The following is a 70,882-nucleotide window of genomic DNA, read 5'->3' as shown; positions in this document are numbered from 1 at the left end:
TGTTATCAGTAGGTGCACGCATAACCATGAGTTCCACCTGCATCCCTTTCTTTGACAGATATACAGGATAAGGATCCACTCTGGGATTGCCCAGCAACAGCAGCCATGGAAAAGCATCACTGAGGGGATTTCATTACGGCACTTGAAGCACTTTCCCCCTGTGGTTTACTAATAGTGAAACACCTGGGTTTAGTCTTCTTGGAATGCTTGCTGTTGGAACACATGCTCATTTTATGATGCCCAGAAGCTGCACCAAAGTCATGTGAGAACAGCACAACAAAGGTATCCTTCGAGTAACAATATGCCCAGAAACAGTGCAAGACTTTTGCATGCACAGATTAGATCTAATCTTTTCTTGGAAATCCTCTGTAATTAAACAGGCCTATATCTATATCTACAGGATGGGCCATTTATATGGATACACCGTAATAACATGGGAATGGTTGGTGATATTAAAGTCCTGTTTGTGGCACATTAGTATATGTGAGGGGGCAAACTCCTCAAGATGGCTGGTGACCATGGTGGCCATTTAGAAGTCGGCCATCTTGGATACAACTTTTGTTTTTTCAATAGGAAGAGGGCCATGTGACACATCAAACTTATTGGTAATGTCACAAGAAAAACAATAGTGTGCTTGGTTTCAACGTAACTTTATTTTTTCACGAGTTATTTACAAGTTTCTGACCACTTATAAAATGTGTTCAATGTGCTGCCCATTGTGTTAGATTGTCAATGCAACCCTCTTCTCCCACTCTTCACACACTGATAGCAACACCGTAGGAGAAATGCCAGCACAGGCATCCAGTATCCGTAGTTTCAGGTGCTGCAAATCTCGTATCTTCACCCCATAGACAATTGCCTTCAGATGACCCCAAAGATAAAAGTCTAAGGGGGTCAGATCTGGAGACCTTTGGGGCCATTCAACTGGCCCACGATGACCAATCCACTTTCCAGGAAACTGTTCATCTAGGAATGCTCGGACCTGGCACCCATAATGTGGTGGTGCACCATCTTGCTGGAAAAACTCAGGGAAAGTGCCAGCTTCAGTGCATAAAGAGGGAAACACATCATCATGTAGCAATTTCAAATATCCAGTGGCCTTGAGGTTTCCATTGATGAAGAATGGACCCACTATCGTTGTACCCCATATACCACACCAAACCATCACTTTTGTTGTTCCAACAGTCTTGGAGGGATCCATCCAATGTGGGTTAGTGTCAGACCAATAGCGGTGGTTTTGTTTGTTAACTTCACCATTCACATTAAAGTTTGCCTCATCACTGAACAAAATCTTCAGCGTGAACTGAGGGTCCTGTTCCAATTTTTGTTTTGCCCATCCTACCAATTTTGTGCGCCGATCTGGGTCATCCTCACTGAGATGCTGCAGTAGCTGGAGTTTGTAAGGGTGCCATTTGTGAGTAGCTAATGTCCGCCGAAGGGATGTTCGACTAATGCCACTCTCCAGTGACATGCGGTGAGTGCTACGCTGTGGACTCTTGCTGAATGAAGCTAGGACAGCCACTGATGTTTCTTCATTAGTGACAGTTTTCTTGTGTCCACATTTTGGCAAATCCAACACTGAACCAGCTTCAGGAAACTTAGCAAGCAGTTTGCTAACTGTAGCATGGGAGATGGGTGGTCTCCCATGCTACAGTGCTGCAATGACCCGGTTACTGCGTTCACCAGATATCAACACAATTTCGATCCGCTCCTCACGTGTTAACCTCTTCGACATGTCAATGGCTGTGAACAAAGAGAAACTTGTAAATAACTCATGAAAGAATAAAGTTACGTTGGAACCAAGCACACCATTGTTTTTCTTGTGACATTACCAATAAGTTTGATGTGTCACATGGCCCTCTTCCTATTGAAAAAACAAAAGTTGTATCCAAGATGGCCGACTTCTAAATGGCCACCATGGTCACCAGCCACATTGAGGAGTTTGCCCCCTCACATATACTAATGTGCCACAAACAGGACTTTAATATCACCAACCATTCCCATGTTATTACGGTGTATCCATATAAATGGCCCACCCTGTATCTATATCTATATCTATATCTATTAGGGGTGCAACCATACACGCATAGCTGGACTGGCCATCGGGCATTTGCCTGGTGGGCCGATAGTGATTTTTTGTTTTTATGGGCCGATGATTTTTTATTTTTTTCTGGTAACGGTATAAACAATGAAAGGTGGTGGATTGGTCAGATGCTGGCCAGTGTGTAAAAATAACTCAGTTGTTTGGTGGTGGCTATCGCAGAGCTTCCACAGATTCAGTAACATTAGCAAGTGGTGGAGGACAGCAGGTGGATGAGAGAAAGGGGAGGCAGGAGAAGGAGAGACCCGAGGCGGCCGCCGGTCCGAGTGTCAGGTGAACTGAACTTCAGGTAAGAAGTTATGACCTGCAGTCTATCTGGGTCAGATATAAACCAACTTTAGGTGTAGTTTATTTTCGTTGTGCTGACTTTTTACAGTCAGTTACAATAACTCGTACTGCGTACTAGCATGACGGAGTTTCTATACAGCTGGGTGGGTGCTATGATGTTACTGATAGTGAACTTTATTTTATTCATAAGGTTAGTTAGTAGAGTTGCCAACCGTCCCGTAAAAAGACGGAATCGTCCCCGCATTCAGAGAAAATATTACGCCTTTCGTATTGAGCTGAAAAGGAGCACAGTTTATCCCGTACTTCAGCTAGAATGGAAAAAGACACAGAGCTGGATTTATTCTGTCTTTACGCTGTCAGATGCCTCTTCTTCGCTCATTCTTTCCCCTCCCTCTCCTGTTTCTACTTCAATGAACATGATCATGAAACTGATCAATGATCAGCTGATCAGCTTTTCTCTCTTGTTTATGTATCACCCACTTTGCGCCAGAAAGAGGAAACCAGTGGATGTCGTGTTAAACAACAGCTGCATGTTTAAGCTTGATCAGCTGTTGTTAGAATTTATTTAATATTAAGTATCAGCTGATGTTTGCTGGAGCCACAGCTGTTAAGCTGCTGGTCATGATATCGGTTTGGATATGTGGTGAGAGGGAAACATGAAGATGAAACCAGGAGATGTCCTTACTGAATCATCAGAGCTGAACAGATGATGGACAAACAGGTTCACCTTTTAGGTGACATGAATGAGTTAAAGGGAAGTTATGAACTGTTTTTGAGAGACAAATAACACCAGAATCCTTTTTTACGCTGACAGCTGGTAACTGTGCAGGGGCGGATCTAGCAAAGTTTTGCCAGGGTGCCAGGTAGGGCATTAACAAGGAAAAGGGGGCACAAAGAAATATGTTCTTATTCTCATTTAAAATGTCTCGCTTTTATTAAATAATTATCTGAAGATTACAACCAAAGTTTTTATCTGACGTAAAATGTATAGAAAACATACATATACCAACAAGACAGTGTACATCACTTTCACAACAGCGTCTGTTTTCATTCAAAGGCTTTATGGCTTTTCCTATAATACCTGGGGGGCCGGTCTCTAGTCAAAATGCCCGGGCCAATTTTTTGTCCCAGTCCAGCCACTGAGCTCTCAACACAGACAGCATCATCAGAAGAAAAGTTGATCAAATAAATTAAAAATTTTGTATTGTTGTTTTGTATTGTTCGATACATATGCGTACCGAACCGAAAGCACTGTATCGAACGGTTCGATACGAGTATCGTTGCACCCCTAATATCTATCTATCTATCTATCTATCTATCTATCTATCTATCTACCTAATTTTTTTGTCATTTCCTAAAAAAATACAAGATTAGGAATATAATTAATATCGCCTGGTGTTGTACATAGAATTGATGGTTTAACATGTTATATCCATGCATGCAAATTTTTAACATTCATTATACTCAGACTCACTCTTTTGATACCCTTTGCCCTTCATCACACTTCTCAGTTCAGTGCTGTGGACACAGAGGATTCCACTTAGACTCTGTAGTTTCTCGACTATATGTTATTGTATCCTACATGAATCAAGAGGATCTTGATTACATTGTGGCAGGGGTGTGATCTGCATCTCTGCACTTCTTCTGCAGAAGAGGGGTGTAGGTTTGGGGCCAGTACTAGGGAGCCCGGGAGGGCAGCTGGGACTGGTTTTCTAATCATGCTCTCCCTGCTTTAGTAGCCCGCTGAGAATGGATGAGGGAAAGAACTGAGCTGGAGGCATGGCAATTGAAAAGTCAGAAAGGACAAGAGTGTAAATTGTTGTTGGACTAAAGGAACACTTACACTGACCACAATGGTGAATGTGTGTGCATCAGGTACTTGTTACAGTGGTGTCGAAACCCGGACAGCCCCAGCCCAGTTGCTGATTGAGCTAGGGATGCACCAAGAACACGTGGTGGTGCATTGTGCTCAGTTAAAAAAGCTGCAGCATCAGACCAAGCACCAGACACAGGTGCTAGAGTAGCTGTTTGCTTGCTCTGGAACCTCTTTGGCACTGCCGCTACTCTCCTCGGCACTGACGGTGATGCTGTATCAGATCGGAGTGGATGATCCCAGGCATTCCTGGAAATACCCCAGGCCACGGTGGAGGCTGAAATTAAATATAGACATTGACTCAAGGCCAGTTTACCCTGCCCGGGATAGGGTTACCGGGGCCCCGCCCTGGAGCCAGGCCCGGGGAGGGTGCCCGAGTGCGAGCGTCTGGTGGCCGGGCCTTAGTCCATGGGGCCCGGCCGGGCACAGCCCGAAGAGGAGACATGGGCCCATCCTCCCGCAGGCCCACCACCCGCAGGAGGCGCCATAGGGGTCGGGTGCATTGTGTGCCGGGTGGCGGCCAGGAGCGGAGGCCCTGGCGTAGGGCTGCTCAATTAATCGAATTTTAATCACGATTACGATCTGGGCTTTCAACGATCATTAAAAATGACTGAGCCAATTATTGGCCCCTCCCTCATTTATCCGCGACACCTTAAAGGCCGGTCCGTGAAAATATTGTCGGGCATAAACCGTGGCGCAAAAAAGGGTGGAGACCGCTGATTAAGAGGACCCGAGGGAAGCTCGGAAAGCTAAGCAGAAGTTATTTGGAGAGGAGAGTGACTGCTGTTGGTTGAAAAGAGAGGTAAAAAAACTTCAGTGGTGTTGCACACTATTTTATATTATTTTTTAAAGTCATTATTCAATACGTTGTCATCGTTAACCCTTTAAAGCCGGTCAGAGCAGCATGCTCCGTTTTGTGTAACAATTTTTAAATCCCTGTAGAACCTGAACCGTGTAAGCTAGTGCAATAATTTGTTTTGCATATGAAACCGGAGGAGTTGTACTTACATCTTATGCCATCAGCTTGTCCTCGGTCACGGTTTCCTTCCACATAAAGCTTTGCAAAAATTGCATAAAAAGCGCTTGCAGGAACAAAAACATAATATTCCAGAAACACGCTTTGCCGATCCGATCAGCTGTTCGTAACACTTCCCACAGTGAAACAGACGTCAGCAGTGTTGCCAACTCCTCAGTAAGGAAAATCGCTATTGGTTGTCCTAAAAGTTGCTAGAAGTCGCTAAATGACGTCATCGCCAAATTTGCATAATTGGTCATGCTAATCTAATTGTAACCTATGTTGTTGGAGAGAGAAATAACATCGTGGAAGAGACATAAAGTGAGTAAAAAACGTCCTAAATGCATTTAGAATTTATTTAGAACTACAAATTAAATTTCTTTTAGCAATTATTGTTTTTTAATGTCACAATTCCAACCCTGCTCCTTTACCCGGGCTTGGACCGGCAAAAGTGACCCGAAATAGGCGCTCTGGTGGAGTTACTTTGTGTGTGTGTTTATAAGTAGTTTTAAACCTTGTGATCCACAAAACAGCATAAGAGTAAAAGAGTAAAAGAAGAACTGACTGCGTTACAGCACCCGCTGCTTGTTGAGAGTAAAAGCAATAAGGGCTTTCACGTCTTTTTTTTAGCGGGTCTGAAAACTTGCTAAATATAGCGACAAAGTTGGCAACACTGGAAGTCACGCATGTCCGCCATTTCCTGCCCGAAACCGGAAGTGACGTCATTTTCTCGGAAATGTAGTTTTTTACTTGTAGGCCTTAAATGCCTATACTGGTGTTTTTATAAGTCATGTTTGACTCTATACTTTTCTGAATAGTTTCTGTGATGCTTAGAACTCGAATTGCACTGCTGGAAATAGTTTATTTTGATGCACATGCTGTTTTCTTTGCAAATTTGCATCATAGGATTGTTTTTTCGTTTTTCCTGCAGTATATAGAAATTGGTGTATCTCCAAAATAAAACTATGAAGACACTCAAAATAAATTTCCTGTGGTGAGAAACTATTTTTTGCAACTTTTTTGTATTTCAAGTTTTGAGGGATAAACCTCTTAAATTTCTCCAAGTAGAAATATATGTAAAAAAAACAAAAACGATTTTCAATTTTTTTGTAGTTTATTGTACTTTTTTGCAATTAATGTAATTACTATGGACTTAATGCATACATATTATTACAATATGGGCTATAACAGTTGTATTGATGTATAGCAACTTGAAATGCTCCCACAAATGGCACTACAACATGTAAAAAAAAAAAATATATATATAAGCTCTGGCGGACTTGGTTCTATAGTAGGTCGTAAGGGTTAAATAAATATCGTCAAATAATCGAGATCTCAATTTCAGTGAAAATAATCGTGATTATCATTTTTGCCATAATCGAGCAGCCCTACCCTGGCGGACTGACCCCCGGCTGCCAAGACTGGCAATAGGGACATGGAATGTCACCTCTCTGGTGGGGAAGGAGCCTGAGTTAGTGCGTGAGGTTGAGAGGTACCGGCTAGATATAGTCGGGCTCACCTCTACACATGGCTTGGGCTCTGGAACCAGTCTCCTGGAGAGGGGCTGGACTCTGTCTCAGTCTGGAGTTGCCCCTGGTGAGAGGCAGCGGGCTGGGGTGGGTATCCTAATATTCCCTCGGCTTGCTGCCGGTACGTTGGGGTTTTTCCCGGTGGACGAGAGGGTTTGTTCCCTGCGCCTTAGGGTCGGGGAACGGGTCCTGACTGTCATCTGCGCTTATGCGCCGAGTGGCAGTTCAGAGTACCCAGCCTTCTTAGAGTCCCTGGGGGGGGGGGTGCTGGAGGGTGCTCCACCTGGAGACTCTGTTGTCCTGCTGGGAGACTTCAATGCTCACGTGGGTAACGACAGCGAGACCTGGAGGGGCGTGATTGGGAGGAACGGCCTCCCTGATCTGAACCCGAGCGGTGCTTTGTTATTGGACTTCTGTGCTAACCACAGTTTGGCCATAACGAACACCCTGTTCGAACATAAGAGTGTCCATAAGTGCACGTGGCACCAGGACGCTCTAGGCCGTAGGTCGATGATCGATTTTGTAATCGTATCACCAGACCTGCGACCATATGTTCTGGACACTCGGGTGAAGAGAGGGGCTGAGCTGTCAACTGATCACCACCTGGTGGTGAGTTGGATCAGGTGGCGGGGGAGGACGCTGGACAGACCTGGTGCACCTAAACGCATAGTGAGGGTGTGCTGGGAACGTCTAGCAGAGGCCCCAGTCCGCGAGATCTTCAACGCACACCTCCGGCAGAGCTTCAACAGCATTCCGAGGGAGACTGGGGACATTGAGTCCGAATGGACCATGTTCAGCGTCTCCATTGCCGAAGCTGCTGCATTGAGCTGCGGCCGCAAGGTGGTTGGTGCCTGCCGTGGTGGTAATCCCCGAACCAAATGGTGGACACCAGAGGTGAAGGGAGCCACCAGGCTGAAGAAGGAGTCCTATCGGGCTTGGTTAGCCTGTGGGACTCCGGAGGCAGCCGACAGGTATCGACAGGCCAAGCGGAATGCGGCTCAGGCAGTGGCTGAAGCAAAAACTCGGGTGTGGGAGGAGTTCGGAGAGGCCATGGAAAAAGACTTTCGGACTGCCTCGAAGAGATTCTGGCAAACCGTCAGACGTCTCAGGAGGGGAAAGCGGTGCTCTACCTGCACTGTGTATAGTGCTGGCGGAGCGCTGCTGACGTCGACTGAGAAAATTGTCAGGCGGTGGAAGGAATACTTCGAGGACCTCCTTAATCCCACTGACACACCTTCCGAGGAGGAAGCAGAGTCTGGGGATGAGGGGAATGACCCGCCAATTTCCCGGAGCGAGGTCACTGAGGCAGTTAAACAACTCCTTGGTGGCAGAGCCCCTGGTGTTGATGAGGTCCGCCCCGAGTTCCTGAAGGCTCTGGACGTTGTAGGGCTGTCCTGGTTGACACGCCTCTGCAATGTTGCGTGGAGATCAGGGGCAGTACCTGTGGACTGGCAGACCGTGGTGGTGGTCCCCATCTTTAAGAAGGGGGACCGGAGGGTGTGTTCCAACTACAGGGGGATCACACTCCTCAGTCTCCCTGGGAAAGTCTATGCCAGGGTGCTGGAAAGGAGAGTTCGTCCGTTAGTCGAACCTCGGATACAGGAGGAACAATGCGGTTTTCGTCCTGGTCGCGGAACACTGGACCAGCTCTTTATCCTCTCCAGGATACTTGAGGGTGCATGGGAGTTTGCCCAACCAGTCTACATGTGTTTTGTGGAGTTGGAGAAGGCATTCGACCGTGTCCCTCGGGGTGTCCTGTGGGAGGTGTTGCGGGAATATGGGGTGTCTGGCCCATTGCTACGGGCCATTCGATCCCTATACAACCGTTGCAAGAGCTTGGTTCGCATTGCCGGCAATAAGTCGGACTCGTTCCCGGTGGGTGATGGGCTCCGCCAGGGCTGCCCTTTGTCTCCGGTTCTGTTCATAATTTTTATGGACAGGATTTCTAGGCGCAGCCAAGTGGCGGAGGGCTTTCGCTTTGGTGGCCTCAGAATCTCATCTCTGATTTTTGCAGATGATGTGGTTCTGTTGGCTTCATCGGGTGAGGGCCTCCAGCTCGCACTGGAACGGTTCGCAGCCGAGTGTGAAGCAGCAGGAATGAGGATCAGCACCTCCAAATCTGAGGCCATGGTTCTCAGCCGGAAAAGGGTGGAGTTCCCACTCCGGGTCGGGGATGAGTTCCTGCCCCAAGTGGAGGAGTTCAAGTATCTCGGGATCTTGTTCGCGAGTGATGGGAGAAGGGAGCCGGAGATCGATAGACGGATTGGGGCTGCAGCTGCAGTAATGCGGACGCTGCACCGGTCCGTCGTGGTGAAGAGGGAGCTGAGTGTAAAAGCGAAGCTCTCAATTTACCGGTCGATCTACGTCCCTACCCTCACCTATGGCCACGAGCTGTGGGTAGTGACCGAAAGAACGAGATCGCGGATACAAGCGGCAGAAATGAGCTTCCTCCGAAGGGTGGCTGGCCTCTCCCTTAGAGATAGGGTGAGAAGTTCGGCCATCCGGGAAGGGCTCAGAGTAGAGCAGCTGCTGCTCCACATCGAAAGGAGCCAGCTGAGGTGGTTCGGGCATCTGACAATGATGCCCCCTGGGCGCCTCCTGGGTGAGGTGTTCCAGGCATGTCCCACCGGGAGGAGGCCCCGGGGCAGACCCAGGACACGCTGGAGAGATTATATCTCTCAGCTGGCCTGGGAACGCCTTGGTATTCCCCCAGATAAGCTGGAGGAGGTGGCTGGGGAGAGGGAGGTCTGGGCCTCTTTGCTTAGGCTGCTTACGCCCCCACATCCAGGACTTCCTCGTCTCCACTGTAGGCATCCGCCCGGAGCAGCTGCTCCAGTATGAAAAGTCGGAGGATGTTCAGCCCGGTCCGCTGACGGATTCGCGGCCTGGCTTGTCTCCTTCCCCTTCCCGGAGAAAACGCCGTCGGCGTTCCCGAGCAGCGGAGCAGTTTTCATCCCTGGGTGAGAGTGACTGTGCGTCACACACTCAGCCCAAGTTTTCTGGACCCGAACTTCATGACTTATGCACTACTGTGAGTGGCTCTGTTTTCCCCGCCTTTGTGTTACCTGACTCGGATAATTCCGCCGCTTTTTGTTTGGACTCCAGAGACACTATACAGCGAGGCACCTCAGTGTCAGATCATTCACCGGTTGCTCTCGCTAGTAACCTTTGTGTTTTTGAGCCCTCTGATTCGGGAAATGCTCACAGTATTTTCTTTGATTTAGCTGATATGAATGTGTCACCTGTAGAGATAGTTGAACCTAAGACTGTTATTTCACACCAGACTCATCTACATACTGCTACCAGCATCGTAGCCCCGCAGGACTGTTTTACTCAGCCCTTAGACTCTAAGGTTTCCCAGTCTGAGCTCAGCCACACACCGTTAGCATCATTAGCTATAGATGTAACGGCGCATGCTGAGAAACACATACCCTCTGAAACTATGTATTCACTGCCTGCTAAGGTTAAAAGCCGCAGGGTTTCATCTGCTATACAGAGACTGGCAAAAGATTTTAGTTTGAGCACTGCAGAGCTGTTTGCACAGGTTAACTTTTCTGTTCCCCGGTCATGTCAGTTTAACTCTATGCGCCGTGCTTTTCGGCCAGGCTTCATGGACTCTGTGTGCACTACGTCTCGGACTACATCCTGTACGACTGTGTGTAGTGTTGTTTCACATCCAGCTTATCCAGACACTGCTTGTGTGAGTTCTCCTGTACCTGTGGCTGCTCCTAAACTCACTCTTTCTAAGACTGCTAATTATGACATGGACAACTTAAGTACAGCAGAGTTGCTAGAACCAGCCCACCATAAGTCTCTGTTTACTGAAACTGTGTTTGGCTCCACTAACTTGGTTCACCCAGTGACTGTTACTGTTCCTGTGCTTCGCTCTCCGCCTCCAGTTCCTGTAACCAGGGCAGCGCGGGCCTGGCTTTCCCTTGCTCCCGTATCAGTTCCTCGGGAGAGGGTGGCTGAGGTCCAGCTGGTCCCTGCTTCTGTCCCCAGCCTGGCAGAGGCGCCGTTCATCCCGGCACCCGTACCTGCCCCTCGGGTGGGGTTGATGGACGCCCAGCCTATGCCTGCGCCAGTTCCAGTTCCCTGGGTGAGGTCTACTGTGACCCTGCCGACTCCTGCACCCGTCTCAGTCCCGCGGGTGGGAGCAGCAGAGGTCCAGCTAGCTCCTGCACCTACACCGGCCCCCAGGGTAAAGGCAGCCAGAGCCCAGCTCGTCCCTGCACCCGTATCTGTTTCTCGGGTGGGGATGACTGGTGTTCGGCCAGGCCCAGCACCCGTTCCTGTTCCTCGGAGGAGAGCAGCCAAGAGTCAGTCACCTGTTCAGTCACCAGTTCAACTACCTGCTGTCCCACCATCACTACAACCACAACTACAACTTGCACTTCAATCGATAGCACAGTCATCACCTCAGTTCATTGCTCAGCAACCCGTTCAGACACTGCCCACCTCAGCTGGAAGCTTTGGTGAGCTTTCTCCGCCAGCTGGGGACTGTGTGGTGCTGACACACTTTGGACAGACTGTTTGCCCTGCACAGCCCCAGCCGTTGCATCCTAAGCCGACTGCGTGCCCTGTGCCGCTACAGTTAGCGTCCGCTGAGCCAGAGGTCCCCGCACGTGCTGGCTCTGCATCCGCTTCCGCTGGGGGTTCAGGAGAACCTCTCCAGCCGTTCCTCGTTTCCGCTGGGGGTTCAGGAGAACCTCTCCAGCCTTTCCTTGTCTCCGCTGGTGGCTCTGGTCAGCCCGGCCAGCACCTCCTCGTCTCCGCTGGAGGGTCCGAGGGGCCCATTCAGCCACCAGCTGCTCCACCAGCAGCCTCATCCACGCCAGCTGCGGCCGCCGTGTCTCCGCCCACGCAGTCTCCTGGTCCAGCTTCATCAGAGTCTGCATCCTCGCCCTCGCCTGGTCCGGCTCCGGCTTCATCCTCGCCTGGTCCGGCTCCGGCATCGCCCTCACCTGGGCCGGCGCCTGCTTCAGCTTCGCCTGGTCCAGCGCCTGGTCCAGCACCTGCTTCAGCTTCGCCTGGTCCAGCGCCTGCTTCAGCTTCGCCTGGTCCAGCGCCTGCTTCAGCTTCGCCTGGTTCAGCGTCCGCTTCAGCTTCGCCTGGTCCAGCGTCCGCCTCAGCCTCGCCTGGTCCAGCGTCCGCCTCAGCCTCGCCTGGCTCACCTCCACTAGCTTCGTTTGGTCCAGCATCTGCTTCAGCCTCGTCTTCGCCTGGTCCAGCTCCAGCATCTGCTTCAGCGTCGCCTGGTCCGGCCCCCGCATCTGCTTCAGCGTCGCCTGGTCCGGCCCCCGCTTCGCCTGGTCCGGCCCCCGCTTCACCTGGTCCGGTACCCGCATCGCCTCCGGCTCCGTCGCCTATGGCTGCCACGCCACCGTCTGGTCCTGCCTCGTCTGGTTCGTCTGGTCCGTCTGGTCCTGCCTCGTCTGGTCCTGCCTCGTCTGGTCCTGCCTCGACTGGTCCTGTGCCCACCGAGCCTCGGCCAGTACGCCTGACACTGGAGAGCTGCCGCTGCCTTCCGCGCGGCCGGCCCCCTGAACTGCTCTGTCGTCTCCTTCGCCGCTGCCGCTGCCTTCCGCGCGGCCGGCCCCCTGAACTGCTCCGTCGTCTCCTTCGCCGCTGCCTTCCGCGCGGCCGGACCCCTGAACTGCTCCGTCGTCTCCTTCACCGCCACCGCCGTCTTCCACGCGGCCGGCCTCCGGACCCGCTCTACAGCCGCCGCAGTCTTCCACGCGGCCCGCCTCCGGACCCGCTCTGCTGCCACTGCCACTTTACACGTGGCCGGCCCCCGGAACAGCCGAACTAAACTGTTGCGCTGTCACCTCCCGGGTTGACCTTCTGACCTCTTTGGACATTTGCTTCCCTGTTTTGCCCTGTTTTGTGTATTTGTGGACTCAGTTTTGTTCTCGTGCTCCTTGTCTTTTGTTTGGTTTTGCGATTGGGTCCTCCTCCTGCCTGCCACACAGCGATCCATGACAATGCCATTCTCTTCTATACTTTGACTTTCCATTCTATAATATGACTTGTATGACATTCCATTTCATACATTAACATTCCATTCTACGGCATTCCATTTATACTATGACACTCCATTTTATACTATGGCATTCCATTATTTAGAATGACATTCCATTGCCTATTATACACTTCTATTCTAAAATATGACATTCCACCTTTTCCATTTTGTGTGTACTGAAAAGAAAAATACCAAACAAGGCAAGGTGAATAGTTTTTAAAATGAAATATAAAGATAAAATCAAAAGTAGGCAAAACTGGCAATCATGCCACGCACCCCAGAGGGTTGAACTGCAGGAATGTCTTAAAGATGTAAAGACCCGGATTACCTCTAATTTTCTGCGTCTAAATAAATCTTTATTTCTTACTATGCCATACCATTCCATTCGACACTATGGCATTCCATTTAATATGTGTGGGTGTGTCCTGCATCTCTATTGCCTTAGGTGCCATGCTTTTTGTACAGCTGACTCTACTCAGCTATTAATTAATACCTCTTTGTTTCGAGTTGTAACGCCTGAGAACATGTGAGGGAACTGTGGAGAAGTGAGTGTGTGTACAGATGTTTTGGACATATGAGTCTCCTGTTACTGCCTGTAAGTCATTTAACTTAGTAATTTAAATGTGGAAACAACTCCCCATACATTCCATGTGACAAACCTCAGTGTGCTCATGTTTACTAAAGGTGTATGTGTATGTGTATGTGTATCTGTCTATCTTTTACGGTTGTGTATGTGACTGTGCTTTATATTGGTGTGTGTGTGTGTGTATTTGGTATGGCTGTGTATGTGACTGTTCTGTATGTTTATGTGGTAAATTGCAACACTAAACGCAGAGCATACATGATGCTGTGTGAAGAAGGAGATGAGATAAGATGTGAAAGGTGAAAATGGGATTACCATTCCATTTTATACTAATGCATTCTATTTGATACTGTACCAGTTCATACTATCCTATGACATTCCATTCTACATTATATCATTCCATATTATGGCATTCCATTTTATAGTATGACATTTCACACTATGTTATACCATTCCATTCTACTATGACATTTCATTCTTTATAATTACATTTCAGTTTATACTATACAATTCCATTGTAAACTGTTACATTCCATTTGATACAATACAATTCAATTTTATATATGTATATAGGTATTGACACCCACAGTGCCCTAGGCAGTTTTTCTGCAAAGTTTAAAATAGCTTAAAAAAGGTATTGGGAAACTCATTGAGAAAAAGATTGCAAACATATAAATATACATACAAATTATACAATCACCATAGTTTTGATGTTCACAGCCCGATACAAAAATGACTCAATGAATGATTATTATAATTATAAAAAAAATAAAGAAATTATTGTTTATTTTCCTATCAACATAATTTCACGTCATGTCATCCTCTGTTTGACCATAGCCTTTGTTTAAGCCATTGTTACTTTGTAAATCAAAGTTACATAGTTTAAGACTAATATGTTACCAGCAAAACATTGAGAGTTTTATTGACAATTAAATATAAGGGAACATTTAAGTTGTGACAAACATACTCTGCTGTACTTTTCATACATCCATATTTCATTTCACACTACAGACACTGCAGAGCGAGACCAAGGAAGCATTTCGCTTCAGTTTGAACTATTCTGTTCTGTCCTTAAACCATCATACCACTGACAAATGTAACTGATATCAATAAATGTAATAGGTGTATCATTGCTGGGCAGGAAAAAAAATACAGAGCGACAACCACCACAGTTTAATCAGACAGCACTAGGACTCAGTGCCTATTTGTACTGCTATTCTGTTGTCATCATCAGTGACATTCACACATATAAAAGAGTCATAATTTGATTAGCTGTCCTGATTAAATAACAAATATTTATCCTAAAAATTACACTAGGTTATCAAAACTTTGACCAGAACTTTGAAATACTTGTTAGCATTTCTTAATATTTCCTAAACTTCTTCAGCATAGGTTTTATTCTGCTGTTATAACACTTGAGCCCACAGCAGCCTGTCATTGTCACATGGCAATGAGGTAGAAAGAGTGTGCATGTGCATGAGAGAGAGAGAGACCCAGGGTTACTATTATGAATATCAACCCTACAGTCTAATATTTCTTTCAGAGGAGGAACTGTGTTTGTTTTTTCTGCCACTTGATGGTGCTCTAATGCTGCTAAACAGGGATGTCAATCACAGCCTAGGGGGCTATAACCAACTTTTCAATGTATCTAATTCTGCCCACTGGGTTGTTTTGAAAATTGTAACTTCCGAAAAAACAGGGCGTACATTGAAGACTTTTAACTGTATTTTAATCAATTTTACACTCATTTCAATGACAAAGATATCAACCATGTCCAATCATATTACTATAAAGTAAGTCACTAAAAATAACCTATTGCATGACAGAAAAGATGTTTCTCATTGTTTGCATTACATTAAGTAATAGAATTCTTAAAAGTAACAGTTTTTAAACTGTTTTCTGCTTATTTGCAGCATTTCAACAGATTTTTTCCCCCCTGCCAGTACTTTCTCTGTAATTTTATGACTTTATTTCTTAAACTCTAAGTCCAAAGAGCTGTACCAATGGGTTTCTTTGATGTTCTACACCCTTATTTGTTCATGTTGTTGAAAAACCGAGGCATACTGTTGAAACCACACATCATCATCCCTTCTATCTGTGTTCCTCATCTTGCCTTTTCAGATCCTTCCAATTAAAGACTTCCTTCTCCTGGAGATCCTCATGCAACCTCTCTTCATACCGTGTGGAGTGATGACTTGTGTGTCAGTCCCAGCCCCCATACCCTATAAAACTACAGAATGTGGATCGGAGAATGGTGTGTCTTTGAGTGATGCTTGGTCAGAGGCTGAGCAGGAGAAGCAGAAACTAAATTCTGCAGAACTGCCAGCACTGGTGCACCTGTCCTAGACCGACACTCCCACTTTTTGAGAGACAGAACTTGTACTTGTCCCAATCCAGACCTTTAAGTCAGAGGGAAAATGGGCAACATGGCTACAGAAATCACTGCTTTTTTCCTGACCATCTCTGGATGGATCTTGGTGTCATCTACTCTGCCGACAGACTACTGGAAGGTATCTTCTGTGGATGGTACGGTCATTACCACAGCTACCTTCTGGTCCAACTTGTGGAAAACATGTGTGACAGATTCCACTGGTGTGTCAAACTGCAAGGACTTTCCTTCAATGCTGGCTTTGGATGGTGAGTTCATAATATAATGTTGTGTTGCAGTCACAAGGGACGACATTTCTTACATCAGTAAACAGACACAGTTAAATAAATAACCACAAATCTGTGAGCACACATCTGACAGATGTACTTCTTAGATAAATGACCTCATTTGTGAAAAAAGAATGTATTTGAAACTTGATATTTCATTTTCTACCTCAGCCTTGAGGCCACAAATGGCCACTACATTTAAAGCTACTAGCTACTACTTATTAAGCCCTCCTTATATGTCCAATCAAAACAATCTGAGAAAGCCATACAGTCACAGAGAGGTCACTTGATACTTGATATTAGTTTTTCAAAGTTAAGAAAGCAATACTTCTGGCCATCTTAGTGTCCTTTAGACTGCTGTTTTCATTCCTAGGGGTTGGAGAGATCTTTTACCATCTATACATTTAAAAAGCCCAAAGTAACTAAAACACTTTACAACTTAAATTCTACAATTCTTAAATTTCTACAAGAACAAGATGTTAACACAACACTAAATGATAACATTTCAAGTGCAGTCAACTTGTAAGTGAGAAGTCGATATTTACACATCAATCAAACATCATGATTGCATTTTTCTCTACCTGATGAAACATTAAGCTAGCAATAATTAGTTTTACTTACATTTTATTTTTGATCATCTTTTAGTTTTTGCCACAATCTGAGACACTTTTCACATACGAGTCATTTGCAACACTCATGCAACATTTATGCCCATTATTAGCATTATTATTTCTGCATGTGCTCCAACCTTGATACAAGTCTTAAGTATAGACGTAACCTTTAAACTAACTCCCTCACAGTCCACTCTGCAAAAAGTAAGCAAATGAACCAAGCTGGAAAGCATTTCAAAAGACCTTCCTTTTTATCTATTAAAATCAGGACAAACTGTCTTCAAATAGAGGACATTCAAGACTCTTATTAATAGTGGACAACTTGCAAACCATGTGTAACCCTGGAAGAGATCTTTTTAAAAAAGGCAAAACAGATGTAATTAAGATTTTTTTTTACATTGTATAAGATGACAAAAGAAAAGATTACACAGGCATTCATAATTTTGGTTCTCGCATTGCAAAGTTATGACATCACATTAATGTGATTGGTCAGTTGCAGTGTTAATCGTAGACCAACTTTATTATGAAAATCAGTGCAGAAATCCAATTTATTCCAAGTGATTTATTTGCAACTTTATCTCAAATTTCCCTCACACAAGAATACATGAAACTGTTCAATATGAACAAAACAATTCTTTTTTTTTTTCACATTTGTAAGTCTGTTTATTGTTACGATTCATGGGCAACAAAAAAGTAGGGAAACAACTAATGTATAGCTCTCTTCTCTGTTTCATTTTTTAAGCGTACATCCAGGTGTGTCGGGGTTTGATGATCGCTGCTGTGAGTCTGGGTTTCTTTGGTGCCATTCTTGCCTTGGTAGGAATGAAGTGCACAAAAATAGGAGGCTCAAAGACCACTAAAGCTCGGTTGACTGTCCTGTCAGGCTTCCACTTTATTCTTAGTGGTAAAAACCATCCCATTCTATGTATGTCTGGATTTAATGGAGAATAATGTGTGGATTGAATTCTTCTTGAGCTAAGAACATTACCTTAGTTCCTTTTAATTTGATGTAGTAATCTGCTTATTTCTTTCCACAGGCCTCTGCTGCATGACGGCATGCTCCATATATGCTCGCAGGATCACAGCTGACTTCTTTGACCCCCTATTTGTTGCCCAGAAGTAAAAGGATTCCTTTCACATGGATCAAAGACATAATCAGATGAAAGGAAGTCCAGTCAGAAATATCTTGGTTTTTTCATTTTCTTTTCTTTTTTCCCTGCAGGTTTGAGCTGGGAGCCGCTCTCTTCATTGGCTGGGCTGGATCTGTGTTGTGCATCTTAGGAGGACTTATCTTCTGCCTCAGCCTGTCTGAAGGCTTCAGTATCAGGCAAGTGGCTTGGTTTTGCAGATATACAGAATGCGAACAATGTGATTCCACATGAACAGCAAGGTCATAGTGGATCTGATGTGGATGCACTCTAAACTGCATGATTGATTTACTAACTCAATTGGGCAATTTAAGTAATTACTTTAACTGCAATAGACAGGCAAATCCAGTCAAAAACATCCAGTAATCTCTCAGCAACTTGCTGCATAATTGCTGAACCTACAAAGTAAATTGTATGATTGTACGTTATGTTGATTAGCTACTCCAGCTGAATGTTTCCTTTGTTACAGTTGCATAAGAAGGACCTTTTAGAAGTTAAAGTCACCTTGACTGAGGGGAGCTATTGAGAAGTGTTGCATGAGATGGGCAAAGAAAAACAGATTTTTTTTCTTTCGTTCCTTTTTCTTTTAAACATCCTAGTTCTTTTTCCCCACTTTTTGATAACAATCAGGCTGATTAGAGTGTTCTCACTGTATGAATACGGTGAATAGCAGCAATGGCACCTAGTATTGATTGGCAGTCAGTTTGTAATCGTAGTGATTATAAACCAAAAAAATGTGCTACTGGTACTACGTGAAAGTTTGTCTATGCATGTTTTAATCAGACAACCTAGAGGCTTCTAAGAATGGCAAGCTTGGTTTCAAAGATCGGTTTAAAATTTTCCAAATTTCCATTAAATTCATGGTTCCCAGTGGAGGAATCCTAATGACTTCTCTGATCAAACAATATTTAAAATAATTTATTCCATAATGGAGCTGAATTTGTAGCTTTGAGAAAAAATATCTTAACCAGTTTGATGAAATCCTATAGATTAAGTCCCTTTGGTTATCTTTGAACTCTTTTGAAATGCATGAAAAACTCAATATGGTTGTAGAACTTCTTAAATATAACAAGAAAGTTGAAAGGTGTAAGAAAAAAAATGTTTTGCTTGAAACAGAGCTTTGTAGCCTTTACTATGTAAATTTCCTGTTTTGACTTTTGCAGAGCTGAATACTCCTACAGTGGAGCTGCATCTTTTCCGACAACATGCAATAAGACCAGTAAGCCAGCCCAGAGGCCAAACAAGGAAACACAGGAGCCATTGAGGCAGTTTGGAAGAAATGCATATGTGTGAAACTGGACTCTTGTTACACGAGTTGATTTGAGAATTTAACAACATTTCATCATTTAAAACCAAGGACAGCATCCTCCAAAATGAACTAATCTGCATCTGTGGGAAGATAAAAAGTGAGCTAATCTGGGATATGGTTTACATATTTGATTTAGTGTTCAGATTTAAATATGGCTGCCTCATTTCTGTCATAAACTCGATTATGAAACATAAGCATTGAGAGTAGGACATTTAATTTGACATAACATGACATTCAAAGTCTTTAATCACCTTTAACAAACTGGCTTTTTCACCATCTTATGGATTGTTAAAACATGTCAAAAATTAATAGTGAAACCTTTTGTTTTCTTACATTTTCTTAAATGTTTTATAACTAACCATTGGCATACTATGACTGATCCATAAATTAAGTAAATGAATTAACTGCTCCAGCTCACAACGATACAAATGTCTTCTTGTTAAAAATGAGCATTTTGGTACTTTTTCCTAAAAGCCTGCATAACTTATAGTAGTTTTATCTTTGTATAATTTACCATCCCTACAACCAAATAATAGGTGGAAGAAGTGCCTTTCTAATTTTCCTAGTCAAGACTAGTTTGACCTCCAAGGCTAACTAGGTCACATCTGACCCCGGAGATGCTTATGTAGATGTGGACGCCCAACCGGAGGTTTCCCGTCTTATCAGCCATCCATCTCCACCTAGGAATATAGGAACCCTGGGCTATGTTACGCAAAACCTCTTGGCCCAGAGGGTAGATACTTGAACCAGCTGACAGAGCGTAGATGTCATGTGCTTTCCACTGCTTTGCATCTGCGAAAAAATAGTCAGGTGTCCAGGGCTCAGCAGAAGGGTGGCTTTGTGTGGTTGTATGTCTCCTGTGTTAAAATGATAAATACATTTTAGCTGGAACTCTCTTGAAATTCTTAAAAAAAAAAAGTTGACAAATATCAACAGCTTGCAATAGCTTTTGTCTAAACTAAAATCATTACAACTACACATTTCAAAAGAAACTGTTGTATCCTGAATGTCTGTGACTGAGAATCATTCAGTCATCTAAGTTATGGTAGTCTTCAGAACTTGAAAAGAAGTAACTGAATAGCTCATTTAAAAATACATTTCTTCCAATGATAAACTTAATGAATTCTAACATCAACTTTCTTTCAAACATTTCTAGACTAATCTTCTAATGTTGCTCCTTTTTCATCCTTCATATAAATTAAATACATATTTAATTTTACATATTTAAACCAACACAAAACCAAAAAGAGTTTGTGAGCATGCCAGTAGCTTTTTGACACTAAGCTGAGGAACAGTGCTACCTTTCAAAGGTTTAGACTTTTCATCCACTTTATTAGGTACACAATATGCTTGTTAAGTCAACCAATCATATGGGAGCAACCTAATGCTCAAACATCAGAATGGGGGAAAATTGTGTTTTAGGTGGCATTGAACATGGCATTGTTGTCTGCTGTTGGTGCTAGACATGCCAGTCTGAGTATTTCAAGAATTTCTCGTGTACTGGGATTTACCACAAAACCATTTCTAGGATTTACAGCAAATGGTCTGAAAAAGAGAAAAGATACAGTGAGGAGCAGTTCTCTGGGAAAAAAATGCCTTGTTAATGCCAGATATCAGAAAAAAACTGATAGGAAGGAATCTAGTATTTGGAAGGTCAGCACATGCATATAGGTTTATAATGGGAGGTTCTACTTGAATTGTTGGTTTTGCACCATTTCAATAAACAGCAGCAAACAGTATAGGGTAGCTGTGATCTCAGTGTTAATGTTAATGTCTGCTTTAGTATACTAGCATTTGTCAGAAGCATCTAAAACACACAATGTGGGTTATAAACCAGTGGACTGGCAGAATTAATACAGTTTGGTATGTTTTTCTTTTTTTAAGTTATTTTTTTCATTTTTTCTGTACAGTCTAAATATCCTGCAGGTTTTAAGAAACAAAGTAACATATATTTCTGTATATGTCTGAAAGCCCATATAAAGAAAAGAGGACATTTGGGAGAGTTTGGCTAGTGAATTGTAAAAGTTGCAGGCTCAGGCGTTAGGCCTATTAAGTACCTACAAGGGGAGGGACTTTTCAGGGTTGATGGCTGGGAATCTAATTTAAAGCTAATTTAAACCATCTTTCATAAAGATATTAAGGCTGCCCAGCCTCCAAAATATCAGTATATTTCTCTACCACACTAACAATAACTTTAATATAAGCTGGGTGAACTTTGGAACAAAAAAAGAGCTCTTTCATCTGAACTAAAAGAACATTCATCACTCCCCGGAACTCTCATTACCTCAGATTTAAGTCTAATTAGAGCAGCACAAAGACGCTATGCTGTAATTATGCAGCCCGCCACACAGTGAGGTCCTGGCAAAATTACTAATAACTAGCAGCTTAAATGCCGGAGGCAAAATTGAGAAGAATGCTTCAAGCAGCTTTATTACATATTTCAAGAAGACTTGTAAAGGTCACTCTTTTAGTTGAAATATCAAGCAATGTGATCTCATACGTTGCTTGTTATAATTTTTATACATAAAGTCTGATTTTATTATTTCAAAAATCAGCGGGCCAGAATAGCATCAGTTTAAGGGACAGTTTATCAATCTTTTGACTTATTGGTAGGGACTACCTGAGATAGACTGGAGGATCTGCCTCTCTCCCTATAACAGCTGGCACAGGCTCCAGCAGCCAACCAACCCAGAATTAGGTAAGTGGAAGAAAACAGACGGATGGAAGTGTTGTGGCTTGTGTGACTCAGTGTGTTTTTGAGGTTGATTCTAAGTGATTCTTGTTTTTTTTTTTTAGTGTTTATATTGTTGTTATATATTTTTCTCCTTTAGTATATTCAGTCCCTAGTTTCTTTAGCGTTTCATTCCTGTTACATCAATTCTCCTTTATTAATATCATTTATGTGGGACCCCATATGGAAAAGAAATAGAAAAAACTTATAAAAGACTTGCATCAGATGTGGCCTACTTCATATAGTGAATCATATAAGGCTTATATGATTTACTCATGAAAGTGGCCACTTTCATATATTGTTTTAGTAAGTATCCAAAACATACAAGTTTCATTTATATAATTTTTTATATATATCTGTTTTCACTCTTGTATGTTTTTCACACAAGTTTCACACAAGACAGATAGAAACTTTATAATATATATATATATATATATATATATATATATATATATATATATATATATATATATATATATATATTATCTTTTCCATATGCAACAGGCCATGTGTCTGTGGTTTCCCCATATATATGAGGAAGAATTTCATGAATCTGAATTTAAGGCAAATTGGCAAAAATAACTCCCTGTCTGTTGCATAAATTCAATTCAGTTTCATTTCAATGTTATTTATATAGTTGCATATCACATTAACAGTTGTCTCAAGGCACGTCATCCCATAAACTGTCATGTCCTTTATAGAAATGAGGCGGAATCCAATCACAATGAGAAATGTTTTTCTGATGTGCTTTGTAAAAGCACATCAATATTGTACATTTACATTACCCCTACACATCCACAACTTGGTTAAGAAGCACATCATCATTCTAGAGTTCCCATTATGAGGTAATTGCATGAAGTTAAGAATTGGAAAGTAAAATCTGGAAAATTAAGAGGTCCGGAGCTCAGCTTGTGCTGTAACTCATAGCATCTCAGTCTAACACACTATGGTTGGAAAGCGGGATTATATGTACCAAAAATCGAAAGGGTAACTGGTTAAGCACTTATAATAAAATATAGATGCCAGACATCGGTATGTACTAAAGGCACACTGTCTCATTATGGCTGGCAATGGAGAAATATTAAAACATGACATGTCAAAAAAGAAAGAAAAAAATTCTGCTAGACACAAATCCATTTGTACTTGGTTTATAGCCAGAGTCAAACAAAACTGGGAACCTTTGTTACCATTTTGTGAATCAAAATGGGGATCAGTTTGAAATAGTTATTTGCTAACATTTAATTTTGCAGCATTTCTGCCTCTATCACATAGCACAGTATAGAGTGTGGAAAGAGTGAGGGTGGATGAGTGTAGCTTTTGGTATATTGGTCACCGACTATGGTTCCGAATTATGACATATCCGGTTGTTCAGTGATGACGCGACGAATCCTACTTCCGGGGCTAAAGTAGTCTGCGTTTAATATGGCTTTTGTGTTGTTAACATGTTTAATGTTATGTATTTTCTTCTATTTGATCTCAAAAAGCTCCTAAAACAGTCAGTGATCACTGTTGACCTCCCTCGGCTTTTATTACTGCTAATCATTTATTTAAGCTCAGTTTTTAAAACCTTAGGATGTAACTACAGCCCAGCCCATGCAGCAGTATATGAATGACTAACCTCGTATTGTGGATGGATTATCTCAGTTGTTCTCCTGGCTGAAGTTTGGTCCTTTTACAGCATCCTGCCATGCGATTACATTTGTTCATGTCCACCGAGAACACTCACGTTAACTTTTATCAAGTGGAAAAAAAAGTTAGCTTGTTTATATTATGCTAACATAGCTGTGTCGCTAGTGGTCACGTAGCACATCATTATATACCAGCTAGCTCAACTTCAGTAACCCTACAAACGTCACTGCTGTTTAGTTTTCTGTCTTCATTTATGCTGGAAGTGATAGCAGAGCTGTACGTTTTAATTTGTTTCCAAAACCCCGCAGTCAGGACATGCTATATTGTCTGTGAAGGTTCTCAGTCATCCAGGTCATCGTAGGCAAAGGAGCTTGCAAGGAAAGCGTCTGGACTTCTTTAAGTTACTTGAAGACGTTTCACCTCTCATCCGAGAAGCTTCTTCAGTTCTAAGGTCAAATGGTGGAGAGTCCCAGATATAAACCTAGTGGGAGTATCCCACTAGGTTTATCACACCTTGGCTCAGGCGATTAGAGGATCATTAGGGGGTCCTTTTGTCCCTCTGTGGGGGGATACTCCCACTAGGTTTATATCTGGGACTCTCCACCATTTGACCTTAGAACTGAAGAAGCTTCTCGGATGAGAGGTGAAACGTCTTCAAGTAACTTAAAGAAGTCCAGACGCTTTCCTTGCAAGCTCCTTTGACATGCTATATTGTATTTAGATAGAAGCTAGCGAGCTAACTCCCTGCTAACTTCTAACTCCGTTAAATGTCATAAATTCAGTTTTCATGGATGCCTGGATGTTAAACTCAATTGTTACACCTGGTAGAGCAGAACGCTGATCATTTTATTAAAGATGAAAGACTTTAGACAGTTTTTCAACTCTCAGTAATGCCATAGTGATCGTTTGATATATGGACCTGCAGCGGGGTTTAGGTCCAGACACGGCTAGTGACGTCAGACTGAACAATCGGATTATTGAAAAAAATATCAAGCTAGACCTTTACATCCTTAGTCTGGCAACCCTTCCTTAAATTGTACCGTTTGACCCAGCAGTTGTGGAAGATGCAGAAGAAGTAAAGAAATATTCTAAAATCTCTCTTTTAATTAGGTAACCTTTCCTATTCATTATTTTAAGGTTTTGTGATGTTTTTAAATTCCATGCTTTTTAGCTATATTATGGAGGGAACTTAAAAAGCCTGATATAAAAACAAATCTCAGTATTAATTATGAATTAGAAAAGAAAACGCCTCATGCTATAAATAGGTCCTTCTTCTTTTAAGCTGTCTGAAAACAGTGGATATGTCTCCGGTAATTTGAGATACATGCTAAGGTAAGCAATCTCAGACCCATGAGGACCTGCATTACTGCTTTATCCCACACAGACATGCAAAAAGAAATATCTGGATAACAACACCACACATCCCCTTTTTTAAACACGATATTCACTTCTCTCTGAGAAGAGCATTTGTTTGAGTTTGGAGACCGAGGACTGCTTGAATCACCAACTACCATCTTAAAAATTAAAAAAGAAACTCAACAAACTGGTGGTTTGCAGTTGGGTGAAAAAGGATTCAAGCTTAAATAAACAAAAGCTTCTGGGTCAGAAATCTAGAAAGGAAACAACAACAATCCATACAATGAAAATTCGAGTGGTTCAGATCTGGGGGTTCCTGATGACGGTACTGGGTTGGATCTTTGTGGCCTGCACTATGGCAATGGAGGGCTGGAAGATTGCCTCCGTTGGGGGCATGGGAGGTTCGGCTGTCATCAAGGTAGCCTGGCACTGGACTAGTCTGTGGAGATCTTGTTTTACAGACTCAACTGCTGTCACCAACTGTAAGGATTTCCCTGTACTCTGGTCTGTGGAAGGTATGTCAACATATTCAGTATTCAAGCTGTATTTATTCTCATTTGCAAATCAAGAATGTTTATATAAACCTTTGTCTGTCCTTTATTGTCACTCTAGACTATGTCCAAATAGTGAGAGCCCTGTTGATGTCGGCTCTTTCTGTAGGCATGCTGGGGTTTGTACTTAGTCTGCTGGGTATGGAGTGCACCTACATTGGAGGAAAAGTACAATCAAAATACAAGAAGATCTACATTGGTGGATGTTGCCACATCATCAGTGGTAAATGTCTAACTTTAATTACTATAAAATCATAGGGTGTGAATACCATATTATCACTCTTTTAGAAGGGAGGGCTTCTAAAAGTACACAAAGGGATGGCTTTGTGTACTTAAGTTCTATTCATTGTCTGCTCATGGATTTTGCTGGTTAATTTATGTCAAGGCTGGATAAAGGTAACTTACTGTTGACATTCAGCACAGTAACTTAATATCCTTTTTGAAGCGTTTACCACTGAACCATGAAATAATTGCCAGAATATTCAAGTTTTTACCTCTGCCAGGCAGTTATGATTTTGGTAGGATGCATGAGATTCCTTCTGTCTGTAAATATGATAACTTGAACAATTCTGAATGAATTCTGATGAAACGTTGTAGGGATGTCATCATCAAACAATCCATTAAAACATGGCCCAAATCGACCAAGGTCTTAAAGGTCAATTAATGAGTAATTGGTTGAAAACTGACAAAATATAATTTTGCATCTATGACTCTTAGATTACATTTCACATCTGCCTTTCTTTCAAGCTGACCCCAAAATGTATTATATATCTTATGCATACAAACATATGTTGCATATGCAATATGCATAGCAGCCAGTGTAACTTTTGACTCTATTTTTTTAAATTTGATTTGCATTCAGGAGTGCTGTCCACATCTGGGTATGGTGTCTATGCACAGTATGTCTATGCAATACATATTGACCCTGGTCCCACTGGACTCCAGTAAGTAACCATAGTTACACAGAATAAATGTTAACCGACATTGAATAAAACGGAAATTTTAAAATTATGATCTCAGCATCTCTCTGGTTTGCAACCAACAGGTTTAACCTTGGCACCCCAATATTTCTTGGCTGGGTGGGCTCAGCCTTTCACATCACTGGTGGTGCCTTTTATCTATGGTCAGTGTGCACACCGCTCTGTGGAAGAGAGAAAAAGTAAGTGCTTGGACAGTATAGAAGAGAAATGTAGCTTCCAGGTAGGAAAAATGAGGCCAATGCTTTCTATCTGAAGGCCATTAAATGGTTGTAAAAATGGTGGTTGCAAAAAGAAGTCCTGTATAAGTCTATGGGAAAACGGCTTTCCATGCTAACCTCTGTTAACATTACCTGCCAAGTGTATGGGCTCAATCACTAATTTTAAGTCTTAATAATATATGTCTATTTTGCAACTTTGTCAAAATTGAGGATCATTTGTGTTATGAATCAACACACTTAATGGCAAACAACTTGTTACACAGTCAGACCTGTCTAGGGATGGGAATTGATAAGATTTTCACGATTCTGATTCCATTTTCGATTCTGTTTAACGGTTCGATTCTTTATCGATTCTCTTATCAATTTTTAAAAAAATAAGGAGAACACTAAGGTTGATTAGCTTAGAACTGTGTTTTATATCTTCTCTTGAACAAGATAGAAATTTAAGAGTAACATGGCCTTACAAACCCAACAGTGAGATCTTTAGAGATCCACAGCCTACTGCTCTTCAATGTGGTGTCACAGGGTCCCCAGGAAAAAAAATTGTAAATGTAAAATAATAAAATAAATATTCTTCTGTAGCAATAACAAAGTATAACATAAATTATGCTGTAGTAAATACACAAGAATATCCAGTAATGTCCCTGCCTACAATTAAACACATTCACTTACCGAAAATCAGAGGGATATACTGTGGCAAATGGGTGCAAGCCTTTTACCACAAACTTAGTCACTGCTTGGTGACATTCGTCTATCCTGGCCTGAAAGGAGACGCTACCGGTAGACTGCAGCGAGAACTGCCAGCATCTGAGCCTCATGGTCACCTAAATGCAGCGCACAGTAATGGCAGGTTTTGTAATAAGGCAGATCGCGCTAACATAATATGCACTGTTAGTTGATTATTTACCTGCCGCATTAACGGGAGAGGACGTTCAAACGTTACCGCTGCTGCTGGGTTGAGTCCGGAGCGGAATTAAAAACACGACATTCATTTAAGGTCATCGCTTGTTTTGTGAGCAAATGCTTTTGCATCTTTGTAGTGTTTCCTCCCTTAAATGAAATATCTACTTTGCAAGTATTGCAAGTTGCCCTGCTGTCATCCGTTCTCGTAAAGTATAACCAAACTTTTGAGCGTTTGAGCCGCCATGTTTCCTGCCAGGTCATGTGGGGTGACTGAAATCGACAAGGGAATTGTTTGCAAAAATGCCAAACAATTACAAGGAATTGAAACAGTGGGAACCGGTTCTCAACAAGACCCGGGTTTCGATACCCATCCCTAGACCTGCCCCTCTTTGTCAAATCTGGTATTTGGTAAGGGTAGTTCAATAAGGAGAGATCATTTGAAAGAATGAACACGAGAAATGACAAATTTGGCGGTTTGTCTACAATGGCTCGTCTTAGCGGAACAGAAAGGGAGAATGAGAATGAGATTTAAACTACACAGCATGAGTGCTGATTGGCTTGGAGAAAGCCAGGAGAGTGTTACTGGACTAGACCAGTGATGACAAACACCTTGACAACATGATAAAGTTGGAGTGATAAAGCTTTAATTTAGCCAGCAGAACCTGGGAGCAGACAGATGAGAGACCATAGATTGTCCTTAAAGAACTTATGCAGAAGCTTATTTCAATAAAGAGAGATTATTTGAAAGAATGAACGTAATTTATTAATGAACAGAAATTAGATAGGGGTATTGCATGATTAGACTACAATGGTCCGTCTTGGCAGAACAGAACCCCAGCTGTGAAAGGGGATAGAGCAAGATCCCAAAAGAAAAAAAAGATCTTACTGCAGCAGAGTTCTGGCCCATGGGAAAGGAAACCTATGCATGTAAGGAGTAATGCATGGCATGGCAAGGCATAGGAAGCATAAGCACAGAGAAGAGCAACAACAACAGACCACCCAAAATACCAGCATGAGTTCTGGGCCTGGCAGTGGCCCTCCAATGGCAGGCTATGTTTGCCATTTGATTGGAAGGGAAAACTGAGGGATATCAAAGGCCAGAGAGGTTGAGCTTGGGTTAAGGCCCTGGGCTGCAGATAGCTGACAGAACAGAGAACCTGCAAAGACTGAAAATGCAAGCGGTAAGAGCAGCGTTGGCACAGGGCTTCTGATAATTGACAGAATAGAAAGGCTACAAAGGCTGAAAGTTGCAGCACAGGAGAGAAGAGCCGACAATAATGCTCGGGGCCGCTGATGGCCCACAGAGAGAAAAAAAGGCTACGAAAGGCTGAGAGTTGCAAGGAACAGTGGAGAGAAGACACTGCATTAAGGCTTGTGCTGCTGTAGGCCAGTAGAGAGCACACAGAACATAATGAGGCAAAGAGTTAGGAGTGGGAGTAAGAGTAAGACTTTTATACCACCACCAGCTCGATGCCGACTGAATTTAGACTTGGTAACTTAGAAAAGTAAGGCAGAAGATGTGCAAATGATTTGGAGATGAGTGGAAGGAAAGCTGTTTTGAATTATAAGGACTTACCTTACAACATTAAGCCTCCTAGGCAACTTTGATGTGTTTGGCGCTACACGACTGAGGGTGGAAAGAAAGGCTTGTAAGGCTGATAGAGCAGCACCTACCAACCTATTTAGTGAAGATCTTTGAAATGAAACAGTAGAGATAGAGCTATTACCAATTCTAAATGCAGGACTTTTCCAAGATGTTAATGGAAAGAGTTACTGTATAGAGGCCAAGGAGATGCTGCTAAAATGGCAGATAATACAGGGATCCACGTGACTTTATAAGAACCATGCTTGAATCATTCCTGTGGAGGACAGGAAACATCAGAAACTCAGAAGGACTACTCCCGCTAACGATTACCAATGCTGGTACCCCCAAAACCTGAAGAGTTGTGCTAAATGTTTAGAGCACTGAAAACAGAAGAATGATGAAGACAGAAAAAGGACATGCCATTTAAAATAATGAGCAGGTATGCCAAAACCTCCGAGGCAGAAGCCTAAATGTGTCACGGCGGGGTGCGCCGATGTGTGCGGAAACAGGACCCAAAAGCAGATGATGACGAGGAATAGTAATGATTAACAGAAAAGTGAACCTTTATTGCGATGACGGCAGGAAATGAACCAAGAGACCAAAGTAAACAGGCAAAACACTAAGAAACAAAACACTGAACTGACAAAACACTAAGAAACAAAACACTAAAGGTACTAAGACCAAAAACTATAACTATGACCGAGGTGGAAAAACAAGGCCAAAAAAAACCAAAAACAAAACGTCCATCAAAATCACAGGAGCGCAGGGAACAGTTCATGACTCCTCAGGGGGCCGACCCGGAGGGTGACGGTCCAGAAAATCATAGTTCATGTGATCAGGGGGCCGGCCCGGAGGCCAACGGCACAGAAGTCCATGGTCGAACAGTTCCGGGGGCCGTCCGTGCGGACGGCAATGGTGGCGACATGGAAACCGTTCAGGGGGCCGACCGTGCGGACGGCAAAGGTGGCGACATGGAAACCGTTCAGGGGGCCGACCGTGCGGACGGCAACGGCGTAGAAACAGTTCAGGCGGCCGGCCGTGCGGAAGGCGGCGGCGGCGCCCAAGTGTCAGGCGTACCGGCCGAGGCTTGGAGGGCACAGGACCAGGTGACGCTAAAACAGAGGCTGAGGCCGGACCAGGCGTAGCAGAAGCACAGGCAGAGGCCGGACCAGGCGTAGCAGAAGCACAGGCAGAGGCCGGACCAGGCGTAGCAGAAGCACAGGCAGAGGACGGACCAGGCGAGGCTGAAGACTCTGACGAGGACGGACCAGGCGAGGCTGAAGACGAGGACGGACCAGGCGAGGCTGAAGACGAGGACGGACCAGGCAAGGCTGAAGTCAAGGACGGACCAGGCGAGGCTGAAGACTCTGACGGACCAGGCGAGGCTGAAGACTCTGACGAAGACGGACCAGGCGAGGCTGAAGACTCTGACGAGGACGGACCAGGCGAGGCTGAAGACTCTGACGAGGACGGACCAGGCGAGGACGAAGACTCTGACGAGGACGGACCAGGCGAGGACGAAGACTCTGAGGCTGAAGCCGAGGCCGGACCAGGCGAGGACGAAGACTCTGAGGCTGAAGCCGGAGCCGGACCAGGTGGAGCAGGAGCAGCTGATGCAGAAGCCGGACCAGGCGAGGACGAAGACTCTGAGGCTGAAGCCGAGGCCGGACCAGGCGAGGACGAAGACTCTGAGGCTGAAGCCGGAGCCGGACCAGGTGGAGCAGGAGCAGCTGATGCCGGAGCCGGACCAGGTGGAGCAGGAGCAGCTGATGCAGAAGCCGGACCAGGCGAGGATGAAGACTCTGAGGCTGAAGCCGGACCAGGCGAGGACGAAGGCTCTGAGGCTGCGGCTGACGAAGCACAGGCTGGAGCTGCGGCTGACGAAGCACAGGCTGGAGCTGCGGCTGACGAAGCACAGGCTGGAGCTGGTCCTGGCGTAGCAGAGGCAGAACCAGGTGACAGTGAGGCAGCCACAGGTGGTGAAGCAGAAGGTGGCCAGACGGGCTCCTCAGGCCCTCCAGCTGACGAAGCATGAGGCTGAACGGGCTCCTCGGGCCCGCCAGCAGACGTGGCGTGAGGCTGGACGGGCTCCTCGGGCCCGCCAGCAGACGTGGCGTGAGGCTGGACATGGCGAGGCTGATGTGGTTCTCCTGAACCTTCAGCAGACGAAACATGAAGCTGGCTGGGTTCTCCCGAACCTCCAGCAGACGAGACATGAAGCTGGCTGGGTTCTCCCGAACCTCCAGCAAGTGAAGCATGAAGCTGGCTGGATTCTTCTGAACCTCCAGCAGACGAAGCATGAAGCTGGCTGGGTTCTCCTGAACCTCCAGCAAACGAAACATGAGGCTGGCTGGGTTCTCCTGAACCTCCAGCAGAGGAAGCATGAAGCTGGCTGGGTTCTCCTGAACCTCCAGCAGACGAAGCATGAAGCTGGCTGGGTTCTCCTGAACCTCCAGCAGACGAAACATGAGGCTGGCTGGGTTCTCCTGAACCTCCAGCAGACAGAACATGAAGCTGGCTGGGTTCTCCTGAACCTCCAGCAAATGAAGCATGAAGCTGGCTGGGTTCTCCTGAACCTCCAGCAGACGAAACATGAGGCCGGACGGGCTCCCCGGGCCCTCCGGCTGACACTGAAATTGGCCGCACCAGCTGTACCTCCGTCTCTGGCTCCAGACCGGCCTGGATAGCAGTACCACAGCAGCTTAGCTGAGCCTGATGGCTAGCTTTTCCAGGGCAAACAGTCACTGTATAGCCGGGCTCATTAACCGGAAAAGTAGTGTCAATTTCAACAACTTCCTGAGAGAAAACATGAGGAGCCAAAATGTAATCACTCACTTGCGTTTGTGATACGGAGCGTCGGTGGCGCGCACGCCGCTTTTTCTTAGGAGTGGAAGACGGCGGAGCGATGGGTGGAAGTCCCTGGTAACTCCGAGGTCCCCCGAGAGCCAGTCGAGTTCCCCGGAAAGAGTGCTCGTGCTCCGGAATGAGCCACGGCTTCCACCGGAGCTCCTCCTCCAAGAGAGCGCAGAATATAGACTGGCGCTCGTCGTCGTCCAAGTCTATGGTGTGCGGCGCTTCCTCGCGCTGAACTGTGACAGGAGTATGGCGAGACTGTGATGAGGGCGTGGAAACTGGTGAGCTGAGAGGTGGTGACGCTGCGGCGAATCTCAGCGAACCGACACGAACACACTCAGGTTCCGGAGGCAGCAATGGAGATGACTGATTGTGGGGTTGTTGTGACTGGTGGGTGCTGGAAGCCATTTCCTGACTCGACAGTCCCTGGGCCTGCAGCATCTCCTTTATCCTCGTAAAGGCATCAACGATGGCAGGTGAGTCCGGGAGCTGGAGAAGGCGGGGATCCCTCTCCATAATAGCTTCAGCAGCGTTGATCATTACTAGCTTGCTCTTCAAATCGGGCGCTGTAAAGAAGCGGTCGAGGATCGCTTGGATCCGAGCAGTCTCCTCCAGACACTCGGTGAGAGCAGAATCCGCTGGGTCCATGACTGGTCAGTTCGTTCTGTCACGGCGGGGTGCGCCGATGTGTGCGGAAACAGGACCCAAAAGCAGATGATGACGAGGAATAGTAATGATTAACAGAAAAGTGAACCTTTATTGCGATGACGGCAGGAAATGAACCAAGAGACCAAAGTAAACAGGCAAAACACTAAGAAACAAAACACTGAACTGACAAAACACTAAGAAACAAAACACTAAAGGTACTAAGACCAAAAACTATAACTATGACCGAGGTGGAAAAATAAACAGGCTATGACTATGACTCTGGTGAGAATAAACAGACGAACTGACAATGGCATGAAGAAAACAAAAGGCTTAAATACAGACATGAGGTGATCAGGGGAAGTGGCGACACATGAGGAAACAGCTGACTGACATGAATCTAATGACAGGACCAGGAGGAGTGAAACTAAATACAATGACCAAAGAACACATGACACTGTCAGAATAAAACAGGAAACACTAAAACTAGACATGACAATACAAACTTAACATACCAAATACGTGATGAATAATGCAAGAACTCAAACAGAAAACCCAGGAACAATAACTGCCTAAACTAAAGGCAAATAGGAAATACCACAAAACTAACAACATCTCAAAAAATGAGAACAATACAAAGAAAGCTCAAAGTGCTGGGTCGGAGACCCAGCCTGTGACAAAATGACCAAAAGTAGTAGAAGTGCCATGAAGAGCCAGGATGAATAATCGAAAGTAAATGTGTATGACTTGAAAGAAGGCAAATAATAATAAATAATAATTAAAAACATCAACAGTTTGGCTGACCTATCAATTAATACTAATTTGTTTTTTATTATGTCTTGCTTAGTGGAACATGTAACTGTCATGTTTGACAATAATGTGCATCTCCTTCCTTAGGGTGGTTGTCAAGGGATTGCCAGACCCATTGCAAAACAAGTCCACCACATCTCTGTCCACAGTGTCGGAAATCACATCCAAGACCAAACTGTCCTCTATTTCTGAGCTATTATCAAGGTCGGAGGGCTCAGATTTATCTAGCATTGCCTCAAGATCCAGACGCACGACCAAGTCAGGGCGTTCCACCCAGTCAGAAAGGTCTGAAAGGTTTGAGCTGAAGACAGATTTAGGATCAAGATCTGGGTCACAGTCTGGCCTCTCTTCAAGGTCTAGCCTATCAAGTCTGTCAGAAGTGAGGAGTGGCAGGAACAGCCATAGAAGCAGGGCACAAACCTCTATGTCAGGCACTTTAGGGAGTGAGATTGCACCATATGTCAAAAACTCTTATATTTGAACAAATATCAATTATTAGGTAAAAAAAAAACTTCAGAGCATGTGATGACCAAGCAGTCAGATACTTCAATATTTTAATATGTGGTATAAATTGCATTCTTATCATTGCTGGTGTATTGCATATATTTACCAAATGAAAGGGATGTGGAGGAGACCGGGTCAGATCCTGGGGCTACTGCTTAGCATACTAGGCTGGATGTTTGTGGGTTGCACACTTGCTATGGCCTACTGGAGGTAGGCTGCTTCACATTAGAGGAAATAAATAGAACAATTAATGTGATTTCATCTATAGCTAGAGACTTCTGATGGACAGAAAATAAAAAGTGCAGACTGTTAGTTAATAAATAGTGGATATGTGGTGGGATTAAATAAGTTGATGCTTCTTCCTTCTCCTTTTTGAACATGTAAGTTATAATTATTATTGCTTTGTTTTCGTTTTGTTTGCTTTGTCTTTTTCCCTCTTTTGTTGTTGTTATACTATTTTAACATGTTCAAAATAAAGATTCAGTACAATACAATACTTCTATCTCTGTCAATTGAGCATCGCACCTTGTGGAAAATCTTGAAAACAAAGTGTTTAGTGTTAGAATATCCAGACACTGCAACTGCTATATAGAAACCCAAGCAAAGATCACAGGCAACCAGTCCTTGCAGCATAGCCTTGACACAATGAACATAATACATTTCTTACCACATAATACAAAGCTGCTATCTTCTGTTTGTTATAAACACAGTTTATTCCTACAAGTCACAATAGAAAGTTAAAAGGGGTCAAATGGATAGAAATAATATGACCATAATCAAGCAGGAAAAAACAAACAAACAAAAAAAACCAATCAGTCAGTGCCTCCCACCTGACCCCTCAAATTAATCTTTAGTACAATAACAATTAAGCTCTGGAAAATGTTAGCTTCATGTTATAAATATTTTCTGAGTTGAACAACTCAGAGTACATAACAGTTGGTAAACATTTATAAAAACAAACAAACAAACAAAAAATAGCCTATTTGAGTAATGTTAGAAGTAAATGAATCTGTAAATGAAAAAATAAGAGTGGGTTTTATTAAGAAACTATATAAATGTGTGTGTGTGTGTGTGTGTGTGTGTGTGTGTGTGTGTGTGTGTGTGTGTGTGTTCATGTGTGTGTTCATGTGTGTGTGTGTGTGTGTGTTCGTGTGTGTGTGTGTGTATATATATATATACAACATACTAAAGGTAAAATTCATTTGAGGGCTATGTAGTGGAGTGCTTTGCAGTTGCTGTTCTTGTCACTTTAGCTACTAATCCTAATTTCCCTTGTTTTTAATCAACTGAGGGCTCCAGAAAAAAAATCTTAAAGTGTTATGCATTTCTTTTTAGTTTGCTTCCAAGGAGCACGACTTTCTTGTTGGTTTTTTTAAAGTGTTTCTGAGAAACTTCTCCAGGCTTTATGAAGGTCTTTCAAAGTTTTTCTTTGGACCTTTCGGTCTTTCACTTTTTCATTCATTCTCACATCAGTCCAAGGTTCAACAAACTTATCTGTTTGTTGAACCACTTAATGCTGACCTGAGAAACATTCAAGCATAAAAAAGGCAGCAAACTCAAGAAATGAAACAGTGCTGTGTCTACACACAAGGAACAACTTAAGATAAGATAAGATAAGATAAGATAACCTTTATTAGTCCCACACGTGGGAAATTTGTTTTGTCACAGCAGGAAGTGGACAGTGCAAAAGTTATGATGCAAAAATTAGAATACAATAAGAATAAATACAGTACACAGCTGTACAGAATAGAATAAAATAATATACTATATACAGTAGAATAAAATAGAATAAAAATATACAATAAGATAAAAATAGAATACGAATGCTATATACAACTGAGTAAAAATACAACGATGCCAGAAAAGATTATTGCACTTAGTGTTATTGCACATGTGTGGATGTGTGTGTTTGTTCAGTTAAAGTCTTTGTTGTGGAGTCTGACAGCAGTGGGGAGGAAAGACCTGCGAAATTTCTCCGTCCCACACCGTGGGTGCCGCAGTCTGCCACTAAAGGAGCTGCTCAGTGCTGTCACAGTCTGCTGCATGGGGTGGGAGACGTTGTCCAACAGGGATGACAGCTTAGCCGCCATTCTCCTGTCACTCACCACCTCCACTGGGTCCAGAGGGCATCCTAGAACAGAACTGGCCCTTCGGATCACCCTGTTCAGTCTCTTCCTGTCCCCAGCAGAGATGCTGCCGCCCCAGCAGACCACACCATAAAAGATAGCAGAAGCCACCACAGAGTCATAGAAGGTCTTCAGGAGTGGGCCCTCCACCCCAAACGACCTGAGTCTCCGCAGCAGCTACAGCCTGCTCTGCCCTTTCCTGTAGAGGGCGTCTGAGTTATGAGTCCAGTCCAGTCTGTTGTTCAGATGAACACCAAGGTACCTGTAGCTGTCCACAGCCTCAATGTCCATACCCTGGATGTTCAGTGGTTGCAGTGGAGAATGCTTGTGCCTGCGGAAGTCTACCACCAGTTCCTTGGTTTTACTGGCATTGATCTGGAGGTAGTTCAGCTGGCACCAGTCCACAAAGTCTTGAGTCAGTCCTCTGTACTCCTTGTCGTCCCCATCAGTGATGAGGCCGACTATTGCAGAGTCATCAGAGAACTTCTGCAGGAAGCACTGGGTGGAATTGTGGGAGAAGTCTGCAGTGTAGATGGTGAAGAGGAACGGAGCCAGAACCGTTCCCTGTGGGGCCCCCGTACTGCAGACGACCCTGTCCGACACACAGCCCTGAGTCCTCACATACTGTGGTCGGTCGGTGAGGTAGTCCAAAATCCAGGTAGTGAGGTGATGGTCCACTCCAGAGTTCTCCAGCTTGTCCTTCAGAACCGAGGGAAGAATGGTGTTGAAGGCACTGGAGAAATCAAAGAACATGATTCTCACAGTGCTTCCAGCGGTCTCCAGGTGAGCGAGGGAACGATGTAGGAGGTGAATGACGGCATCATCCGCTCCAATGCCAGGCTGGTAGGCAAACTGAAGTGGGTCCAGTGATGAGCTTGTTAGGCGCCGAAGCTGAGCCAGGACCAACCAACTTTGCCCATTTTAAATGGTATCTTTAGGCACTTTGTTATTAAGGCAGTCTATGGCAAAAACACTTAATTTGTTTCCATGTATTTAGCTGAAAACCTGTGAAAGATAAAACTTCTGATATTTCTGTGTGTGTTGCTTTAAATGTCATAGCCTTTTGTTTAATCTAATACTTATGAGTACCCTGAGTAAACACAATATGCTGGAATGGCCCTTTAAGAAAGAAGAAAATGAGGTGACCAAAGGAGAAAGAACGAAAAGTAAGCCTGCACTCTGACCCTGGTGTGCTATTTTGGGATAATATGTTATAATGAGGTCTTTAAGATATGGTGGGGCCTGACCATTCCGGACTTTGTCTCAGCACACCTTCAGGGAGTCAGGGAGCTTCTGCTGAGCAGTTTCTCCATTGGTTTGGCTGGCATAGTGATTGCATTTTTTGGATTGGAGTGCAGACACATTGGGGGAGACCAGAGAAGTATAAATGGGATCTGATAAACAGCATCTACTTTCCATGTGGTCGGCTGTGAGTATCATTTATTTGCATGTACAAAGCCTGAGCTGCAATTCAATTCAATTCAATTCAATTCAATTCAATTCAATTCAGTTCAATTCATACAGCGCCAAATCACAACAACAGTCGTCTCAAGGTGCTTCATATTGTAAGGTAGACCCATAGGATGACCCCCAAATGAGAAGGCACTTTGGCAACAGTGGGAAGGAAAAACTCCCTTTTAACAAGAAGAAAGCTCCAGCAGAACCAGGCTCAGGGAGGGGCGGGGCCATCTGCCATGACCGTTTGGGGTGAGAGAAGGAAGACAGGATAAAAGACACAATTTCAGAAGCTTCTCGGAACACCCACTTACTGGTTTGTTGTGTGTGTTTTTCCCCGTGTGTCATCAACTCTCCCTCATGCAGGTGTGTCAGGCATGGCTGCTTACTGTTTATACATAAACAACGTGGTCGAGTTGTTTTTACATAGACAAGCAGATCCATCGAAACTGAGGTAATGTGGTTTTTAAATCCCTCTCGTGAATTCTCACTCTAACTAGCTGTATAATTCACTGTGTAACTCCACACGTAGTTAACTATCCAAAAAGGTTGGTTTACTTAAATGTAAACCATATAAAATACTGTGCTTTGTTACCACTACTAGAATCAATGGGGGGGAAAAAACATTTAAAGCGTGAGGAAAATTCTTGATCCTCTCCCTCCATCAGACTGAAAGAGGAAGATAGAGAGATGTTTTGAGGAACTCATAACATTATGAGCAAGGAAAAGCTTAGATTCAGAAACATCATGCAAAAGCATCTCAACATTACTGAAGTAATGTAGGATGATCTTGTCAGTGAATGAAACAAAAGGCAGCCAACATTCAAAGAGCGTTGGAATGTCCTTGACGAAGCTTGGAGATCTATTCCAAAAGACTATTTACAGAAATGACAAGACAGCTTGGATAAGACAGTTCTGGCTGAATGCAGAATGCAATGACGGCAAATCGCATAAATGCATGTTTTATTTACAACAGCACGACATGAAACACTCAGACATAAAGTTAGGCAATGGTTCACCAAAATGCAGAAAACTATCTCTATAAATTTTGGAGGATTTTTTTATTATTTTCCCCAATTTTAAGTCGCAAAAGACTGCGATGTACTCAGAAACAACTTCATCCACAAACACAGGTTAAAGGTCTACCATTGCAAATAAGCCCCATATGAACATGATCCAGAAACCATGCTGTCTTCTGTTATTACACAATAACAGATATGAAACAATGAAAAACAAATACGTTTAACAATTTTGAAATCTGGGATCACCGTGAAACTTGAAAGTTATGAAATACCCCCCCCCCCCCCCCCCCACCCACCACACACACACACACACAACATCACACAAACAACAGTTAATGTTTAGTCATGAAAACCATGACTTTTACACATTTGACATCTGAGCAGGGAACCTAAACAAAGTAGAGGCACACCATGATGAAAAGGTTAAAACCAATGGCAGGCGTAATGCTGTTCCTGGTGGCAACATCAAAGGCGCTTACTGGACAAAACTATCTAAAAGATAAGATGAGCTCAAAGCATCCACACTGCTAGTCTGACACTTACACATCAGCAATGACACAAAGGAGGAGGCCCATTCACATTTCCTGCAGTGAGACCTTACTTTTTCAACTGTTACGAATTTTGGTCGAAGACCAGAATTCACCATGAAATACAGGACGGTGGTGATGTACGTGGAGATTGGCTGCTTCGTGTCCTGCTTATGTGGCTGGATTCTGGTCTCTTCAACTCTTCCCACAGAGTACTGGACTTTCTCAGAGGTGGGCACCGTAGTGCTGACCACCTCCAACTACTACTCCAACCTGTGGATGGACTGCATCTCAGACACCACGGGGGTGTCTGACTGCAAATACTACCCCTCCATGCTGGCCCTGCCTGGTAGGATATGCTGAGATCTTCAAAACTTTACAGTCTCTCTTTTTAATTTCTACTCAGCTGTTCCTTTAGCTCATTGCTATGTTTTTCTATGTTGAAGATACAATTTGAAGCAGAGAAATCATACAAATGTCTTTAGGTTATCTTAATAAAATGCACAACTGTTATGTTAACATAAACTGTATTTGTTTTCTTTCAGTGTTCTTGCACGCCTGCAGAGCACTGGCGGTCTGTGCTGTCATTACAGGCTTCTTCGGTGGCGTCCTCACACTCATAGGGATGAAATGTACTAAAATAGGTGGGACAGAGATTGTCAATTCAAGGGTGACATTTTCTGGTGCTATCACCTACCTGGCTTCAGGTAAACAATCCTTCAATACATATATGTTGGTTGATCAGTTTTCAAAATAGCCAAAAAGAGGTTTTAAAATACAGCCTCTTTTCTGGTAGGCGGCTGCGGCATGATCACCTACTCGTGGTGGGCTAACAGAGTCATAACTGAATTTAAGAATCCAAATTTCAGGTCACAGAAGTGAGTAATTTTCAAGTGGTATTCATATTATAGTAGCTGATTTTTAAAAATAGATATTAACTTTAAAAATCCATGCAATGAAACACATCTGCATTCACTTCAGGTTTGAACTTGGAGCGGCAATTTTTGTTGGCTGGGGAGGATCCCTTCTTCTTATTTGTGCAGGGGCAGTGCTGGCCTATTTGTCTGGGAAAGAAATCCTACCATCATGGTGAGTAAAATAAATAAGTCCTTAAAGGTTGTAAAGTGGTAACCTTTCTCTATTCGTGGCTGCCTGTATAGCAGGCCACAACTAGCAACCGATAACAGCTTGGATTACCTCACCTTGTGTCTCCTGTTTTTCTAGCATTAGTTCCACCCAAAGGCCACAGAGACCAGTTTCCTACACCACTGCCCGTACCAGACGTACATACATGATGCCGCCCCCATCCTCCAGAGTGACATTAGTACCCCCACTGTATAACAAAGGCATGGATGGCCGAACAACCAGAGCAACAAATAAGACAGATCAAACCTTGGGGAGAGACAGCTTCGTCTGAGCCAGAGGGAACCAAGAGTGAAGAGAACAGGAAACGTATGATTACCCATACAATATGAAGCTGTAGCATAAAGGAGAAATTGCTCTTACTGGTTGGTGTTGTAAATTACATTTGAGTCCACAAGGTGGACGAGGTGTATTTTGTATAAAAATTGGCCAACCTCCTCAAAATTCCATGTCTCCAATCCTCTTTGTACAAGTTCAGTTGCTAATATAAGTTATAAAATGTTTAACAATTGGCCTTTAATGTTTTACTGGTGCATTTCCTTACTTATAATATTCTGCACCAATTTTTCTGTTTGCAAGTTTTTTAATGCTTAAAATCTCTGCAATAAAGTTGTGTCCCTGAATTGCCTGTGCCACCAGTGACTCTTATGTAAATCCTTCTGAATGGGTCCCCTCATTGGGGACTCAATGAGGGGACCAATTCATCTTCATCTTTTTCTTGATATTTCAGAATGGCTAACTGATGTGTTAAAGCATAACATGTCCAACCTGTTACTCTTATTTACCATACAAACTGATCATTTTTGTAATTTTGATCAAGTGGTTGATAAGCATTTTAAAACTTCTTTTTGAGTTCTTCATGTTCATGCCTGGTTTGTGTTGTGGAAAAATAATTTGAGCCCCTCCCTGAGCCTGGTTTTGCCGGAGGGTTGTGAGAATCTGCCGGAGGTTTCTACCTCAAGCAGAAAGGGAGTTTTTTCTTTCCACTGTTGCCAAAGTGCTTGGTCATAGGGGATGTTGGGATTTCTGTATACTATTGTAGGGTATTTACCTTACAATATAAGGAAAGGTATATTATAAGAAAGCCCTCTGTAAAGCTAGAACATCTTACTATTCATCACTGATTGAAGAAAATAAGAGCAACCCCAGGTTTCTCTTCAGCACTGTAGCCAGGCTGACAAAAAGTCAGAGTACTGTTGAGCCAACCATCCCTTTAACATTAACTAGTAATGATTTCATGAACTTCTTCACAAATAAAATTTTAATCATTAGAGAAATTATTACTTAATTAATTACTAATTACTTCCTCCAAATAATCAACGTGTCTTTTAGACCCCATTTCTACAAAACTGCTCAAAGAAGTCCTGCCATTAATTAATGCTTCAATCATAAATATGATCAACCTATCTCTAATAATCGGCTATGTACCACAGGCCTTCAAGCTGGCTGTAGTTAAACCTTTACTCAAAAAGCCATCTCTAGACCCAGCTGTCTTAGCTAATTACAGGCCAATCTCCAACCTTCCTTTCATATCAAAAATCCTTGAAAGAGTAGTTGTCAAACAGCTAACAGATCATCTGCAGAGGAATGGTTTATTTGAAGAGTTTCAGTCAGGTTTCAGAGCTCAGCACAGCACAGAAACAGCTTTAGTGAAGGTTACAAATGATCTTCTTATGGGCTCTGACAGTGGACTCATCTCTGTGCTTGTCCTGCTAGACCTTAGTGCAGCATTCGATACTGTCGACCATAATATCCTATTAGAGTGATTAGAGCATGCTGTAGGTATTACAGGTACTGCACTGCAGTGGTTTGTATCATATCTATCTAATAGACTCCAATTTTTGCATGAGTCAAAAATGCAAGGTCAAAGGTCAACTATGGTGTTCCACAGGGTTCAGTGCTAGGACCAATTCTGTTTACATTATAAATGCTTCCCTTAGGCAGTATCATTAGAAGACGTAGCATACATTTTCACTGCTACGCAGATGACACCCAGCTCTATCTATCTATGAAGCCAGATAACACACACCAATTAGTTAAACTGCAGGAATGTCTTAAAGACATAAAGACCTGGATGGCCGCTAACTTTCTGCTTCTTAATTCAGATAAAACTGAGGTTATTGTACTCGGCCCTGAAAATCTTAGAAATATGGTATCTAACCAGATTCCTACTCTGGATGGCATTACCTTGGCCTCCAGTAATACTGTGAGGAAGCTTGGAGTCATTTTTGACCAAGAAAATATCTTGCGCAAATTCTCTAAAATTAGAAATATCCTGTCTCAGAGTGACACTGAAAAACTAGTTCATGCATTTATTACTTCCAGGCTGGACTACTGTAATTCATTATTATCAGAAATTCCCAAAAACTCCCTGAAAAGCCTTCAGCTAATCCAAAATGCTGCAGCAAGACTACTGGCAGGGACCAGAAAGAGAGAGCATATTTCTCCTGTTTTGGCTTCCCTTCATTGGCTCCCTGTTGAATTCAAAATCCTGCTCCTCACATACAAGGTCTTAAATAATCAGGCCCCATCTTATGACCTTGTAGTACCATATAACCCCATTAGAGCACTTCGCTCTCACACTGCAGGCCTACTTGTTGTTCCTAGAGTATTTAAAAGTAGAATGGGAGGCAGAGCCTTCAGTTTTCAGGCCCCTCTTATGTGGAACTTTCTTAAAACTTTCCTTTTTGGTAAAGCATATAGTTAGGGCTGGACCAGGTGACCCTGGATCCTCCCTTAGTTATGCTGCAATAGACGTAGGCTGCCGGGAGATTCCCATGATGCATTGAGTTTTTCCTTTCCAGTCACCTTTCTCACTCACTATGTGTTAATAGACTTCTCTGCATTGAATCGTACCTGCTATTAATCTGTCTCTCTTCCACAGCATGGCTTTATCCTGTCTTCCTTCTCTCACTCCAACTAGTCGCAGCAGATGGCTCCGCCCCTCCCTGAACCTCTGCCGGAGGTTTCTTCCTGTTAAAAGGGAGTTTTTCCTTCCCACTCTTGCCAAAGTGCTTGCTCATAGGGGGTCATTTGATTGTTAATCCTCAGGACCTTCTACCACTGTGCCATTGAGAGCATCCTCACTGGATGCTCTCTACTTCCGTCAGTTAAGCTAATCATCTGCTCCGTCAGGCAGGAGGTACTCCGCATTGTATATATTATACATAAAAGCTATTTTTTTGAATAATATTCATCTACTGACTTGTGTACACACATGCACACACGCACACACACACATATATATATATATATATATATATATATATGTATATACACACATATGCACACATCTGTTGTTTGTGAAGCTTGCACACAAGACTTTGACTCACGTGTGCTGTACCAGTGCCATCCACTACCATTCAGATAGTCTTCTCCTCTAGCATCTTGACAGTCATAGTATCCTGTTTTGAACACATAGGTTGAACACCTAAGAATAGTCCTTTCATTCTGGCACAGGAGAACATTCATCTGCCAGAGTTTGCCCACATTACTGAGAAGTTTAGCACAGGGAGTCAGCGTGCTCATTAATAGACACTGAGGAGTGGAGGCCTGATGTAGAACTTTGGCTGGACCCTGCAGAGTCAAACTGAGTCGTGTCATGAGTGCAGCTGGCCCTCCTTGCCGACCCAGATGTACAGACTCTACTAGAGTCAGGAGATGGGTTCAGAGCCATTCAGCAACAATGGTTGACGGGGAATACCTTGCAGGTCACGATAGGTCTTCAGAGCATCAACTGGATGTGAGTGTTTGGAGAGTTCAGTGGCAGTGAATTCTCTCTGAAACCACTGACCCAGAACTGTTTCCCAGGGTCTGTGGTGGAGGCTATTGAGAAGAAAAACTGACCATCCCAACACCATTCTAATGTCTCTGATTTCTTAGCAGGAGGGCCATAGCCCAATAACATGGTGGTAGTTGCTGTTGCTGCTCTCTGCTTGGTATCAGCTTTGCATCCTTCCCTTGATGGACACATTGTTGAGGATGATGGAAATACACATCATGATCTTGAATACAGACTTTGTACTCAAGCCACTCTGCAAAATCTGGTAAGGTCGGCATTGGTGACTGAAGAGGATTGATGAACCACTTAAACTGTACTCGAAGAATGGCAGTTTGGACAGCAGTCTGGTGACATGCAACCCACACTCCAGTTCTAGTCTCCCCTCTTTCCCAAGCTGTTCCAACATTCCGACTAGAGCTTGTACTTTTAGAGGAAAAAGATGGAACCCTCAGCTGTCGCCACTCCAGACAGGAGGCTCAGACAGCACGTCAGTGATCTGCTGCAGGGCTAGTTTGTGAATTTGACCATACGGCTCTACAGGTTCTGGCTGTTGCTGTATGAATCTGCAATCAGGAGAGCATCTTCCAGCTTGAGCTGATCATGATAAAGGTGGGATCAATTTTGCTACTAACTACTAACTAACTTAGTAGCTTTAGTAGTTTTTTAAATGTTTATTTTATCCCCAGTTTTTGCTTAAATGAGAAAGCTTCTGCTTTTTTCTGACACTTTCATTCATGACATTACTTTTTGACTGTATGTGTTGTTAAAGCAGGCATATAATGCATGCTTATGAAAAAAAGAGAGAAAGAGCATCACTATATCCACTACACAATTATTTTGTCACCTCTACACGTCTTCAGATATCTTGCCTTTGTTACTTCTGTTTTTCTTTTGCATTGATTGATCACCCGATACACATGAAACATACACAAAAATCTTATTTTAATAAAGAGATTTTAAAAAATTATTTCCAATCTGTAGAAAACAATGTAGGTACAAAGTATTCTGTACCTACGTCGCACATTGTACATTACATTGTACCATTTGCACTCTCCCTCCTGGTTGCTCAGGTAAGCCAATCATCTGCTCTTAGATGTGCCAGGACACAGCGTAAGCTCAGAGAGCTTTTGCTGTGACAGCGCCTAAGTTGTGGAATTTGCTGCCATTGTCTATTTTTAAGTCACTTCTTAAAATCCGTTTTGAATTATTTCTTATTATTCATTTATTTATTTTTGTATTTTTCTTCTGTCCTTAATGATAAGCACTTTACTCATCACTCGCTAAATACAAAGCATTTTATAAATAAAAATGACATACTTTAATTGGAAATCAACGAAAGTGAATTTAATCGGTAATGCTCTCCATTGAGAACGAGTGCCACACACAGTGATCAATTTCTCATATTTCTTAAAAAGTCCTTACTGTAGTACTGAGCCTGTACTTCTGCTGAGATGCCAGAAGATGGTGCTCAAGATTAAATAAACGAATAAAAAGACAATGTTTTCTGTATACTTGGTAGATGTTGCAATCCTACAGATCAGCAGATAACCTCAAAATGTTGTTGAAAAAAAGAACAAGATCATTACAAAAAGCTGAAACGTAAACTTTCAGTGTGTATGACAAGAACTCAGTTTATCTCATAAGATCAGTTTCAAGGGAATCTACTGAGTTTGTTTTATGCTCCTTACGTGTTTAATTCTTGGAGTCTTTTAATGCAGTTTTGCATGTTCTCTCTCTAATTTTCACATTTCTTGTAAGTAAATCTTTGCCTGACTATAAGGAAAGGCATATTGGGTCTACTTTAACTTTCATCTGACGCCAGGCTCAGATAGCTTGCCTTGAAGACTGTGAACTGGTGCTATATAAAATAAATGAAATAATATTATTATAGCTAAATAATATTGTTTACCCCCAAAATTACAGCAAAAATTGACCCAAAATTTTCCACAAATCCTGCCATTTTTAACGATTTCAAGCATTTAAAGTATATTCTAGTTTTTATCTTATTGAATTAAAAATATAGACTGTAACATAACGATGTCAGTTAATTATTAGGCTGTTTTAGACAAGACTGCATTGAAACTGGTTTGCAGATATCTCATATTTTGCATATTCTGTATATTTAGCAGTTGAATTAATGCTGAAATGTTGTCACATGAAGTTTTATGTTCAAAATCCACAGAATAGGCATCTCAAAAGATTGTTTCCTGTGACATGTTAAGACTTCCTATTGTACAGCTCATTGTTTTATTTCCTTCATTGGACATATTTCATTGTGTTTATTGACATTAAGAATACTTCCATTAAAGCAAAACTTGGGCAAAAAACTACTTGCTTGAAATCATTTCATAAGAAAAATCTATGATTGCTTGTATAAATATTTTATTTACAAAGTCACATACATTATAAAATGGGATATACAAAATCGTACCCACTCTACATACAGTACCAAAATCAGTATCTCATTTAAAGTTTGGATTGTATATGAGTAAAAAACGAAATAAGAAAAACAGAAGACAATCTATTAAAAGATAAACAGTAAAAAAGACTAAGGCAAGAAGAGAGTTTCGAGGTCTATGGTATTGATTAGATGGCCACCTTTTCTATGCCAACCTCTGAATCCTAGCTACCTTTGTGAAATATTGCTTTCCTCTATTTACAGCTTTTATAATATGGCTTTTTATGATTGATTGTAGTTGCCAGAGGAGGTGGCTGAGGTTTCTTTGTGTGATCAGCTGATGTCCTCAGAGTCACTGATGTCACTCAGGGAGCACAGGCTGCTCTTTAGCGTGCTTCCTGTTCCAGCTTCAGTTAGACCTGAGAGCCACACGACAACACACAGACAGCATGAGACAGAAGCTTCATACTCCAAATGTCAACATGTCCTCCTATGAAGACCACGAGAGGCAGTAAAACATTCATCTGCATTAAAGTGGCACTGACCTGATTTAAGACCCTTCTCTGTGGGGGTTCCCCAGACACTAGTGCTTCGTGATTCCAGGCTTTTCCTCATTGGTCCTGAATCCTGGGCTGGTTTTGACATATCCCGTCGGTCCTCTAAGGAGGAGACCATCCACTCGCTGCTCTCCTCTAGATCTGTGTACTGCCAGCAAGTATATTAGTGTTTCAGCATTATGGATCATTTTTAATTTTGCGATGACAGCTTACATTTTTATTTATGCAGTATCAAATCAAAGCAATCCACTGAGATCACATCATCTTACACTGAGTTCCTGAACCTCATCCGCCCTCTCTGGTAAGACGCTAACGCCACCTGGTGGTTTCTTGACTGCTCTCTCAGCAAACTGCTTCTCCATTTTTCTCGCCAGGTCACTGATTTTGTTTTCTGTAAAAAAGACATAACACACAATTTACACTTTAAGGCATTGTAACAATTCCTTGGAATCTTACATAACAAGCAAACTATGATAGCATAAACCACATCCTGTGAATGGTCTTTGATCAACAACCACTGATCAAAATCCAGATAGTACCATTCACAGGGAGTTGAGGAATGGCTATAACCACAGCACTAAGGGTGAACATGTATGCTGTATAATGTCATTTTACACAGATCCTTCAAAACATCAAACCTAACTAACCTTTCCCGTAGTTTTTCTTCTCCACATTGCCGTTCTGGTCTTTGTAATTCTGGAGGTCAGTCTCCTGCTGCTCGCTGACTTCTGACCAATCATCTTCCTCTTCATCGCTCTTTAGTTTTGTGACCGCAGTCTTGGTTACACCACCCACTTTGGAGTACTGAATGTTGGAGATAGGCGACTGCCTGAAAATAGCCTGCCTGTCCTGGACAGGACTGGCTTTGTCAGCTCTAGTTTGGATTTGGGTTGCTTGGTTAAATCTGGGTTGTGGTGATTTCCCCTGCTGGTGTTTTAGGGGCTGTTCCTCATCCTCTTCTGTGACATCATCCTCAGATTCCTCCTCTGAACTGAAGGGAGGAGTCCTTAAGAATGACACAAATAACAGTTTTTGCTGCACACAACTAAGTTGACAGTGATCAGAACAATGTTGCATTTAGTTTCTGTTTCAAATAACCGAGAAGTCAAAGTGTTAACTTTTTAAGTGTAAGAACCTCATTGATAATAAAGCCAGGGGTCTTAAACTTAAATGAGCTGTGGGCCAATGCTGGCACTGTCACTTCATTGGAGGGCCACTTTAGTGTTCAAGTAGGACACCCCCCCACCCCCGGACATCAAACAAGAAAACACAGTGTTTTGTTTCAAGCATTGTATAACAGGTCAAAACTGCAAACGTGATCGCAATTTATTTCTCTCACTCGCAACTAACTGAAGCCTTTCACGGAACTGCCAAATAAACACACTACTCCTCTCTTTCTGGCCGGACACGTGGCAGCACTTCAGCTACCATTTTGTTCGTATTTAACAAAATAAAAGTTTACTTCAAGGGCCAGACTGCTTCATATTTATTCATGTCAAAATATGGGCCGCAAGTTTGAGACCCCTGAAAAAAGCCGTAGTTCCTAGTTGATGTTCAAAATGATACAACTTAAGCAGTCTATGACAAGTCAGCAGGAGGCTGACAATGTTCTTAACGGTATTTCAGACTTTGCAATTTCCTGGAAAATGATTACAAAATTGTTGATGTGTCACATTGCACTTGGAAGCACTTTCCTTACAAAAAATACCCCGGTCAGAGATGTGTTCCTTGCTGGGGGTGTTGGATGATCAGACCACATCAGCTGTGATATACAAGCCCCACCCCATCCGAATAAAGTGAACATCCTACACACTTTCACTGTTTGCATGTGTATCCAGCACTGAGTCTGATACAGGTTTACCTGCCACATCCTGACAGTACAACACCTGTTTTGTGCCCAATCGTTTCAAAAATGTTATTACAAAAAAAATCAAGAAAGAAAAAAAAAGAAAAAAATGGGAATTTCCAGAAACAACCAAATGAAATAGAACATTTGTATTTTCCAAAGTGTTGGTCGTGATACTAAACTATTATTATGATTCTACACAGAGAAGAAAAGGAGACAGAAAATACTGAAGTAAGGTTACAAAAGACCTCAGCACCTGTGTGTCACAGCCTGTACTGACCCAGCCCAGCTGCTTCATGTGTGCTAGCATAGCATACTAGCCTTACAGCGAACGGATAGCACTCTATACTAAAGTCCAACCTACCCATTAGCTGGCTGCAGGCACTGGGGCTTAACAGCACACTGTTACCATGAAAACCATGACACACACAAACACACAACTCTGATTATGGCGACCTCTACCTTTTTGTTGCGGATGTCTTGCTGCTATGGTAACCATCTGCTATTTTATCACGTTAACATTCCTACTGGAGGTGCGAATGCAAACAGAAAAGAGAAGCAGAACTCAGCAAAGCTCACTACATATAGTCGTATTCTAAACAAATATTAAAAATATAAAATTCCCTGCAGCCTTGCTTTAGCACGGGTTCATTTATGCCTATAACCATGTTCACAACCAAGCACTGAGACATACTTAAATATACATCACTTTGAGTTTTTTCAGTAAATGGCAAAAGTTTTGAACCTTAACTGTGCTCCACTGAACTGATGATGAACAGACCGGTGATATAAGTAACAGCGTGCTATATTTAAATGGTTCAAAACTGTGTGAGTTTTTTTTTCCAATGGCTCATCAAAGATGACTTTAGAACATTTATCACAGCTATGATTAAACCATGTAAATACTGAGTGGACATTTATGGACAAACTATTCTTTTACAAAGACTGATAAATTAACTTGTTGTCATACTTGGTAGCAAAGCTCTTTAAGGCTGTCTTGGAGTTGGGTGTAGAGGTCTTGAATTGGGCGGTGGCCTTGGTCCTTGGTGCTGGCTGAGGGGTCTTAGGCTGTCTGATTGCAGAAGCAGACGCCCCCTGGCTGGCTCTGGAGGGCAGGCTGCTGGAGCGAGGGCGGATCTGCAACACTGAATGAAGAGAAAAACGAGTCAAGTAAACACAATTAGCAGCTCAGTCACTGACAGTGTGTCAGAACTTAAATCAGCTTATGTGGCAGCAAACAAGCTATAACAGATTACACCTACCTTATGGAAAGCACATGCAGTCATTGTCAAATAAAATAAAATTCAACTTTACCCACATGCGATGAAAAATTCTGATTGTAAAAGCAGCAAATCTAACAGTAGCTCAAACAGCAATATAATTGACAAAAGCACAGTGTATTATTTCTTGTTGGTTAAGAAGATGATCTCATGCACTAAGAGGCTTTTGGATGATTAAGAACTGGAAAGCACCTTGAACAGGGTGTCTGGATCTAGGCTGAGAGTATGCAGCAGGATTGCTGGTGCTTTGAGCACCCAGCTTCTGCTCCACAATGCTCTTTATCTCTTCCCGGTGGTTCCAGTAGCCAGACATCGACTTTGCAACACTCTCCCGCTTTGAATCCAGCTTGGACAGAATCGCAGTGAGCTCCTTGTTCTTTAGACCGCTCTGATCCTTTTAAAAGAGGTAGAGGGAATAACATTAGCATTACAGATTAGCATAAGGGTACATATTCTTCCTTGTATTGCTCATTAGGAATATGCAACATACAGGCTTGACCCCCAAGTTCTCCAGCTTCTTGATCAGAGCCTGTTCAAGCTCTGCTTGTATCTCTCTCTTTATGTTGGAGTTCCTTTTCAAAACGCTTGTGTTCACCCTTGGCTTCTTCTCTGGAGCCGGCTCAGGCGTCTTCTCCACCACCTTTCTGTCTGACTGGCTGCTCGAGTCTGTAAAGGACATCTCAGTCAGTCAGTCGAGCTGTTCAGGACATTCATGGTCCAATTACAGACAGCAAACGGGAAATAAAAGAATACAATGAGCATGCATTTGGCAGTTTTCACAGGAAGCTCCAAACCACAGGTGGAGTTGGGTAGATGTGACTGCAGAGGAGGAGAATGTCTCTAAGTTTATTTGTCAACAACAAGGCAACAAGATGATGAATGGACATGATGATGACAGCATCACAGAATATACACAGGCCAAGAGTTGGCTTTCCAAAATGCTTTAGTGTACTAAGGTCATCTTAACGTCCTTTGTGTCAGTACAGAATAAGATGATCTCAGTCCAAATGCACTCATTGAAAACGGTCACTCAGAGGAGACTGATTTATCCATGCAGCAGCAGCATGCAATCAGCTGGATCTGCTGGTTTTAATGTCTTTAGTGTATTTTACCTTTCTCCTCTTCTGACACCTCCTGAATAGGATCCAGCTTAAGAACAGAGACTGGCTCCTCTAATTGGACAGCATGAGGTCCAGGTAAGTCAGAAGGTCAGATAAAATGAATACTGAGTATGAGCAGTAGAAAAACAACACAAAACGCTAAATCTTTTGTGCACAAAAGCACATGCACAGCCTCACTGGGAGTGACAAATGTTGCTTCTGGTGGCACGCTTCTATTAACTTACCGACTACAATTCTTCTTTGTTTAGGTTCCAAAGCCGGAGGACTGACAGTGACTGAAAAACAGAAACAAAGATGAAAAGTGTGGCATTAAGATCAGAAATGTTATTTCCTTGTTATAGCATTACAGTATAAACTATATATAGACTATATGCTCAGAGTTATACCACTGCTTCCATTATATCAATGTAATTTCATATGTGATACAAACTTTTCCAGATACCATCATGCAGATGAGATGCATAAATAACTACTTTAGCTTTTGGTGTTTCAGAGTAATATATATGAAAGTTTGATTTTAAAGACCGCTTCATTTCTGCTCATGGTGGTTCTGTGCTGGACAGGTCCTCTGTACAACTGACAAGATGAAGTGATGATTGAGTGTTACTCAAGGCTGATGCGTTTTTACCACAGACAGATTAACTTGTGCCACAATGTCTGGAAGAATAAATCCAAATTGAAATTGTCTGACAGAAAATGAATGCAAACAAACCACAGAAAAGTGTCATCATTTCTGTAAGAGCAGCACAGTTGGCATATTAGGACACAATGACTCCTTATAGCCCTTTGTCTGTTTTTTCTAACACAGCATAAGAGTTGATTATTTATTATTTTGGACGTGTAGTTTAATTTATTGCTGGTTTATTTACTTATTTTTTTTGTGATGCCAGTAAAATGATTTATAATCTACATACTGCTGACCAAAAGGTGACTTACTGTAAACCTATATAAAGGCCTAGCACCAATGTTCCCTAATTTTTCATGTGTCTGAGAAAACACACAAGCTCCCTGAGCGGTCCCTTGGACCACTGTGAGCAACAACAGACGTGTGCACTGTGGTCACGCCAGCATCGAATCCATCCAAGTTACATGGTTTATTAAAATAATCAAATTACAGCATTTACATTTATGTTAGACTACTTTTAATTAACTGCTTTAGCCCACTTACAATGAAAATTTAAAAAAATCTTGTTCATGACCTGTGTAGTATGTTAACACTATTGGAAGTAAAAATAACTTGAACTCCAATTTTGAAAACACAACTTTCTTTCTTTTTTTTATTTTTATAAAGCTCTGACTTGTATTATGAGTCTATGGTCTGGGAGAGAGTCCTGTAACTGTTTGTCTGCAAATTACAGTATACAGTGCATATACATTGCATAGCTTTTTTTTTGTTATACGTAAAATTGTATTGTATTTATTTAAATTTTTACTTTTTAATTATTTTATTGCATTTTTCTAATCACTAGGGTTTGAGAGTAACGCAATTTCTATTCTGTGTATGTCCTGTACATGTGGCAGAATTGACAAATAAAGTTGACTTGACTTGACAGTGGCTTACAAAAGTATTTGGTCCCCTTGAACTTTCCCACATTTTGTCACATCTCAAAACACCGCCGTCACTCCTAAAACTTCCCCCTTCCTAAACAACTAAATGCCATGTTGCCATATCATTTTTTGATTGGTTGACATGGTACATTTTTCCACCAATAGGAAAGGGTGGGGTTTTTTTTTTGGTTTTGCTTTTGCTCACAGGCGGAGAGCGCTTTCCTTATAAAACACAGTTTTTACCGTTTCTTCCCGCAGTAAATATAAACAACGATAGTATTCAGGAAAAAAACCCAAACATTGCAGATATTTTTATCATAACTCTGGTTTTACGTGGCCTATCAACACAATTTAAAAACTGGTATAAAGTCCACACTTTTTCCATCAATTGTTCCATCTGTCCTGCTCACATCTCCAGTGGTTGTACACGTTGTCATTAACGTGGCTTCACTCCACATCAGCCACGCCGCTTTGCTAGCTAAAACACCGGTGTCGGCACATAAGGACGCTGCCATAGCCTGTCAACAACGTTGATTAGCTGCGTATATACGAATGTGAATCGCATTATTGGCTGGAGCAGCCAGTCACTGACTGACTCACACTGCAAAACAGAATGAATTGTTAACGTATTTATTTTAATTTCAATTCAGGTCAGATTTTTGTTTTGTTTTTTGTGCGCAATGCAGATTTTCTGTGCACAGAGACTGTGCCAGCCGTGCGCGATTACGCACGCGCACAGCTTAGAACCCTAGCACCACTCTAAATACAGGCATCTATTACTGAATAGACAATTCTATGCTTCAAACACAGGTGGCTGTTCCAGCAAAAACAGATGTGATGTAGAAAGGCAGTGGAGTGGTTGCACATCGCTAATGCAAGCACACACAAGCTACAGGAGAATGCCACCTACAGCTGTGACTGTGGTATTATTAAAAGGAATCCATACCTGGTACTTCAGCTACTTTTGTAGGTGGATTTGAGGAAATGGTCTTTATCTGGGGAAGAAAACAAATGTCACTTACTAGATCACATGATCCAGTATCTTCAAGGATTTCTTGGTTTATAATCTAAAAACTGAACTACTCCAGGAAAAGCACAAGTAGCTTCCAGCCAAATGTACACTATCTCATGTCAATACAAGCCCATGTAGCAAATACAGGATATCCTTAACAAGCACCGGACCCGCGCCTTACTTCCTCGATACAATATAATTGTGCAGTGAGGCGATTACTGTGCCACTGTGATTGTGTGAGCTAACCTGCTCCCTCTGAGCCTTGATGGTTTGCTCCTTTTCCTGCAGCCTCTTCCTCATCTCCTGCTGCTGCCTCTGGCTTTGCTCCTGGTACTCTGATAAAGACGACTGCATTTTGCTCAGCTCATTCAGCAGCTGGAAGACAACGGGAAGAGGATGAATTTTCCGGCTGGTTCATTTCAAAAGAAGCTTGTTTAATACTGCATATGCTTTAATCAGGATGAACATTAAAGCATACCTGATTCTTTTCAGACTCGTGTTGAACCTTCATTTCTTGCAGTCTGGATTCCCACTTCTTATCCTATAAGAGTCATTTTTAGCAATTTAAGTGGCATTAAAAATAAAATCGCTTTGGGGTTTGCAACAATCTCAGGACTGACCTGTTTCTTCAGCTGGTGTTCCAGCTTTTGGATGGCTTGGATCTCTTTGTACATGTCCACATCTCTCTCTGGCTGTGAGTGCACAGGGCTGGCTGACCTTTCATGCTTGGCTGTCTGATTCTGATTTACTTCCTATGAATGGAAACAGATAAGAAAGATTATAGGAATGATTAAGACACCCTGAAGATCAAATCAGTGGTATACAAAAAAATACTGATTTCATACATTGAGAGCCTGAATATTTCGGTTGTAAAGAAATTCCATCTCTCTGCGCATGCCGTCCCTGCTGTCTTCTATCTTTCTGTCCATGCGCGCCATCTCCTCGGCCTTAAAACGGTCCAATTCTCTCAACAGGTCTTTGTGCATCGATTGTTGTTCTTTTTCCTAGAATCACAACCGTTAACATGAGCTTCATTAGTGACCACGAAGCTCTCAAAAAAAAGCTTTCGCACTGTGATCCATATCTTACAATAAAATAGCAGCATTTTGTGATGACAGTGTTACAAAGTGAGATTAGTGGATAAGCTAGGAATATAGACAGTATGGAAAATTGCCGTTTTAAAAAAAGAGCTATTTCTAAAGTGATTCTGACTTGAATTTATTTTCTGGCAATGCAGTAATACAGTGTAACAGGGGTATTGGGATCAGTAGTGTCATCATTTCAGTTGTTGTTGTTGATTAGGAAGAAAAAGGATGTCATGTGCTTTTCTGGACCACAGGAGGGCCACAGTGCTACAAGCTAATCCAAAAGTCTATTATCTATTATTATAGGATATAGTGTACAATCTAAAGCACCTTGAGTCGACTGTTGTTGTGATTTGGCGCTATATAAATAAAATTGAATTGAATTGAAGTCAAGCTCCATCATGCTGTAAGATTGTGTCAGTGCCCCAGAAAAGTGTTACCTTCACTTTAGCCAAGGCACCATTGATGCTAAAAAGTACACTGAGATCTTAAAACATCATGTAAAGGCTTCAAGACACTTTTTTCCATGAGTATCTCACAAAGCTGAGAACCCTTTTGGCATAACAACATTGCACATCTTACACCTGTAAGAAGAACCTTTTTCTTCTTTTTATTAAGAGTTTTCCAAATAGTAAATATTGTATTATTTTATTGTAACCCAGGCCAAAGATAATTTACAAATCACAGCTTTCAGTTTTATTTGATTAATGTTTTCTGATTAAAGTTCAGATGTTGCTTTGTGATCCTACCTGAGCTATTTTGGCTTCTAACACCTGCTGTTGCTGAACAATCTGTTCCTTCAGACTGCTGATCTCCAGTTTGAGACTATTAATCTCAGATTTCTGCTCACTGTGGGAGTTCAGCTCTGAAAAGACAAGTGACAGTGACATCCAGTGGCTTGTAAAAGTATTCGGCCCCCTTGAACTTTCCCACATTTTGTCACATTACTTCCACAAACATGAATCAATGTTATTGGAATTCCACTTGAAAGACCAATACAAAGTGGTGTACACGTGAGAAGTGGAACGAAAATCATACATGATTCCAAAAATTTTTTACAAATAAATAACTGCAAAGTGGGGTGTGCGTAATTATTCAGCCCCCTTTGGTCTGAGTGCAGTCAGTTGCCCATAGACATTGCCTGATGAGTGCTAATGACTAAATAGAGTGCACCTGTGTGTAATCTAATGTCAGTACAAATACAGCTGCTCTGTGACGGCCTCAGAGGTTGTCCAAGAGAATATTGGGAGCAACAACACCTTGAAGTCCAAAGAACACACCAGACAGGTCAGGGATAAAGTTATTGAGAAATTTAAAGCAGGCTTAGGCTACAAAAGGATTTCCCAAGCCTTGAACATCCCACGGAGCACTGTTCAAGCGATCATTCAGAAATGGAAGGAGTATGGCACAACTGTAAACCTACCAAGAAAAGGCCGTCCACCTAAACTCACAGGCCGAACAAGGCTGATCAGAAATGCAGCCAAGAGGCCCATGGTGACTCTGGACGAGCTGCAGAGATCTACAGCTCAGGTGGGGGAATCTGTCCATAGGACAACTATTAGTCGTGCACTGCACAAAGTTGGCCTTTATGGAAGAGTGGCAAGAAGAAAGCCACTGTTAACAGAAAACCATTAAAAAGTCCTGTTTGCAGTTTGACACAAGCCATGTGGGGGACACAGCAAACATGTGGAAGAAGGTGCTCTGGTCAGATGAGACCAAAATGCAAAACGCTATGTGTGGCGGAAAACTAACACTGCACATCACTCTGAACACACCATCCCCACTGTCACATATGGTGGTGGCAGCATCATGCTCCGCTTCTCTTCAGCAGGGACAGGGAAGCTGGTCAGAGTTGATGGGAAGATGGATGGAGCCAAATACAGGGCAGTCTTGGAAGAAAACCTCTTGGAGTCTGCAAAAGACTTGAGACTGGGGCGGAGGTTCACCTTCCAGCAGGACAACGACCCTAAACATAAAGCCAGGCCAACAATGGAACGGTTCAAAACAAAATATATCCATGTGTTAGAATGGCCCAGTCAGGAGGACTCAGGGCTGTGTGTCGGACAGGGTCGTCTGCAGTACGGGGGCCCCACAGGGAACGGTTCTGGCTCCGTTCCTCTTCACCATCTACACTGCAGACTTCTCCCACAATTCCACCCAGTGCTTCCTGCAGAAGTTCTCTGATGACTCTGCAATAGTCGGCCTCATCACTGATGGGGACGACAAGGAGTACAGAGGTCTGACCCAAGACTTTGTGGACTGGTGCCAGCTGAACTACCTCCAGATCAACGCCAGTAAAACCAAGGAACTGGTGGTAGACTTCCGCAGGCACAAGCATTCTCCACTGCAACCACTGAACATCCAAGGTATGGACATTGAGGCTGTGGACAGCTACAGGTACCTTGGTGTTCATCTGAACAATAGACTGGACTGGACTCATAACTCAGACGCCCTCTACAGGAAAGGGCAGAGCAGGCTGTACCTGCTGCGGAGACTCAGGTCGTTTGGAGTGGAGGGCCCACTCCTGAAGACCTTCTATGACTCTGTTGTGGCTTCTGCTATCTTTTATGGTGTGGTCTGCTGGGGCGGCAGCATCTCTGCTGGGGACAGGAAGAGACTGAACAGGGTGATCCGAAGGGCCAGCTCTGTTCTAGGATGCCCTCTGGACCCAGTGGAGGTGGTGAGTGACAGGAGAACGGCGGCTAAGCTGTCATCCCTGATGGACAACATCTCCCACCCCATGCAGCAGACTGTGACAGCACTGAGCAGCTCCTTCAGTGGGAGACTGCGGCACCCACGGTGTGGGACGGAGAGATTTCGCAGGTCTTTCCTCCCCACTGCTGTCAGACTCCATAATAAAGACTTTAACTGATCAAGCACACACATCCATACATATGCAATAATACTAAGTGCAATAATCCTTTCTGTCATCGTTGTATTTTTACTCAGTTGTATATAGTATTTGTATTCTATTTTTATCTTATTGTATATTTATTTTATTTTATTCTATTCTGTACAGTTGTGTACTGTATTATTCTTATTGTATTCTAATTTTTGCCTCATAACTTTTGCACTGTCCACTCCTGCTGTGACAAAACAAATTTCCCACGTGTGGGACTAATAAAGGTTATCTTATCTTATCTTATCTTATCTTATCAAAGTCCAGATCTAAATCCAATCGAGAATCTGGCCAAGATCTGAAAACTGCTGTTTACAAACGCTGTCCATCTAATCTGACTGAGCTGGAGCTGTTTTGCAAAGAAGAATGGGCAAAGATTTCAGTCTCTAGATGTGCAAAGCAGGTAGAGACATACCCTAAAAGACTGGCAGCTGTCATTGCAGCAAAAGGTGGTTCTACAAAGTATTGACTCAGGGGGGTGAATAATTATGCACACCCCACTTTGCAGTTATTTATTTGTAAAAAATGTTTGGAATCATGTATGATGTGACAAAATGTGGAACAGTCCAAGGGGGCCGAATACTTTTGCAAGCCACTGTAACTGCATGTAAGCATGTTATCAACATGCTTCATATTTTTCCTCCATGTCGTTCTTCAGATCAATCCTAACTTCACTTACTGCTCTCGTACTCATCAGGGTGCCTCCGCTGCATGTGATTCTGCAGAAAGGAGGCATTGAGGAACGATTTCTCACAATGCAGGCACTAAAAGCAAGAAAGAACACAAAAATGCATTCATCAAATTGGCTGCAGAAATAAATCACTACGTAATAACTCAAAATTTATAATAAAAAATCTTTAATATCTCATCATAAACACACCAATGCTACTATTATTTTACCACACTGTGGTGGACAGTGCTCTCTTTTATGCTGCAGTGTATTAAGACTGCATAACACACGCTTACAGGCACCAACAGCTGGAGACCTGACAGCTTTGTAGTCAAGCTGCATATATAGTTGGTGTATTGTAACGTCAATTATCTGCGGACTAATCTGCTCAGTCAAAAAACAGACAGGTGGACTGTCCAATGGGACCCAAGCAGACACTAGCGGACTAAAAGTTTTTTTTGTCTGTCAGTGCAGCCTGACAGACAAAAACACCAAGTGGCTGATGTTGGCAGGAGACTGGACTTACTTAGGACTCTGGAGGAGAGAGAGCACATTGAACAGACACCCTCTCCACAGCCTCCTTGCTGGCAGAGGAACAGCAATCACTTACACCTTCTCTTACTAAGGAAGAGCTTTATGAATCAGCTTTATTTTATCAAGTAATTGCACAATAAAATAAAGAAATGCTATTTTATAACTTTTTGTTTTTTTCTCCTTAAAGAAGTTACAATAGTAACAAAATAAGGTAGCAGTTAAAGAACTGTATCAGTAAGAATATTATCAGTACCCTTAAAATTTTTAAAAATATCCATCTTTATGTGAGGTGTTTCATTTTGCATAAATTGCAACTGAGGAATCTGTGATAACCGATCTTACAAACTGATACTAATTCCTAAGATTTCACAAATGTAGTGGAGCAAACCACCTGTCTGTGTGTTCATGAATGCAGCATGTGTTTGATTCAGACAGGGCCCAGCAACATAAACATGCTCCAAACAGAAGCATCCTGAGTTTAGGCTCATGTTTCCAAACAGACACATAGCATGAGTGATGATCATGTTTCCCTGCGGCAGACATCGCCACACACACGCTACATTTAACACTGCCTCTGATTGTTCCTGGGACTAAATATTGCTACAGATATGTTGTCAAAGCATATGTTAGCAAAAACTCAAATGCAGTCATGTGACTTGGAGGGGCTCATTCAAATTACTGGTTAGGAGTAACTCTGAAAAATTAGGAGTCAAATTAAATTAGTCTTCAAAGACAGCAGTGTGGGTTCATGTTGTAGAAATATGGCACCAAAGTAGCAAAGGTCCTCAAAGGACACATGCACATGGCCTCGCTATCAATAATTGAACCAGCTCTGTTAGCTGAGCTTCTAGCGCACACCTAGCAACCACATGCTCTCATGACACACTATATCTGTTGCCTTGGGAACAGCCTAGCCAGGTCAGAGCTAGTTGTTCACCTGAAGAGGACAGGAAGCTTTTTTTTATTTGTGTGATAAATAACCTACAGGGACAGCATTCACAGACATGCGATGAGATGGCAGATGGGTTTGCTTTCCTTTTAAGATTAAAAAAAATACACTAATTGCCACTAATTGACACCATCTGCTCAGCAGCTTTAAATCTGATTTTTCCTGCATGAAAACAAAGATTATTAGAACTTGACTGTGGTTAGGACATAACAACTGCTTTCAGAGCTGCGAATTTCCTTGGGCCATGCTAAAAGCTTTCCATTTCTCCCGTGAAACCCTGTTGTGAAATGCACAAAGCCAAAGATGTGAATAGGTTTCAGGAACAATGACAGACTTGGGCCTTCGGAGAGGAAAAAAGAGGGTGGGGGTGGATGTCTGCTGCCACACATATATTAAATTCAAACAGCTCCAATAGCCCTCAAAGAGAAAGCGTTTAGCCTGTCAACGGTACCTTGTGGCTGCTGATGATTCGTGGGGCGAGCAGCGACTGCTGGGTGCGAATAACCTTCTTTCGCTGCTTGAGCTCTGCAGTCAGCGCCTTCACCTTCTCCTCCTGCTTCTTCTGCTGAACCAGCAGCTGCTCACGCTCCCTGGCGGTGGCCGACAGCCTCTCCTCCGCCGCACGCAGATTGAGGGAGAGAAAGTCCTGGCAGTGGAGGAGCCACTCCACCGTGAGCTGAGCAAGGCGCAAGAGCTTCAGCAGAGCTGGGTCCACGGGGGTCTGGCACCGCTGGCATCGCTCCCCCTCCAAGCTGCAGAAGGTCACCATGCTGATGTGCTCCTGAAGGGCATCCACATCCAGCTGGCTCACTACTAAGTCTACATCCACTGCATTGATCCGCCGCCAGTCCACGCTTTCTCTGCGTGGGCGGAACTTGAAAGGGAGAAAGGTGGAGGTGGTGCTGGACGGAGTCATGCCTGGTGCAGATGATGCTGTGTGGCCGTTTACAATGTTCTGGCTGAGAGGAGAATTCAGAAGAGAGGGGATCCCAGCTGACGAGTGGGTCCCCTGGGTGTCACTGGTGTACGGGTAGTAGACTCCCTCGTGAAATGGCTGAAAAAAAGAGGAGAGAAAGGGATGGAGTCACATTAGCATCAAATACAATCACTAGGAGAGAGAAAGAAAGACATACATCAAGAAGCATCTGCTTCAGCGAGGTAACAGCAGAGCACAGATTCCACCACTTCCTGCTCAGCCTCCTTCTACCTATGTTGCTGCTGCTGTCCTCACACAGCCAATCGCCCTTACCATCTTCGACTGGTTTTGCCTTTACTCGAAGAAACAGATCAAAGAGCCGTCACTCCTCTCCGGTTCCGCCCCCGTTGCTAAAGCAGCACAAAGCGACAAGCAAGATTAGGCGTCCGCCCCGTTACCTTGGAGACAGCGGCGAGCGTCCCTGGGGAGAAACGTTATCTAAACAGCGACCAACAAAACGTGTCCACACAGTTCACAGTGCGCTGTAACCTGCAGTACATATCAGCTTATTCTGTACAACAAAGTCTCCTCACTCACCTCCATCTAAACGGTGTGAAACAGAATAAAAGGCGAACTAACGTACCTGCGGAGGAGCACGAGGGAGGTTCAGGAAAACGTTTTCCATGCTAACAGCAAATACCGTTAATCTGTCGGCATCACGTCTCTAAACAGTCATTTCAAGTTCGGGCAGGCTTTTGTTTTATTCCCCTGCTTGATCTCAAGTCAAACAACAGCAGGCATGCTTGAGCTTGTCCTTCTTAATACTTCAAGTTACGGTTTAGAAAAAAAGAGAGACCAGAATAGCCGCTAGCTAAAAAAAAAAAAGAACAACTCTTTGAAATCTCTTCATTCCTGCCTGTCTGGGTAACGGACATTTTTCTTAAGTCAATATTAAACCTTATTACACGTCACTAACACCTGTGAATATTTAATCTTAAGTTTGACATTGGACTACCACATGAAAAATAACTTACCTGGAAGATTGTGATTTTAATTCGTGGCCTTTAAAAAAGTTTATTTTCGACGAGATCCCAGGCGATTTGAGGGTGACGTAGCTGCTGGTCTCCACATTCCTAAATGCCTGCTCCGAAAAGACAACGGTCAAGACAGACGTAATAAATACGACACTTCCTCGTTTGCCTTTAAAATAAAATGCCAATGCAGAAAAGTTTAAGCTAAATTTAAACCTTTTTATTTCATTTTACAGAAACGCAGTAGTACAATGTTCCCAAACATTAGCCATATGCTATATGTTTAACCTCAGCTTTTTTTTCTGACTGAGCCGTCATTTTCTTTTATTTTTATGAATTACATTTTTAATTTTTAGCGATATTCAATTCAGGTTCATGTCTTATTTTACTGCGGAAACTCCAATTCACTGATCCGAGTAGAAACACATCTGTCACTCTGAAAAGTCTATTTCCAGCTTCGATACCAAAGCTTTCCAAGAATTACTACGAACCTGTACTTTGGCGAAGTAAACACATTATTTCCGGTGTTATCCGGCGTGAGTTTGACGCATCTCGCAGTAAGAAGTGGGGGAAGGGAGCAGCTGTTCAATTTGGGGCTGAATAGGGGTGTAGAATCTTCCCACTTCAGCGGAAGGAAATAACTTTAAACACATTTAAAAACACAAAAAGAGAGCACATTAGAAGAAATTGTGAGACACCTGCATATCTACAGGGACGCAAAAGCACCATGTATAGATGCATGTGAAGATTTTGAAAACTTTCCGATCCTCTAACCTACAGCATGCCAGGCTTGCAGAAAGACTCCACCTTGTGGTTGTTTCCTTTTGCCTTTTTTGTTTGCGTCTTTATTACATTATTTCGTCCTTTCTTTTCAGTTCCATAGAAGACGAAGGAACAAAAATAAAAACACACGTTCAAGCGGATTTGAACTTCTCGTGATCGTTGTTTTTCAACTAGACTTCGTAGATGCGTTAATGTTGTTATTTCTCCATCACATGTGAGGTATTTACAGCTGACGGGTTATACAGCAACATATAACACGGCCCCTGGGTCTTTGACTCAAAGTCTTTTGGTTTTGTGAGTTAATGATTTGTCTTTGTTTTTAAGGGATTTATGTTCTAAACATTTATAGATTTGTGTTATTGGTTTGATAATCCCCCCCCCCCCCCACACACACACACCTTTCATTTGCATAGCATTTGTTATGTATAGTTTTGTTAGTTCCCAGTCATCATCTGTCTGGTCTTTCTGTGCCACGTCTCCTCAGTCAATCATGTCTTCATGTTTGTTGACCTTTTTGTCTGTGCCAAGTTTAAATGTCTCTGTGTTAGTCTAAATGTTATTTTGTTTTTGCTTTATGTTCAGTTTGACCTTCTCTGACTCGTTATCCCTGATTTGTTTCTACTGTTTCCCACCTGTTTTATTTTACCCTCATTGTCTGCAGTGTATTTATTGTCTGAGTCATCCTCAAAAATGTGTTCCCTGCAGCTCTGTTCCTTCCTTGGTTAGTTAATTCCTGCCTCATTCTTTACTCGTGTTTTTGTGTTATAGGGTTATAGGTATATATAAGGTATAAGGAGACTCTTCGGCATTAAAGCTGCTTTTAAGCTAAGTTTAAGTCTTGTCTCACGACTCCTGTATTTGGGTCCACACTTTGCCTGCCACACAGCCATTATTGAAATAGACTCCTATCCAAACAACATGGTTTTTCAGGGAAGACCTTAGTGGTAAACATGTCTGTGTCGCAACTTTTATTTGAGACATGTTGCTTCCATCAAATTCAGTATGGCCTTCTTTCTCTTCTTTTTTAAATGCTACATTTTCTCAGTTTAAACACCTGTTTTCTGTGTTGTACTGTGTTTGCAAAATAACTGAATCCTGTTTTTATTTAGATTTTTACACAGCAGACCAGCTTTTTGGATTTGGGTTGTAATATTGTGATGTTTGGTAGAATCTGTACTTTTTATTGTTTCTACCTGCTGTATTATGGGGGAGAGCAGAGATGCTGAATAAAAAATTGATGCCGAATAAAAAATTCTCTAGCTATATGGAATTTTAAAGAGTATTATCGAAACTTATTCTTTAATAAACTGAACCTCTAACATCTTTCAGTCCATTTCGATTATAGGGGTCACACTATTTACCGCATCGTCTCGCCAGCAGAGGTCAGTAGAGAACTGATCTGTGCTTATGCAGGCGCTTTGACTCTATTGTGGAGCAGCTGTGGAGGTTCCTCCCTCCTTCCCTCTTTGTCAGAGTAAATGTTGCCCACTGCTGCTGTGATGGAGAGCAGCTAGAAGAGGCGACACAGTCTGAGCATTAATAAGGAAGAACAACTCAGCAGGTCGGACCCGCACACACGCACGTCCTTGCACATGCAGGTCGCACTGTTTGTGTTCAAGGGAAAAACGCCAGTGCTGGCAGTGGCACAGTTTACTTAAAGAGTGAAACAAAGTATGAAGTTGTAATGAGTGTGCTGTCAAGAAGCAATCTTCACGGACACATCGCAGCATGTTGAACTCTCCATCTGAGTCCCACTGTTGGAATAGGCTGCCTGTGTGCTGTGTGCCATTTCCCCAGTCAGTCCCCGGACAGCTTCAGTCGAGTCCTGATAAATAGAGATTTTAATTCCTCCGGACAGGGCCTGTGACTGTCAGGATAGCCTGAGGCGAGCAGGAGAGAGTCTCCTTGCAGGCTTTGCCCGGGTAAAGACAGCAAGCTCTCACCAGTAGCATCACAATGAGGTGTCGGAGTTCAGCTGTAGGACAAGACGCTGATGCTTGCTCGTGGACCCAAATCCCTGCTAATCTCACTTTTCTGTTTCCCCCCTCACCATTTCAGATGCTCCTACACTCACTGTAGCCTCCAGGCCAGAGTTACAATGTTTACTTGAAAATAAAATCCACACTTTTTGATGAGAGTTTATCAGAGTGTGTGTGAAAGAGAGACACACATGCAGGGGCAGAGAAGTTGTGGTGTTGCATTAGTCATGCAGTAAAAAAGGAGCAGGGGTGTGTGGAGGAAGAGGAGCAGACCTCTTGAGATGAGTAAGCACAGCCCTACACTCAATTTACTGCTTGATTTATGAGTTCATTTCCTGCATGAAGTTCTGTGGGGGTGAGGTGGTATATCTTTCCTACTATAGGTAGCAGTGGCTCCACTTCCAATTCCCCCATGAGACTCACGTTCACCACTGCAGGCCTTAGTGGGACTATAAATAATGGTTCCTGTAACAAGTGCACATTGAACACAGAAAGGAGAGGATGCCCAAACATCTTTATTCATGAAGGAGATTCTTATCTTCCGCTGCAGAGGACCAGATGGATTTAGACCACTCTGCATACCGAAACACTGCATGCACTTATGCTTACTTTATCTCTGCTCTCAGATAAGCATCTTGATATTCAGAATAATTGGACGATAAAAGGGCACCTTCTGTGTGTTTTTCTGTCTGTATCCAGGTGTGATTGTATGGAATTCATAAATCAGAAAGACAGAAACTGTCTAAATACTTAGACTTTTATTCTTGAACAGGAAAGTACTCAAAGGACGAGGTTAGCAAAGAAAAAGCTGAATAGTCAAGGAGAGGAAGAATGTAGACAGGAGTACTGGGAGGCTAACAATACGGCAAAGAGAGAGGTGGGAAAGACAAAAGAAAGGGAGTGAGCCATATGAAAGGCTGGACACTAAGGAAGGAGAAAAGGATCGACTGGCTGGGCAGAGACATTGAGCTGGAATGGATGTGCAACAGGTTAAGGTGATTAAGAATAGTGATGGAAATGCACTAACAAGTGAAGAGTGTGTTGAGAAGATGGAAGAAGTATTCTGAGGAGCTGATGAATGTAGAAAATGAGGAAGAGGAGAATGGATTGAGGACAGTTATTGAAGCCGGAAGTGCAAAGGATTAGTAAGAATGATGTGAGGGCAGCTATGATAAGGATGACATACTTGTAGAAGTATGGGAATGTCTAGAAGAGATGGTGGTGGACTTTCTTTTTTTTTTTAAACGTAATCTTTGCGAGTAAGAGGATGCCTGAAGAATCGGGAAGTGTACTGGCTCTGATTTCCAAGAACAAGAGTGATGTGCCAGTGAGCTCAACTACAGAGGGATCAAATTGATGAGCTATACCATGAAAAACCCAACATAACAAAATGAGTGAAAAGTGGAGAAAGACAACATCTATTAACATGTTTAGGCCTACTTTGAAAGAGAGAGCTTTGTGTTCTACCTGTTTGCAACAGTAAATAGGCAGTTCTTATATAGCGCTTTTCTTCTCTACCTTAGCAATTCAAAGTGCTTCATACAAAATGTCATTCAACCACTTTTTTCTCTGTTTAAGTGCTTTCTGTCTAACATTCATGCTCTAGTAAACCAGCAGCCTTCTGATTAGTGGATGACCTGCTCTACCTCCTGAGCTACAGTCCCCCACTGAGCAAATGAATGAAATTACCGTTTTAAAAAAAAAACCAAAAAAAAAAAAACATAAAAGCTCTCACAGTACAATAGCTTTAAGACATGTAAACAAACAAACAAAACAACAATGGACCATTTTTTTTTATTTAATTTTGACTCAAATACTTACAGCAACAATGAATAGAAACTTGAATGTTAACATTCATATTTATCTAACTGTAGTTTTGGAGGACTGATGAGGTTATGGCAGGGCGAGGCATCTGTCAGCTGTCTGTTCATCCACAATTCACAAGAATCGCTCCTCATGTCACGTCTGCTGTGGAGTGGAGAGAGTGTGGACCCAAATGCAGAGAACGGAGATGGAGTGAGGAGATTAATAAAAGCCAGCCTTTATTTGAGGCTGTAGAAAACTAGAAACAAAAGCAGAAAGTGACAAAGACTAAATTAACAAAACCTAAACTGGGAAGCAAGAAACCGGGAACATGGGAGGCAACAAGGGAAGACAATCCAGCAACAGACAAAGGCTGTATCCCAATTCAGGGTCTGCAACCTTAAAGGCCGCATTTTAAGGCTGATTACATCACAGCGACGCGACGAAGGCTGTCCCAATTCGAAGGCTGCTCGAAATGGGGCCCTCAAATGAGTCCTTCATTTCCCTGAATTTTAAGGATGTGGCGGTGTAGACTTCGTGACCCAACATATCCCAGAATGCATAGCGCGGCGGTGGGTGTGGATAATTTTGCTGAAAAAAAACGACGGATGAGGGGCGCCCGAAGAGTAAACTTTAAGTAAGTACGAAGAGTAAACTTTAAGTAAGTACTGAATATTATGTCACTTATTTATGTGCAAATGTTTAATAACGAAGAACATTAAAACATTACTGTTAGTGTATGTGACATTAGTGACGTTTGTACTAACTTGGTTTTAAAGCCGTTACTTTAAAATATACACCGTTCAATAGCTGACCTTAATCTTACAGAGAATGATCAAAGCTCATGTAGAAACAAACAAAGAAATGAACAAACGATTTTCTCCTTCATTTCTGTTAAACAAAGCTGTATGACACGTTTCCAGCTGTTAGTATCATGGTTGCTAGGAGCACAGGAAAGGCACAGTGACAGAAAACGAAAGACTAGGAATGATAAATACAACACAAGCAGAAAATAATAAAGAGAACCCAAACTATGAAAAACAACAAATCAAATAATATATCTTGAACCACAATTACAGATACTGGTTCACAGACAGACCCAGCTGTGACACCTCATCCTGGGGTATTGGTCAGATTTGAGTGAAATTTACACACAATGATCAGTGTTGGGAAGGTTACTTTTAAAATGTATTCCACTACAGATTACAGAACGCATGCCCCAAAATGTATTTTGTAACGTATTCCATTAAGTTACTCAATGAGAGTAACGTATTCTGAATACTTTGGATTACCTATTATATTATCATGCTTTTTACAACTACACGAATGTACTATTGCTGTGTGAATTATTACTTTTACTGAAGGTTACTCGCCATACCAATAGCAACTAGATTTTTAAATCTTAATATAAATGAGTAACAGTAGGGTGGGCATTAGGTAAGGCTGCACTTTTTACAGCAATCTCGTATAGAAAACTGATTCAGACGTATATAAAACAGGTCCGCGGCTCCGAACCGTAGTAAAGGGACCTCTGGCTAATATGTCGGGTTCGTGTCGGGCTCGTAGCCGAAAACTAGTGGAAAGTGGAAACCAAAAATAGAGAGGGCATACCTGAACATATGAAACAGGAAAATACCGCCGTGTAATCCCTTCATTTCAGCAAAGTAACTATATTTTGAGTACCACCTTTTTAAATGGTAACTGTAACAGAATACAGTTACTCATATTTTGTATTTTAAATACGTAACGGCGGTACATGTATTCCATTACTCCCCAACACTGACAATGATCACCAAATGGATGTTCACCCAAATTACCAAGGTCAAGGCCTCATGTGGCTCTTGGGTCACAGGTTTCTGCACTAAACAAAGCAAAAAGGTGTGTTAAAAGGGTTATCCATGAGATGCCAGGAAGTGTCATATCGTCTGTTTACATACGTGCTACATACACAAAGAACATGCCTAAAGTTTGAGTATTATGCTCATATTGTAACAGTCTTGGTTTTTTGACCCAGCATTTTTGTGTTTTTGGTATCATTCTTTCTGTTGACTCTGCCTCCTGTTTACTTAGTTCGTTTGGTATTTTGATAGACATGTGTTCTTGTGTTTTGAGTTTCCTTCCCCATGTCTCAGTCTCAGATTTAGTTTAGCTGCATGTAGTTTCCAAGGCGTTTCCGCTCTGCCCTTATCACCTTGTGTGTATTTATACCCTCGTTTTGTTTCAGGTCTTTGTTGCATCATACTGTTGTTTCTGAGCTCCTGGAATTATCCCTAGAGTTTCCTATGTTTATTCATGGACTTTGCTATTTTGCTTTCGGGTTTCAGTTACACCTTCAATAAAAGGTCTATTCTTATTCAGTCCTTGTCTGCTTATGAGTCTCCATTTGAGGTCTTCACTGATCATTAAACCTGGCAATTATATTCAAAAATAAAAAGTACAGACAGGACAGCAGAGCCTGGGAGTCTAAAACAGATACTCACTCTGTATTAACGTGAGGTCACATTAACGTGCTTTAGCTAATACACAGTAGCTGAAGCTGTCCCAGCCATCATAGGCTGTCATATCAGACAGATCACCGGCAGGCAGTTGCAGAGATTTTGAGCCGGAAAGGTGTCCAAATTATGAAACCAAATTTCAACCACGGATTCCAGCCTGGTGGCAGAAACAAAGAAAAATTTATAGGAAACCCATCTAACTGCTCATGGTATAATTTTAAAGACCTATTACACCAAACAAACACAACAGATTTTACATTAAGAAGCTAAAGCAAAAATATTATCTACTGTGACTGAGAAAACAAATAATACACAAGTTTATATTTTCATTGAATAAAGCAGAAATTAGGAGAAATAAAAACCTGACCTGAGTTGAGAAAAGTACTTGTCAAACATTAATAGTCACGTGCCTTTTAGTCAATCAAACTGCAGCAGATGAGTCTACAGGAGGCAGGGACAGTATATGGTAAATGGACTGGTTTTTATATAGCCTTTTCTACTCCTCTGAGCACTCAAAGCGCAATACTATTTGCTTCATTCAGCCATTCATACAAGCACTTGTTTTCTATGCTTGCCCAATATCCAAGCATATTTGGCATGCAGACTGGAGCAACCAGGGATCAAACCAACCTTCCAATTAGTAGCTTACCTATGTGACAAAGTGGAGGAGCAGTTGCAATGCTCTCCATTTGTCCCATATGTGTTTACCTTTTTTTTTTTTTTTTTGCACATTGTACACATTATTCTGTTTCTATTAGTGATGTGTCCTGTGTGTTAGATGCCTGCCTGGCATTTCCTCATTTTAAAGTCCTGATGATGTCACATATGACATCAGCAGGTCAAACCAAGTGGAGGGGTTTCTTTTTCCAGAGAGATGCTTCCTTTTGTTTGTGTTAAGGTTTAAAGGGATTTGTTTAATGTCCTTCCTTTCGTTAGTACTGCCATTTAGTTGTGTAAATGTGCATGTTAGAAGTGTGTAGAGGTTTTGTGTTTTTAGATAATCTGTGTAGAGTTTTAGATCCCTCAGTTGAGTGAGTGGTACTGGCTGGGCAATTGGAGGGAAATTGATGGCCCTATTTATAGTCAGTCTCTACCAGATGTGATGTGATGGTTCTGGGACCTTCCTTGATGGTTGAGGCTGACTACTTCACAACCTATGCTACCTCCTGAGCTACAGTCTAAGAAAACTGAATTTACCCCTGAAAAATAGGAATTTCTCTATAGCCCCAAAGCTAAAACTAATGTACAGTATTGCTTCTGTGAGCTCTGGATTATTGGCATATTGTCTGGCCTTTTGATGTTACCCTGTGTCTCACTTCAAGATCTTTATTTGTTCAAGTAACTATCGTCCCCATAGGAAGTAAATTCCTAAATAAAGCACTTTTCAAGTGAAATACCACAAACTAAGATGTTTGGGGTTCTTTATTAATTCAGCAGACCATTTCTGGTTTGTAAAGATACAAACATGGGTCTCAGCAACAGCCAAGTGCAATAAGAATACTGGTTTTTAGTGGAGAATAGTCTCAGTAGTGCCACACTATGTATTGATTACATTTAAATGATCATAATGATGATAGGTTTGGTAACATAACTGACACACATGTGGTCTCTAGTGAAACATATGCATGTGACTGTATCCAGGAGGCAATACATACCAGAGGAGACCTCGTTTGAATGAAATCTGCAGAACAATCAATGGAAAAACACTGTTACGGTAGTTCTTTTTTGGCCTGCGCTATAGAGCAGCACGGTCCTGCCAATACTGAATGCAATGCCATTCATTTTCATGAAAAGGTGCAGAGGAGCTTTTTTCCTTTTCAGACAATGTAAAACAAGCAACTGGCTATGCATAGCCCAAGGGCTGGAACCATGGGCAGAGCTAGCTTGCAGTGGTTTTCAATTTTTAACTGTCAACATTTAAGTTTTGACCCTTTTTGTTTTGTTTCTTGGAGCCAGAAGTGAACATAATTGAACAACAGGTGGCTAAGTTACCAGCTAATGCTAGCTAGGTGGTTAGCAG

General features: G+C 42.6%; 4 protein-coding genes across 7 annotated transcripts; 3 read left to right on the top strand and 1 right to left on the bottom strand.

The window, feature by feature from the left end:
- Window positions 1-15,704: 15,704 nt before the first annotated feature.
- Window positions 15,705-19,331, top strand: cldn10a (claudin 10a). Its single transcript, XM_085447879.1, has 6 exons — window positions 15,705-16,051; window positions 17,423-17,584; window positions 17,718-17,799; window positions 17,903-18,000; window positions 18,348-18,357; window positions 18,992-19,331. The coding sequence occupies exons 1-6, from the start codon at window positions 15,832-15,834 to the stop codon at window positions 19,119-19,121; spliced, it is 702 nt and encodes a 233-aa protein (XP_085304005.1). The 5' UTR covers window positions 15,705-15,831; the 3' UTR covers window positions 19,122-19,331.
- A 5,533-nt stretch (window positions 19,332-24,864) lies between these two features.
- Window positions 24,865-34,382, top strand: cldn10e (claudin 10e). Its single transcript, XM_085448885.1, has 5 exons — window positions 24,865-25,368; window positions 25,466-25,627; window positions 26,267-26,348; window positions 26,450-26,563; window positions 33,486-34,382. Exons 1-5 carry the CDS (start codon window positions 25,137-25,139, stop codon window positions 33,877-33,879), a joined length of 984 nt encoding a protein of 327 aa, XP_085305011.1. The 5' UTR covers window positions 24,865-25,136; the 3' UTR covers window positions 33,880-34,382.
- Window positions 34,383-39,015: 4,633 nt separating this feature from the next.
- cldn10d (claudin 10d) lies at window positions 39,016-40,798 on the top strand. Its single transcript, XM_085448886.1, has 5 exons — window positions 39,016-39,381; window positions 39,578-39,739; window positions 39,829-39,910; window positions 40,014-40,121; window positions 40,257-40,798. Exons 1-5 carry the CDS (start codon window positions 39,150-39,152, stop codon window positions 40,447-40,449), a joined length of 777 nt encoding a protein of 258 aa, XP_085305012.1. The 5' UTR covers window positions 39,016-39,149; the 3' UTR covers window positions 40,450-40,798.
- A 5,523-nt stretch (window positions 40,799-46,321) lies between these two features.
- Window positions 46,322-62,382, bottom strand: dzip1 (DAZ interacting zinc finger protein 1). Of its 4 annotated transcripts, XM_085447962.1 has the most exons (20): window positions 62,294-62,382; window positions 61,806-61,912; window positions 61,105-61,181; window positions 60,307-60,909; window positions 58,382-58,466; window positions 55,553-55,668; window positions 54,564-54,722; window positions 54,339-54,470; window positions 54,197-54,259; window positions 53,965-54,093; window positions 53,653-53,701; window positions 51,383-51,433; window positions 51,150-51,209; window positions 50,528-50,703; window positions 50,230-50,431; window positions 49,728-49,902; window positions 47,559-47,917; window positions 47,181-47,302; window positions 46,900-47,059; window positions 46,322-46,773 (listed from the first exon to the last, which is right to left on the bottom strand). In XM_085447962.1, exons 3-20 carry the CDS (start codon window positions 61,105-61,107, stop codon window positions 46,688-46,690), a joined length of 2,730 nt encoding a protein of 909 aa, XP_085304088.1. In that variant the 5' UTR covers window positions 61,108-61,181; window positions 61,806-61,912; window positions 62,294-62,382; the 3' UTR covers window positions 46,322-46,687. The 4 variants fall into 4 exon arrangements, with proteins under 4 accessions (XP_085304088.1, XP_085304089.1, XP_085304087.1 ...); XM_085447963.1 differs by lacking the exons at window positions 61,806-61,912; window positions 62,294-62,382 and adding an exon at window positions 61,415-61,605; XM_085447961.1 differs by lacking the exons at window positions 61,105-61,181; window positions 61,806-61,912; window positions 62,294-62,382 and adding an exon at window positions 60,989-61,072.
- Between the last annotated feature and the right edge of the window lie 8,500 nt (window positions 62,383-70,882).

This window comes from Copadichromis virginalis, linkage group LG23 (genome assembly GCF_057382275.1).
Source record: "Copadichromis virginalis isolate Kocher_CV1m ecotype Utaka linkage group LG23, C_Virginalis_male_GT1.1, whole genome shotgun sequence".
NCBI classification, from domain to species: Eukaryota; Metazoa; Chordata; class Actinopteri; order Cichliformes; family Cichlidae; genus Copadichromis; species Copadichromis virginalis.
Note: the sequence above shows the minus strand (reverse complement) of the source record. Positions and strands in the feature narration are given on the sequence as shown.

What these genes read in the sequence shown, in the direction of transcription:
- cldn10a (XM_085447879.1), top strand. Translation starts at nt 15,832, where the DNA reads ATGGGCAACATGGCTACAGAAATCACTGCTTTTTTCCTGACCATCTCT. An exon ending in TTCAATGCTGGCTTTGGATG is followed by an intron (nt 16,052 to 17,422) that starts GTGAGTTCATAA and finishes TCATTTTTTAAG; the next exon opens with CGTACATCCAGGTGTGTCGG. An exon ending in CTTCCACTTTATTCTTAGTG is followed by an intron (nt 17,585 to 17,717) that starts GTAAAAACCATC and finishes TTCTTTCCACAG; the next exon opens with GCCTCTGCTGCATGACGGCA.
- cldn10e (XM_085448885.1), top strand. Translation starts at nt 25,137, where the DNA reads ATGAAAATTCGAGTGGTTCAGATCTGGGGGTTCCTGATGACGGTACTG. An exon ending in CCTGGTCCCACTGGACTCCA is followed by an intron (nt 26,349 to 26,449) that starts GTAAGTAACCAT and finishes TGCAACCAACAG; the next exon opens with GTTTAACCTTGGCACCCCAA. An exon ending in CTCTGTGGAAGAGAGAAAAA is followed by an intron (nt 26,564 to 33,485) that starts GTAAGTGCTTGG and finishes CTCCTTCCTTAG; the next exon opens with GGTGGTTGTCAAGGGATTGC.
- cldn10d (XM_085448886.1), top strand. Translation starts at nt 39,150, where the DNA reads ATGAAATACAGGACGGTGGTGATGTACGTGGAGATTGGCTGCTTCGTG. An exon ending in CCAAATTTCAGGTCACAGAA is followed by an intron (nt 39,911 to 40,013) that starts GTGAGTAATTTT and finishes CATTCACTTCAG; the next exon opens with GTTTGAACTTGGAGCGGCAA. An exon ending in AAAGAAATCCTACCATCATG is followed by an intron (nt 40,122 to 40,256) that starts GTGAGTAAAATA and finishes CTGTTTTTCTAG; the next exon opens with CATTAGTTCCACCCAAAGGC.
- dzip1 (XM_085447961.1), bottom strand. An exon ending in GAATCATCAGCAGCCACAAG is followed by an intron (nt 58,467 to 60,306) that starts GTACCGTTGACA and finishes TCTTGCTTTTAG; the next exon opens with TGCCTGCATTGTGAGAAATC. An exon ending in TAGAAGCCAAAATAGCTCAG is followed by an intron (nt 54,723 to 55,552) that starts GTAGGATCACAA and finishes TTGTGATTCTAG; the next exon opens with GAAAAAGAACAACAATCGAT.